The sequence below is a fragment of the Engraulis encrasicolus genome, chromosome 6 (genome assembly GCF_034702125.1).
Source record: "Engraulis encrasicolus isolate BLACKSEA-1 chromosome 6, IST_EnEncr_1.0, whole genome shotgun sequence".
Lineage (NCBI taxonomy): Eukaryota > Metazoa > Chordata > Actinopteri > Clupeiformes > Engraulidae > Engraulis > Engraulis encrasicolus.
Window position 1 is genome coordinate 3297136 of NC_085862.1, and position 63517 is coordinate 3360652.

The 63517-nt window shown below is 43.1% G+C and overlaps 3 long non-coding RNA genes, 9 other non-coding genes and 1 pseudogene across 14 annotated transcripts; 10 read left to right on the top strand and 3 right to left on the bottom strand.

Annotated features, from left to right (window-relative positions):
* Window positions 1–10602: 10602 nt before the first annotated feature.
* Window positions 10603–10673, top strand: trnag-gcc (transfer RNA glycine (anticodon GCC)). The gene has a single exon. It is a non-coding gene; the product is annotated as a tRNA-Gly (tRNA).
* A 3631-nt stretch (window positions 10674–14304) lies between these two features.
* trnag-gcc (transfer RNA glycine (anticodon GCC)) lies at window positions 14305–14375 on the top strand. Its single transcript has one exon. It is a non-coding gene; the product is annotated as a tRNA-Gly (tRNA).
* Window positions 14376–21945: 7570 nt separating this feature from the next.
* On the top strand, window positions 21946–22016 carry trnag-gcc (transfer RNA glycine (anticodon GCC)). Its single transcript has one exon. It is a non-coding gene; the product is annotated as a tRNA-Gly (tRNA).
* Window positions 22017–22535: 519 nt separating this feature from the next.
* On the top strand, window positions 22536–22606 carry trnag-gcc (transfer RNA glycine (anticodon GCC)). Its single transcript has one exon. It is a non-coding gene; the product is annotated as a tRNA-Gly (tRNA).
* Window positions 22607–22615: 9 nt separating this feature from the next.
* Window positions 22616–23712, bottom strand: LOC134450516 (uncharacterized; annotated as a pseudogene).
* Window positions 23713–23758: 46 nt separating this feature from the next.
* trnag-gcc (transfer RNA glycine (anticodon GCC)) lies at window positions 23759–23829 on the top strand. Its single transcript has one exon. It is a non-coding gene; the product is annotated as a tRNA-Gly (tRNA).
* A 2249-nt stretch (window positions 23830–26078) lies between these two features.
* On the top strand, window positions 26079–26149 carry trnag-gcc (transfer RNA glycine (anticodon GCC)). Its single transcript has one exon. It is a non-coding gene; the product is annotated as a tRNA-Gly (tRNA).
* Window positions 26150–29714: 3565 nt separating this feature from the next.
* LOC134450142 (uncharacterized) lies at window positions 29715–32582 on the bottom strand. Of its 3 annotated transcripts, none has more exons than XR_010035017.1 (4): window positions 32479–32582; window positions 30731–31023; window positions 30430–30523; window positions 29715–29979 (listed from the first exon to the last, which is right to left on the bottom strand). It is a non-coding gene; the product is annotated as an uncharacterized LOC134450142 (long non-coding RNA). The 3 variants fall into 3 exon arrangements; XR_010035016.1 differs by having other exon boundaries at window positions 30731–30828; window positions 30934–32582; XR_010035015.1 differs by having other exon boundaries at window positions 30731–32582.
* Window positions 32583–35602: 3020 nt separating this feature from the next.
* Window positions 35603–35673, top strand: trnag-gcc (transfer RNA glycine (anticodon GCC)). Its single transcript has one exon. It is a non-coding gene; the product is annotated as a tRNA-Gly (tRNA).
* A 1934-nt stretch (window positions 35674–37607) lies between these two features.
* trnag-gcc (transfer RNA glycine (anticodon GCC)) lies at window positions 37608–37678 on the top strand. Its single transcript has one exon. It is a non-coding gene; the product is annotated as a tRNA-Gly (tRNA).
* Window positions 37679–38944: 1266 nt separating this feature from the next.
* trnag-gcc (transfer RNA glycine (anticodon GCC)) lies at window positions 38945–39015 on the top strand. The gene has a single exon. It is a non-coding gene; the product is annotated as a tRNA-Gly (tRNA).
* A 922-nt stretch (window positions 39016–39937) lies between these two features.
* On the top strand, window positions 39938–40994 carry LOC134450144 (uncharacterized). The gene is made up of 3 exons (XR_010035018.1): window positions 39938–40109; window positions 40199–40273; window positions 40362–40994. It is a non-coding gene; the product is annotated as an uncharacterized LOC134450144 (long non-coding RNA).
* A 19809-nt stretch (window positions 40995–60803) lies between these two features.
* On the bottom strand, window positions 60804–62655 carry LOC134450145 (uncharacterized). Its single transcript, XR_010035019.1, has 4 exons — window positions 62410–62655; window positions 62105–62148; window positions 61978–62015; window positions 60804–61395 (listed from the first exon to the last, which is right to left on the bottom strand). It is a non-coding gene; the product is annotated as an uncharacterized LOC134450145 (long non-coding RNA).
* Window positions 62656–63517: the final 862 nt, after the last annotated feature.

The window sequence follows — 63517 nt, forward strand, 5'->3', positions numbered from 1 at the left end:
ATGCTCTAATGGCGACGAGCACGTTTTAGCAAAAGCTTCATCCCATCTGCCATCACGGCACTGAACAGTCTACCGCAATAACCCTGTATGGTGTCGACCCAGTGTTCGAATTACGTGGGAGCCAATGGGAGCTGAGCTGGCAAAACTTGATTTTCTGTCCATGTCTTCAATGTGTCATTTATATTACCTTAATAAGCAAAACAGGCCTAAATATAAATATCTCCATATAAATAAAAATGGTTTCATATTCCGATCACCATGCATCCAACTGTAGGCCACCTATTGAACGTGTTTATTACACCGCAACGTATGGCTGTACGTCACCACCACACCACTATGCGCATACTCACTGAAACGGAACTTTGGAACTTGCGAATGTCAAGTTCAGACTCCGAAGAAGACTTATCTATCTCGTATCGAACGATCTCCCTTCCATCATTATTAGTCGCAAAAAAAATCCGTATTGTAGTAAGTTGCCTGAACTTTTTCACTATGCCACCGAAAAAAAAGATCAGCACTGACTGGCCTCGCAGCGTTTGGCTTCACGGCAAAAAGATTGTGTTGCTGACGTGATCGCAGAGGACAGTGACCTCCCTGAAGCCTCCGCTAGGTCAACTGTTATCATCACAGAGGACACTGCTGCAAAAGGTCAAGAACATGGACAACAACTTGCCGGTGGACCGGACATACATGGTGCGCCATCAACCTGTTTTCATGGATGTGTTGCACTGCCAACATTAGGCTCATACGACTTAGATTTCTGTTGATCGATGGAGAGAAAACATGTGAGCGAGAACTTGTCACAATGTGGGTGTTATTAAAACAGCGCATTTAAAGTCGACCACAAATATGAACGAGACAATGAGCTCACACCAGTTTGCTCTACTAACACACCACGTGTGAGGAGTTGGGGGACAGACAGGCAAACTTGTGTAGAGGTGTGAGACAAGACTCATATACACCTGTGAGTGAGTTGTTGACCAACCAGTTCATGGGCGCGTGACCTCGGAGGCGGTCTGCAGACGAGCGTTGAAGGGGATAAGCAACTGCAGAGGTTGCAAGATCTGACTGCAGTCGCATTCATCCCGCGATAGTTTGACACCATGTCATCTCGTCAACGCAACATCACCGAAATTTTGAAGTTTGACAGGAAATCTAACCGTCATGCAGCATTTTCATCCAGAGTGCATTGCTGTCTAAATGCGCATGCATGCGTTGACTAATCGAATGCACTTAATAAGTGCATGGTGGTTGTCCCCCCTGTTGTTTACCCATGCCCCTCGAAGAGATGTGCACCAGCAAGGGACCCCTGAAATCTTGGCGTGTGTGTGTGTGAGTGCGTTGCAATATGCGACCTTGCCTTCTCCATTTGCTTCTCTCCTTGTACCAGGAAGTAATATGTCATGATATCACTGACAACAGCATTATATTTCAATATCTTGCAAAAGCTCAATTGTAGAGTCTTGTCAAGCACTTGCCGATACCAGGAACGATACTGCTATTACACAAAACAATGCAAAATCTTGTCACGTTCTGTGGACTTGAAAGCAGCATGGGAAAAAAGAACCACCTCATACATTTACTAACATTTAAATCTACATGGAAATGGATAATAAAAATATCACAGGTGGAAAAAAAACAAGGCCATGCATTTATTTTCATTTTATTTTGGTGGTTACAGGTATTGGTACTCGGTATCGGCAAGTACATTAAAGGATAGTTCCGGCGTAAAATGAAAGTTTCACCATCGATTTCCCATGCCCCAAAATGTATCTAATGATGAGCCATTCCGAGAAATGCTGCACCGTTATGGAGTTAACTTATTTTAAGCTTTTTGGCAAATAACGCAGCCAATGCATCACGGCGGGGCCAATTTGTAAATATTATTTTCTGATGTTTCCCCGCTATAAACAACCTCAAAAACGTTACACACCTCATCACAAAGGTCTCGTCAATCAAACCGAGGCACAGAGAAGATCATCGGACCACACAGTCACGGCGCGGCATTGCCCGGAATGGCTCATCATTAGATACATTATGTGGCATGGGAAAGCGATGGTGAAACTTTCATTTTACGCCGGAACTATCCTTTAATGTACTCGTACTTGTAGCGGTTTGCAAAAAAGTGATATCGGTGCATCTCAAAGTCCTATTCTCTGTGTCAGGGATGTTGAGCGATGGCAAGCAAATCGATGACGTAATGAATTGCGTATCGTATCCCCACTACACATGCTGAAGGGTATGCTTTTTTTTTTTTAACAGGGGCCCCCTTAGGGTCAAATTTGTAATTCGAACCCTGATAGGACCCGAGAAACATAGGTACGCTCCCCTCCCAAGTTTCATCATATTTGATATCAAGGACCTTCTAAAGCAGGGGTTCCCAAGCTTTTTCAACTTGGGGCCCACCTCAGACCCAATTAAGAATAAAATTCAAATAAGTCAACAACACAACAGGCCCACTTGGAATACCTCCAGGGGAATCACTGATCTAAAGCTTTATCCACTTGTAAACTATCAGCACACTTGGGCACTCTGCTCTGCCTAAATCAATGAGTTCCAAACACCCATTTTCACACACAATTTGATGACAACAACCCTTCTGCAAGCCTGTGATTTCGATAAGCTAGCAAAGTCCTGACAGTACGCTAGGTATATTTTGATGACTAAAGCTGGGCTTACACTGTGCGACTTTTGCCCCGATTTGGCACTCGCACGACTTTTTGAGAGTCAGGCCGATTTCTTGCTCAATCGCAGGTCAATCGTGAGTCTCGCATCGTGCAATGTACATGGGGGAACGACAAGCGATTTCACCTCACGATGGTGCAATCGCAGGGTCGCAAGACGGTTTGAAATTCTGGTCGTGGCTCTTGCGCAAATTGCACAGTTAAAGCAGTGCCCGATTTGACACTTCACATGCACAAATTAATAGGGCCGTGCGATTCGCTGTTGAGCGCGACCTCATCTCCACCTCAGGTGCGCATGTTCCCTCCTCTGTAGACCGGGGAAACATGCCTGTCGCGTCGTACGGTGGAAGCATTTCGCTCGCATCCGACTGTCGGCTCGTGTAGTGTGAGGACGTGAGTCGTGAGCTGTGAACTTTTAAACAGTGAAATTACATCGTGCAGTGTGAGCAGAAGCTTAAAGGGACAGTTTGGTCAATTTCAACATGCAGTTGTAATGCTCACACTACCCTGGACTTGTCAGTGCCTGAGATTTTTTTTTCTTCTTCTTCAGCCGTTTCCGAGATCCTGGTTATTGTAATGGGGGCAGCTCTTTGTTTACATTTCAAAAAAACATTTTTATTAATTCCCAAAAACATCCAAAAGGTTATAAAACATCAGCAGACAACTAGCAAACAGCAGTACCTTTTGGGAAAATATTTGGAGTTGGCCTATGTTTCATTTTTTTAAAATGTAAACAAACGCTGCCCCCATTAGAATTGCTCATATCTCAGAAAGGGCTGAGCCGAAAAATGTGGCATCACCAGGTACTGACAAGTCAAGGGTAGCGTGAGCAATACAACTGCATGTTGAAATTGACCAAACTGTCCCTTTAAGACCCACGAGTGAAAATATCGCACAGTGTATGCCCGGCTTAAGGCGACTTGATGTGACGTGAACAGGACGTGTAAACCAAATCATGAAACTTTAAGAGTTTTGACAGTACCGTAAGTGTTTTCATGATCTATGTCAGTTCTATTCATCACATAATTACGAAAATGACACAGAATATGCATTAGAATGTGAAGAGTTCAGATGCAAAACCCCCTAAGTGCCATTTCAGAAAATAATCTTAATTCATTTTTATTTTATACAAAGCTATCAAAATTGCATTTTTTTAAATTTTTATTTATGAAATATAACTATTTATATGTATTATCAAGTACATGAATGTAAACCAAACCAACAACGGGGTTCTCTAAAAATATAGAAGTGCAGGTCTTCAGAAATGGAGTTAGGGGGTTTTGCATCTGAACACTTCATGTGTAGATTCAGAATACACTATTTTTTTTTTTTTTTTTTTTTAAAAACTCAAAAACGTGTTTTCCCGTGATTTGGTAGTCAATGTGTTAAGTTGCTTACATTTCCTACTGTTCAGTGTTGCCAAATTAGTGACTTAGTTGCCGTCCTTGTCGACTAAAAACCTCTTCTAGTGACTTAAGCTGGGCTTACACAGTGCGACTTTTTGCCCAATTTTGCCCCGATTTGGCACTCGCACGACCTCAATTGTGAGTCTTGCATCGTGCAGTGTACATGGGGTAACGACAAACTATTTCGCCTCACGATTGTGCAATCGCAGGATCGCAAGAAAATCAAAACTGTTTGAAATCCTGGTCGTGGCTCGTGCGTAAATCGCACAGCTAAAGCTACGACCCGATTTGACACTTCAATTGCACAAATTAACAGGGCCGTGCGATTTGATGTTGAGCGCGACCTCATCTCCACCTCAGGTGAGCATGTTCCCTCCTCTGCAGACCGGGGAAACATGCCTATCGCTTCGCGCAGTGGAAGCATTTGGCTTGCATCCGACTGTCGGCTCGTATAGCGAGGACGTGAGCTGTGAACTTTTAAATAGTGAAATTCCATCGCGCAGTGTGAGCAGGAGCATAATACATACGAGCGAAAGTACCACTCAGTGTATCGGCTTAAAGGGACAGTTGGGTCAAATTCAACATGCAGTTGTAATGCTCACACTACCCCGGACTTGTCAGTGCCTGAGATTTTTTTTTCTTCTTCTTCTTCAGCCGTTTCTGAGATTCTGGTCATTGTAATGGGGGCAGATTTATTCCCAAAAACATCCAAAAGGTTATAAAACATCAGCAGACAACTAGCAAACAGCAGTACCTTTTGGGAAAATATTTGGAGTTGGCCTATGTTTCATTTTTTAAAAATGTAAACAAACGCTGCCCTCATTAGAATTGCTCATATCTCGGAAAGAGCTGAGCCGAAAAATGTGGCATCACCAGGTACTGACAAGTCAAGGGTAGCGTGAGCAATACAACTGCATGTTGAAATTGACCAAACTGTCCCTTTAAAGCAGGGGTCGGGAACCTATGGCTCGCGAGCCACATGTGGCTCTTTTGGGAACTGCATGTGGCTCTCGGACAAACCTGTCATTTGTTTACTCAATAAGCCATGAATAATTTTGTTACGGCACTAAATTAAAAATGGACCTACTGAAATCGAAAAGTTAAGATAATATTCAAAATATAAAGTATGATCGCGCATTTAATCCATCCCAGGTCCGATCAGCTGAGCCAAGCACAGGCCTTCGACGAAGGCTACTGTACAGATATGAAAAACGCGTTTTTTTATTGGATAATGCGGTGCCAGCGCTGGGTCGTGTCGTGTGAGATAACATTCCATCCGTAATGCTTTACCTAAAGTTCAGCTGGCTAACGGTTGTATCCAAAACAAAGAAACTGTTCACGACCGTGCCATTATGATGGCAAATCAAGTGGAGGAAACGCAAGTGAGGGATATAAATGCAGCGCTGTACTTCTCCCTCGATTACAGGAAGAACTTTTGCTGAATCAACTGACGTAAGTCTTTCCCAGTTTAGTGTGATTGCGAGATAACTGGTGCCACAATGCGAAGGCAAACGTAGGGTTGCCATTCGTCCCCTGAAATACGGAATCGCCCTGTAGCCTATTTGGCGGTTAAATCATGCGTTCTGTATTGGGGACGCATGTCGGTAAGGGACGCGCTTTGTAGGGCATTTTCGCGAATTACTAAAAATAGACATGTCAGCCACATATCAACTGTAAAATGTTAACTATGTCAGCGCGACCAAGATGAGCATCCTGTCTTGAAGTTCTCTCTCCCTCCCTCCTCCCTCCTCATGCACCTTCCCTGTGTCTGTCTGATGGCTAGAATAGAAGCACCTCCGTCATTCTCATTGCTCATTGGCAACTCCGATGCATAAAAGATAGAAACTTAAGGTAATGCATGCGCGTGGCTTCTTAAATGCACATCAGCACATCTACAAGTAGTTTTAGTTCTTCTTTCGTTAGCTCTCCCTTCTTGTCCCCAATGCAAGCGTTACTTTTATTCCCTTCTGTGCATGACAATTAGCATTAGAAATAATGGCGAAAATGGTATGGCTCTCACAAAATAATATATATTTTAAAAATGGGCGTTTATGGCTCTCTCCACCAAAAAGGTTCCCGACCCCTGCTTTAAAGTGACTCTTTGGTGAATCTAGCAACTTTTAAAAACGTGCCTTTTCAGTGACAAAATCATAGCCAGGCCGTGTTCAGCGTTACTACCAGTCAGGTCAAGAGTCAATGCAAGTACTTTCTGAATTCCCGCAAATACGGGAACTCCTCCCATCAAACAATCATTAGCAAACCAAGGGAGGCCATTTGGGAAATGCCGTTTGAGAAATGTTAATTGTCATGCTCTTGGAAGAGATTTGAAAGTCAAGGATAATCAGGCTTACAAAACAATTATTTTTCAACATAATTTACAACTGTGCTGCCGTCAGAAGTGTTTTCCACAGTTCAGCAGGGCTGCAGATTAGCTCTGACCTACAAAAAGTTTTCTAAAGTTCCGTGCATATGTTATGCCACTTTTCAGCAGCGAGCCATTAGTGACTTTGGCTGATTTTTTTTTTGGGCAGCACTACTACTGTGTAATCACTTAGGGCCAAAACATACCAAGGCGGAACGGAACGGTCGCTGGACGAACGCGGTCTTTCTGCTTAGTTTCGGCCGGCGTGTTTTTCTCTGCCTTTCACACTGACAGCGTCGGCGTGCGCGGCCAGTCCTGTTCAAAACCCTCCCCACAGCCAAACACCTCCAGTCACCTGCCCTTCATGCAGTCAGAGTTGCCAGATTTGTCTGTCCAAATACCGCCCAAAAGCTTCTCAAAAAACGCCAAAATCAATTAATTACATTGACTTCTATGGGCCCAAAATGGCTGAGAAAAAAAAAGCGACAAATGGCCAGTTTTTCTCAGGAGACGTTCATCCCAAGTAGCCCAATTGGGCGGGTACCGCATTGGGCGGGACGTCTGCTGGTAAAAACAGGAAAAATGGACTATTTGGTGGGTTTTTCCCCCTTCCGGGCCCCTGGAAGTCAATACAATTTATTGCAATTAGGCAGTTAATGAGGATGAATTGGGCTACTTGGGATGAGCGTCTGCAGGTATAAAGTTGTAAAATTGGCCATTTGGCGATTTTTCAGCCGTTTTGGGCCCATAGAAGTCAATGTAAATTGTTACATTTAGTGCATTTTGATGGTTTTTGAGAAGCTCTTGGGGAGGATTTAGTCAGACTCATCTGGCAACACTGACTAAGTCATCTGGCCAGTGCGTTATCTTGTACAGTAGTAGACCTGGATGAGCTACACTCCTGGGGCCTCATTTATCATCAGTTCGTAGAATGCCTTCTAAATTGTGTCCTACGAGTGAAATATAGAATGGTACGGAAAAATCGGGATTTATCAAATGTGTGTAGGCTGCTTCTGCGCACACCTCTGCATGATAAACCCCGCGCCCTGCAAATCCCTTTGCATGAGCACACTCTGGGTAATTTGCATCCCGAAACGCCTCCAAGTAACCATATATGGCATTAAAATATATTCAAATGCCATGTTTAATTCAAGGCGCCACCCTGTTTGGACACACGCGGACAAACGCGCCAGTCGAAGCACTGGCGGGAAGTGCGGAGATAGAAACATTTCCGCGGTAGAAGTGGAGGTGCTTCCGACAGGAGGAGGACAGTGTTTCAAAATAAGTAAAAGCAGAGACACACCTGGACGAAAACACTGTAAACTAGCACACTGCCATACTCCATCGTCATTCAAAGCAAACTGTACCTTGCACAGTCAATATTATTTGCAATTTCGTGTTTCTTCCACTCGCACGCATGGTCTGAGGTGTGCGTAGATTTAGGCACATTTCTACGTTCAAGTACATGTTCATAAATCCCACACTTTGCTCAGGAATGATCGCACGCACACTTTACGCACAGATCTGTGCCTAAGAACGCTTGATAAATGAGGCCCCTGGAGCGTCGCATTCCTTGAGAGATGTTTGACCCTTAACCCCTCATGCATTTGTGGTTCAGAATTCTTCTCGCCCGCCACTTGAGAGGCCCGGGTTCGACCTGGTCCGCAGCTTTTCCCACGTTTTAACATTGGGGCACTCTGTTCTACCTAAAGCTGGGCTTACACTGTGCGACTTTTGCCCCGATTTTGCCTTGATTTGGCACTCGCGCGACTCTTTTGGAGTCAGGCCGATTTCTTGCTCAATCGCAGGTCAATCGTGAGTCTCGCATCGTGCAGTGTACATGGGGTAACGACAAGCGATTTCGCCTCACGATAGTGCAATCGCGGGGTCGCAAGAAAATCAAAACGGTTTGATATCCAGGTCGTGGCTCATGCGTAAATCGCACAGTTAAAGCAGTGCTACGACCCGATTTGACACTTCACATGCCCAAGTTAATAGAGCCGTGATCCACCTCAGGTGCGCATGTTCCCTCCTCTGCAGCCCCGGGAAACATGCCTGTCGCGTCGCGCAGTGGAAGCATTTGGCTCGCATCCGACTGTCGGCTCCTATAGTGTGAGGGCGTGAGTCGTGAGTTGTAAACTTTTAAACAGTGAAATTCCATCGTGCGGTGTGAGCAGGAGGTTAATACCCACGAGCGAAAATATCGCACAGTGTATGCCCGGCTTTAATCGATGAGTTCCTTAGTCTTTGCCATATTCAGTGTCAAATTGTTACCTGCACACCTCTCCCCAGGTCGCTAGGTTTAGTGACTTTTTGCCATCCCTGGCGACTAAAAACTTAATTTAGTGACTTTAGCGTCTTTTTGGTGACTTTTTAATGTGTCTTATTAATGACAAAATCATTGTAACTTTGCTGCAGTCAGAAGAGTTTCCCACAGTTAAGCTCTGATCTCCAAAAGTAGCTAACACTGCCCATGTGTATTATGAATGTGGGCACATTTTCTACAGATCAGCGCACCAAGCGATGCATCTACCGACTCCTAGCGACTTTTCAGCAAGCCAATAGCGACTTTGGCTGGATTGGTTTTTTTTTTGCAACACTACTGTGTACTCACCCAAACACCCTCAGGTCCAACATGATCTCCAAAAATTCTGTGCTCCTGGACCCGAATGTTAATGATCCGTGTCCTATAGAGCACGGATTTTGCCAGAATTGTTTTGCGTGATGGGCACACGGAAGTGCTTTCTATATTCCCAAAGGACTGTGTTAACTCTATCAGTAGAACATATACATCATGCTCAGTGTTGCCAAGTCCGCTTATTATAAGTGACCTTGGGCTTCTTTTTTTGAGCAATCGCTTTAACTTTTGAAGTCGCGGGTTGCTTTTTTTGGGCTTGTTCTTTTCAGGGTTGTGCTTGTTGTTTTCTCCTGTTCTGCCGGTCATTTGAATGTGTTTCTCTATGACAACTCGTTTTTTCTCACTCATCCTTACAAGTGACCTACAGCATTATTAACTCTCACTTTCTGTGGTCACTTCAGGGGATTTTAGCTGCCACGCAGACCCCCGCAAAGAGCAAGGTCTTCCCTGACTAGGCACGCGACTGACAACCCACCCCTTCGGTCGCTTGTTTTCACGACGCCCGTCAGTCGCTTATTTGTCGCAGAAAATCTGGCAACACTGATCATGCTTTTGGCAATTTAAGTTGTGCCCTGACCAAAACATTCCATAACCTTAACCTGTCATTAAAGACATATTTTACAGAAATACATTTTCCAGTTAGTTGATAGGCTTATGAAATTCAAATGCAGATAGAATACTAGCTGTGCCCAGACCAAAACAATCCCTAACCTGTCATTAAAAAATGTTTTGTTATAAGAAAAATCCTGAGAAAACATAGAACTGTGGGAGTATAGAAAGAGCACGCCTGTGTGTCCATCACGGAAAACAATTCCTTGTCCAGGAGTACGGAATTTTGTCAATATCTGGTCTCCTGGACACGGTTTTTGTGTCCATGAATGTTTGGAGATCAGGCTATCAGGTCACCTGCCCTTCTAGCAGTATGTCTGCTGGGTAATCAGGCCAGTACCACAGCCGATTTACATACAGCCTCCCCACTCACTAGTCGATCCATGCCTGCAGTTTACTTATGCCGTGTACAGGCCAGGAGTGAACGAAGCGACGAAAGTCATACATTTTCTATGGAGGGCACGCTACCTGCTCTACCAAAGCGAATGACCAGAGCGAATCTAATCGTAGGTGAATTCAATCAGAATGTGCGTATCTCTGAATGTCCCAGGCTATCAAGCCAGAGCCGTTATGTGATTAGCTGAATCAAACATGTCAATTCTGCGTCTGGAGCAAAACAGCGAATTCAAGGCGAAACTTTTTCTACTACCCACACTACCAGGAAGCGTAGTTAGCTCTTGGTCTGGACACGGCATTAGGGACCACTGTCGAGAGAGCGCAACTCATTAATTCTGAGTGTAGTCTGCACTCCTTGGTTGGCGCCCCAAGAGTACGGTACCACCCGGGAAAGTGGCGAATGGAGTCTCTCTGCCAGTGTGTTATACAGCAGACCTGGATGAGCTGCTCTCTTGGAGTGTCACATGCTGCGGTAGACCTTTTGACCCCTGAACTCTGCCCCCTCATGCATTGGTGGTTCAGTGGTAGAATTCTCGCCTGCCACGCGGGAGGCCCGGGTTCGATTCCCGGCCAATGCAGCTTTTCCCCTAGTTGCTGGTTGCTGTAGTGTATTGTGCACGTGCAATAGGGTAATGGAATCACAGGAATGCCCCAGAGGCAGTAGTGCAGGTCTCTCACACTTGTCTGGCATGGAGAAAGAAGTTAGGTGCGCTGTTGCTCTCAAACGAGAGTGCCCTCCCAAGCAGCGGCGGTTCGTCCATAGGGGCGTTTTGTGCGATGCACTACCAAACACAGAGGGTTTTAAAAAAAAATCTAACATTACTTGCTAGGGCTGGTGATTGATCTGTTGTAGTCAAACTGGTCGTATGTCATCAGATTAAGGTCACGCCTGGTGGTACCACGCCCATTTGGGGCGATTTCTGTCAAGCTCGGAGTCGCACTAGAGCTATCCCATTGACAGTAATGGTACGTCAGTTTTTTTTCAAAAATCAGGCCCCCAATACATTTTCTATGAGGGTTTATGTGCTCGCACAAACAACGTGCTTTCGTCATCTGCATGTTGCAACTTGCGCGGGAGCATGATGAGCATTCTACAAACAAGATGGCGAGTGTTGAGTGCGAGAATACGGCAGTGTCTCTGAAAGAAGTGCCCTTTCGTCGTCGTACTACAAATGCGGAGAAAGCAACGATCAAACAGATAGGACCACTAGACCTGATTTAAACGCCAAGCAAGTGTCTAAGAAAGGGGAGGAGGCCTACACACAATCTTTCAACAAGGACTGGTACCTCCGAAAACCCTGGCTAGCCAGCTGTGTAGCCAATGCACTTTTTTTTGCTACCCTTGCCTTCGCTTCCACCCAGAAAACAACACGGCAGACGGTACAGCCTGGACATTAAAATAGGCTCTCGGAGAAAGTTAAGAGGCACGAGAAAGCAAGGAATCACACGGACAGCTGTCTCAAGTTTTCAGCCATAGCTGAGTGGGATCTCAAGTTGTTTTTTTTCCACGGTCCACCCAGGCTGACCAGCATTCTCGATCAGGTCGTCACTCGAAGGGCCCTCCAGAGGTTCACAAGCAGTGTGCTGGTCATAGGTAAGAATAGAATAGACTTCCTGTCTGCACTAAACCCAAACATACACACACTGACACACAACTCATACTCACACACATACACACACACACACACACACACACACACACACACATACACAGGTACACACACACAGACGCACACCGCACTTTCTACCTGCACTAAACACACACACACACACACACACACACACGCACACACGCACACACGCACACAAAACACATACAAACACACACACACACATACTGCTGCTGGTGTATTTAATAAAAACCTTTTTTTAATTATTTATTTCTTCAAATGCTACTATTACTATGTCAGAACGCTATAAAGGACTTTTAGAAAAAAGCCTCCTCTTAATGTATGTTCTCTACAAGTCTTCTGTTGTCCAGTCTTGCACTTTAAATGTCTCTATGAGCACTGTCTACGCCCATACTGTCTATGTCCATGTATGAGTACTGTCTATGTCTATACTGTCTATGTCCTTACCTAGATTAGTCTATGTCTGCATGGGAGAGCAAGAAACGCAATTTCAAATTCTTTGTATGACCAGTGCATGTAAAGAAATTGACAATAAACTTGACTTGACTTGACTTGACTATATCTATAAATACGGTACATATTAATTGAAATGTGCTTAAAGCAATAATGATTAAGTTATTTAAATGTAGCATGAGGTGTGCCGTGTAGTCTAGTTTGCTGAAATGGCTATACTAGATTAAAATCCTTTATGGACACACAAAATGAAAGAAAAGTTGTGAACTAAAGAGTTCTGTGTGTGTGTTTGATGTTGTTAAAAGGATACAGTGAAATAACTGTCTTTTAAGTAGAATGTAGACTACTCAACAGCAAATGGCCCAACTTACAAAACCTATTGTATATTGTATTTTCTTGCATTCAGGGACTCCACCTCACATCACCAGGTCCAGGGAGAACCATCTACCAAACGAGCAAGAACAGCCTTGGGAGAGGAAGAGAAGCAAAGGATGGTCAAAGAGATCTGTGACACGGTTTTGACTGCAAGAAGGGTTTTTCCTTCACTGACACCCTGGTTAGTGCCACCTTGCTGCAAGGAGATCTGTTTGGTGCTCATGCTCTACATGCCACTGTGAAGGCATACCCCATATTGGATCAAGCAAAGCTGCACACAGAGCTCTCCCTCTTCTACGAAAACCCTGAGTGTAGGGGATGCTGAGGTGCACTGGCACTTTACTAGCTGCTTGTATGTGGACATTGGATGTTGTTTGATATATTTTATCATTGTATCTTCTGTGTGTTATATTTCTGTATTTGGACTTTTACTGCTACCCACAGAGCATTGTGAACTGTGATAACATATTTTAGACACCCTTCTCTTTGTATCTTGCTTGTCTACCATTGTGCCTTTGTTCAAATACCTTTTTTATTCAGTAAAACATTTGAATTTGACATCCTCTCTCTCTCTCTCTCAATTCTTGTGAATTAAGCACATTTCCAGTTTTTAGTTCAGAATGAATGAAATAAGAATGGTGATGGGATCAATATAATGATTAGGTGCTGCTAGCACCAATGCATATACTGTAGTTCATTCTTCCAACTTAAGCCAAGTTGGAAGAATCCTTATGTAGCCAAATAACTTAACATTTTGTGCTCAGTCATTGACTTGTTTGTAATGGTTGAAATATATTATGTAATGCTGACAATAATAGCAGAATGTGTAATGACACATGATTCATTTTTAATGGTGCAGTTCTATATTTAAACAAGAGAAATCTCACATAAGTAATCTGCACTTATCAATATTTGTTTGACCATTGGTTATGCTTTTCTTAGTCATATTTTCCAAAACTTCAATAATTACATGACTTGAATTTATTAATTGCATTCTTTCGAATCAAAACATGCATTGTTTACAATTAGGAGGTTATGTGTTAACTTATTTTATAGGATTCTGTAATAATGAGGGAAATACATAAATGATGGTAAATGTGTTGTTGGCAAATGATATACTGGCAATTGTTTTGCTTTGAAGGTTTCTCAATATCATTTCCCTAGTTTGACACCTTAACTAGCTCAGTGTTGCCATCTGGTGGAGAAAATATGTATTGCCTAAAATTGATATCTGGATTTATAGGCACAAACAAGTTAGGGACATGATCTTGATACCTAAACAAATATACCTCAGTCCGGTGGTGTTTTTTGGCATAACGGGTGGAAATTGCACCACCCGAAAAAAATGGCAGGAGCCGCCACTGCTCCCAAGTTTCATCATATTTAGGGACTTCAAGGACCTTCAAACAAAATCTATTGATGAACAGCAGACTAGGGCACTCTGTTCTGCCTAAATAGAGGAGTTCCTAAGTCAAAGTCATATTCAGTGTGTAGTTGTTTGCTGCACTCCTCTCCTCAGGTTTCAGGACCTCAGCTTTGAAGGGCGCCTTCTTTCCTCGTGGAGAAGTGTGCTAACTATTCAGCTCTGAGGGGAGGTGGTGCTGAGGGCAACTAAAGAGAAACTGAAAACCTTGTCAAACACCTCAGGTCACCTGCCCTTCTTGCAGTGTGTCTGTTGGGTTAGACCAGTGCATTTTTGAGTAGACCTGGGTGAGGTGCACCCTTTGACCTTTGAACTTTCACCCTCCATGCATTGGTGGTTCAGTGGTAGAATTCTCGCCTGCCACGCGGGAGGCCCGGGTTCGATTCCCGGCCAATGCAGCTTTTCCCCTAGTTACTGGTAGCTGCAGTGAGCTGAACACGTACAAGAGGGGAATGGAATCACAGTAAAGGGCTCTGCATACTTCACGTGCGCACTTTGTCGCTAGTGGCGCGAGAACCATTAATGACGTCGTCACTTGCGACAGACTATTCATACTTCAAAAGCGCCTTGCTCGCATTGTCGGAAGTGCCCTCTGCTGTTCATGAGAGAAACGGCAGTATTTTTCGCAACTCGCAGCGTGAGTTCTACTGATGTATAAAATAGAAAGCCAAACACGGCTGCTGTAGGGCTACTGAACGTCTGACTTGTGACTTACCACATTGAAACATATATTTTTTGTTGTAGCCTACATTGCCAGATCATTCCAAGACCATGTGAGAGCATTGTTCTGGCGGCAGAATTTATAAATAGATCGCCGAACACAACGTGCTTCTGAACAAAGTAAACAATTGTTTCACTGAACAACATTTAAGACGGAAGATAAAATAACTCTCTAGGACATTTTATTATCCTCAAAATGATACAGGATCCATTCTGTAGTAGCCTACAGTAGTTGTAGCCTCTCTTCGCAACTCCTGCTTTGTCTGCCTACCTGCGTGGTCGCTGGTGGCGCACGACAAGTTAGAAAAATCCTCGTGTGCACGACGTGGCGACACGCGCCGAATTTTGAGCTTACGACGGGGGGCGTGTCGAAATTTTAGGTCACGTGACGGCGCGCGCCATCGTCGTGAGTGAAGTATGAAGGAGACTTAAGACTCCAGTTGCAGCAGTGCAGGTCTCTCACACTTGTCTGAAATGGGGTTATGTGGACTGTCTCTCTGAAGCTCAAATCCCCTCCCAAGTTTCCTCATATTTATGGACTTAAAGGACCTTCAAAAGTTTTTTCCATGTGAAAAGTATCATCACATTTGGACACCCTGCTCTGCCTAAACCAGGGGTGTCAAACATACGGCCCGCGGGCCGCATCCGGCCCGCCAGAGGATTCCATCCGGCCAGGATGTAAAAAAAAAAAAAGTTTTTTTTTTTTTTACTTTTTTTTTTTTGTTTACTGTTTTTTTTTTAATGAAATAACCGAAATGCGCAATTACGGCCCTCGGGGCAAAATCGAGACCTGCATGACATTAACCCAATGGTCCCTCTGTTACACTGTATATATGTAGTAAAGTGTACATCACACTTCTATTACAAATAGTGAATTTGTACTGTAACAGGCATTTGATAAAGCTCATATATTATAGACCTCATATATAGAGATAAAATGTTAATACTTCTTATTCGTATTGTATTGGTATTGGTTGTAATTAAATAATAAATATAATTGGATTTGTATTGGTTCCTATTAAGCTCAAACTGGAAACGGGATGTTAGAATGCGTGAAAATGCAGGAAATTACATATAAGAAATACAAAATTTTCTGGGGGGGAAACCCCCAGACCGCCTGCCAAAATGAACTGTCCCATATTTAATTAATTGACGGTTGCCAATGAATGAATGAAGTCAAGGATATTTTGCATAGGATTATCAGTATTGCATTGCTTTCTACATATTCAACACACTTAGAACGTGATAGTACTGAACACTAATCCTCTGCTTTGCGGTTTTTTTTTTTTTTGCGATGATGTTACTAATGCGGCCCACTTGAGGTCCACATAGGTTGTATGCAGCCCCCGGACCAAAATGAGTTTGACACCCCTGGCCTAAATCAATAAGTTCCAACGTCCATTTTCACACATAATTTGATGACAGCAAACCTCCTTATCCTTCTGCAAGACAGCAAAGCCCTGACAAGACGCTAAGTATGTTTTGAGAACTCAGACGACTTGATGTGACGAACAGGAAGTGTGCATGATTTCATTCTTTGTAATAACACTCAAATACTGCTTTGAGATCATTTGCAAAGATGAAAAAATCAAATTGTGACTTTGTAGGTGTTTTGACTGTAGATGTTTTCATAATCTATGTCAGTTCTGTTCATTACATAATCACGGAAATCATACAGAATGTGCATTAAGATGTGTGGATTCAGAACGAACACACACACACACACACACACACACACACACACACACACACACACACACACACACACGTCATCCCTATGTTCAAAAAAGGGTTCTATGTTCCCCACTCCTTCCAAGTAGACTGCTGCCGCATGTTGAAGCGCAGGTTGTTGTTGCTACTGTTACAGGTTAGGTTTTGGGCAGGGCACAAATTTACAACTCAGAAACATTGCATTTATAGATTTATTGATTTTTTTTTTGCAGTCCCTGGCGACTAAAAACTTCACCTAGTGAGTTAGGCCAGTGTTTCAACAGGGGTGCCGCGGAGACGTGGCTGATAAAAAAAATATATGAAATATACATATTTGTCTAAATCGATAAGTTAATGCTAGTCAGTAGAATCTATCATCTGCCATTTATGCACAATAAAGAATAAGTCGGCCCATTCAGCTGCAACTGCGAACGTAGGTCGTGTGACGTCTCCAAATGTGTAAGGGCCAAAACATACCAAGGCGGAACGGAACGGTCGCAGGATGGACGCGGTCTTTCTGCTTAGTTTTGGCCGGCGTGCTTTTCTCTGCCTTGCACACTGACAGCGTCAGCGTGCGCGGCCAGTCCTGTTCAAAACCCTCCCCACAGCTAAAGCTAGCGTGCTACTTTGCCATTCATTTGAATGAGACACCGCCGGTTGCCGGCGTGAAAAATACGCTGGAGTTCTATTTTCCAAATGCAGCGCGGCGCGGAGCCGGCTCCCGCGCCGCTGACGCCCGACTACCGCCGGTTGGTGTGTAAGGACAGATAGGTTTCAATGTATTTTCACAGACGCCGGTAAAAGACGCGGCCGTTCCGCGACGCTTTACCGCCTTGGTGTGTAAGACCCCTTACTTTTCTAAGCTTTTGTGGTATCAGATGCAATGCCATGTGAAGGCTTGTTTGGGGTGAAATTTTTCATGAATTGAAAGGGTGCCTTGCGTTTAAAAAGGTTGAGAAACACTGACTTACGTGATAATGTGATGAATCAAGCGACTTAAAAATGTGCCTTTTCAGTGACAAAATCATTGGTTTTCAACACAATTTACAACTGCGCTGCCTTCAGAATCCCGGCTTTAAACAACTTTTTGGGGAATCTGGCGACTTTTAGAAATGTGTCTTTCAGTGAGGAAATCACTGTTTTTCAACATAATTGTAACTGCGCTGCCATCAGAAGTGTTTCCCACAGTTAAGCAGGGCTGCAGATGAGCTCTGATCTCCAAAAGTAGCTAGCACTGTTCATTTACGAACCTAGGCATATTTTCTTCAGATCAACCTGCTGTGCGATGCTGTGACGTACGCAACGTCATCTACTGACTTCCAGCGAACCAATAGCGACTTTGGCTGATTTCCTTATCGGGCAACACAGCTACTGTGTACTCACCTAGACAAACACCTCAAGTCACCTGCCCGTCTTGCAGTGTTGCCAGATTGGGCTACTTGGGATAGGCGTTTGCAGGTACAAGCGGTAAAAATTGGCCATTTGGTGTTTTTTTTTTTTTTCCCAGCCGTTTTGGGCCCATAGAAGTTGGTGCGATTGTTTTTAAATTGGATGGAATTTTGAGAACCTTTTCGGCGGGATTTGATTTGGCGACAGCCTTCTTACAGTGTGTCTATTGAGTCATGTGACCAGTGCTTATTGTTGCCAGATGTGTCTGACTAAATCCAGCCCAAAAATTCCACCCAAATTCATCGAATTACATTGACTTCCATGGGCCAAAAACGGCTGGGGGAAAAAAAAAAACACCAAATGGGAGAGCTGCACTCTTGGAGTGTCACATTCCGTGAGAGATGTCTGATCAATGACCCCTTCAGGGTTGCCAGATGAGGCTGATGATTTCCAGCCCAAAAAATGCTCAAAACCCGCCTGGAAGCACTAAATCCCGCCCAATTCTATTGATTTCTATGGGCAAAATTGGGCGGGTTTTCCTGCAAAATACCATTTTTACCCGCAGATGGCACTCAAAACCAGCCCAATTGGGCGGGAAACAGCCCAATCTGGCAACACTGGACCCCTTAAGGCCCATTTATACCATATGGAACCGGGTGAAATTTGTCTTTCCGGGCCAACCGTTACTCCCGGAGTTGCATTCATACCTCCGTCCGTAAAATTGATGTTACGTAATAAATCCTCTAGAGGGCAGAGTCGGTTGGATATGAATGGACAGTTGCTATGGCAGGTATGTGTTGGTTTTTTACAAATGATTTAGTCCAAATAAAATAGCCAGACTTAGGATTCACGAAGATAACACACTGAAACAACTTTAAGAATTGTGTAATGATGTTTAAACAAATTCGGGAGGCTTCATGCTGGCCATTTAGGTTTGTTGATGGTAAAACGAACGTCCTCAGAGCCCAAATGTAAACAAATCAGCCATGTTTTTAGCTTGGCTAGCATGGTAGTGGAAATATACCCTTTCACAAACTCGCAGGTTATTTCATTTACTATTTGCATCGTTTTTAGATGTGAAATACTTCTCTTCTTCGTTGAGTTTTGTAAATTGGTGTCTTTTTCACTATACTGCCACCCACGGATTCTTCTGGTATTGCTCCGTTTCATCCGTAGTCACCGGATTGCTAAGCACTCGACCAACGGACAAACTGACGGATGAAACGACCCCCGGAACCGGGTGAAAGCGTCCGTTTCCGTAATTACCGTAGGGTATAAATGGGCCTTTATCCACGTGTAGCCAGTTTTTTGGGCTACCCTGCTATGCGGAAACAGCACCTGCGTCATCTGGCCAGTGCATTATCCAGTACAGTAGACCTGGGCGAGCTGCACTCTTGAGAGTGTCACACTCCATGAGGGAAGTTTGACCAACGACCCCTCGTGTATTCAGGATTCTCGCCTGCCTCGTGGGATGCCCGGGTTTGACTTGGTAGCTTTTTCCACGTGTTCAACTGTAAATTGATGAGTTCTTTAGTCTTAACTATATTCAGTGTCAAATTGTCGCTAGATTTCGTGTCATTTTGCCCTACCCGGTGACTAAAAATTTCATCTCGTGACTGAAGCGTGTTTGGTAAATCTGGCGACTTTAAAATGTATCTGTCTTTTCAATGACAAGCTCATTGTTTTTCAACATAATTATAACTGTGCTGCCGTCAGAAGAGTTTCCCACAGTTAAGCAGGGATGCAGATTAAGTCTAATCTCCATAAAGTAGCTAGCATATCTATTATGAAGACGTGTGGGCAGTGTTGCCAGATTGGGCTACTTGGGATGGCTGTCTGCGGATAAAAACGGGAACAAATTACCATTTGGCTGTTTTTTTTCCCCCTGCAATTTCTTGAAATTGAGCGTTTTTTGATAACTTTATGGGCGGGATTTGATCGGACACGTTTGGCAACACTGCATGTGAGCTTGTTTCTACAGATCAATATGACATGTTGCTGCAACTTTTCAGCGAGCCAACAGCGTCTTCGCATGTTTTTTTGTTTTGTTTTTTTTTTGCAACACTGCTACAGTGTAGGCAAATATTTCAGGTCACCTGCACTTCTTGCGCCTCGAAAAAATCCTAACTATCCGTCAGACGGACACGGAGGGCGCTATGATTGGACGTCTCGTTACTTCCTTGTTCTTGTGACACGCAATAGAGCTCGAAAGTCCCGCCCCTTAGTTCCGCGTTTCACGGGACCTAAGCTGACCATCTAACAACGTGGAAGCGAGTAAATATCTTCTGATCTCAGTCATGATATGCACTGGGCTACAAATATGCTGTTTTAAGATGATAGATAAAGATTATTCATGCAGAAGTATCAATGTTTTGTTCCGAGACCGTCGGCATGAAAAATGTGAAGAAACACAGCTTTCTAAAAAATGTGGGGGTTCGTACGAAAAATTAAGCAAAAATATCAGAAACAACATATATGGAGCTCGTGGCACAACTCGAAGGGGATCGAAATGCCATTTTAATACCGCCATTGGATTACATGCTACGATTTTCGGCTAAAAACGCCGTTGAGGTCCCATGAAATCGGGGGAAGTGACGTCACTTTCGAGCTCTATGCCGGTCGGTTCATATGCAAAATAGGGAGGCGGAGCACTCGGAGGGTCACAGGCAGCCTCAAAATGAATGGCAGTGAACGAGAAGCCAGCGTATTGAAGGATAAAACTCGCTGTTTTGAACTTGTAATCGTCCGGGGAAACTTCCTTCAAAGTTCACAGCCTGCCTTTTGAATTCAGGGTAATGACAAAAAAAGTGGGACAAACATACGTACATCCAGATGACCACGAGCACTTGTAGAACCCCCCCCCCCCCTCCCCCCCCCAAAAAAAAACTCTTCGGATCTACACGATTCACGTAAGTGACCTATTTTGAGATCAAAATGGCGAATTTCACCGAAAGGTGACAAGCTTGCAAGTATGGGCGTGACTGAGGTGCCCCATTCTGTTAAAAACTATATTAATGCCCTTGCATTTTCTGCACTGTTCGACATTGTCTATTGATAATGTGAAAAATTGGGATATTTGCGGGGAAAATGTCAAACCGGGAAGAATCTGGGAAATGAGTTAAAATTAGGGATGGTTGACAGGTATAGATTACCTTCACTACCTTGCACTGCATTATTAAAGAGGTATGCCACTATTTTGGGGCTTAATACAGTTAATAATAGTATGTCGCTAAGCTAGTGAAAGTCAATGCATCCATGTAGCATTGCTACATGCTACACAGATGCATTGACTTTCACTAGCTTAGAGACATATTCCCTCTTTTAACTTGTCTTAAAGCAAGACAACGCTCCACATGAAAAATAAGACACTTTACCACCTTTAACAACCCCGACCAACGATTTTAACTGTATTAAGCCCCAAAATAGTGGCATACTCCTTTAAGCAATGTGGCTTTCTAGCCCAGTTAGCTAAGTATTTTCACACAAACTGCCTGCAGCAGCACATTTTTGTACGAGCCCCATACAACTATAGTGACAAAATAACATGGAGAAACTGATTAATTCATTTTTTTCACGCTTTATGCTCATTTAAAGCGTGCTCTGCAAAGCGGAGTGGAACACACCGTTTGATCCGTCTCTGTTGACCGTCAAGATTTGGCCTATAGAAAATGTCCCGAATTTTGGCTTAAAATGTGGGAATTTTTCAGAATTTTGGTAACTTTTAAGTTGACAGGTATGAGGTATTCGCGCTGTTACAGCTGCATGCATGTGCCATTTGTCTTGTTGCCACTTCCTCCAATAAGCTGAAGCAACTGTGGGGAGTGACCTGAAGACACCTGAACCTGCAATCAAGCCTGGTATAAAGAAGATTCCTGCTGCTCACCAGAGGCTCCTTACTGAGACGGTGGTTGTTGTTTTTATTTATTATGTTGTTGAATTAAAATCCCACAGGCTGGGTTGACTTTTAAAAGGTGTTGTGTTATTTATTAAATCACGCTATTTCAAATGTGGCTTGCGACGAGACCTCGGGCACAGATGCATGAAGTTGGTTCGTGGCCACTCCCAAGCGACTTTTGACGTGCAGTTGCTGAAGTCTAATCTAACCTTAGTGTCACATCCTGGTTTGACCTTTGACCTCAGCCCCCTCATGCATTGGTGGTTCAGTGGTAGAATTCTCGCCTGCCACGCGGGAGGCCCGGGTTCGATTCCCGGCCAATGCAGCTTTTCCCCTAGTTACTGAGCTGTACACGTACAAGAGGGAAATGGAATCACAGGAATGCCCCAGAAGCAACATGTCTGAAACTTGTCTGAAATAGAGGAAGAAGTTAAGTTGCAGAGCAACAGTCGACCTAAGTGCCCTTCCACATTTCATCATATTTATGGACTTCAAGGACCTTGTTTTTTCCACGTGTAAACTATTGATGTACAGCACTCTGCTCTGCCTAAATCGATGAGTTCCTTGGTCTTTGTCATATTCAGTGTGTAGTTGTTAACTGCACACCTCTCCCCAGGTTTCAGGACCTCAGCTTTCACCTTGTTCCCTAATGGAGAAGTGGGCTAACCACACAGCCCTAAGGGGGGCTGGTGTTGAGAGCATCTGAAGAGATACTGAAAACTTTGACCAACACTTTAGGTCCCCTGCCCTTCTTGCAGTGTGTCTGTTGGGTCATTAGACCAGTGCAGTTTCAGGTAGACATGGGCGACCTGCACACTGTGACCTTTGACCTTTAAGTCTTCATGCATTGGTGGTTCAGTGGTAGAATTCTCGCCTGCCACGCGGGAGGCCCGGGTTCGATTCCCGGCCAATGCAGCTTTTCCCTTAGAAGCTGCTGGCTGGACCAGATGTATATCACAGGAATGCCCCAGAGGCACACGTGCCTGAAATGGAGGAAGGAAGTTCGGTAGGCTGTTGCTCTGAAACTCTCAAATGTGCCCTCCCACGTTTCACAATTATGGACCTCCAGGACCTTAGCTTGTTTCTGGTTACATACAAAGAAAAAGACAATACACTCAACAATTTTAACTCAACGCTGTAGTTGAAACATGTCCATTCTCCGAATGACAATGTAACTACCACTTTGACATTGCAGCTTGGACGATGACATGGTTATCATTGCCCTCTCCAGGTCCTCGTCCTCATCCATTACTGTGGCACAAATAAGAAAGAAAAACACAAGCGAGTGTAGTCTTCTCAATGGCCATATTTCGTATCTATAGGCTATATGTTATATCTATCTGTAGAGACACAGGCACATAAACATTTTTTTACAGGCATAAAAACTTACCTGGGGCTGTGCTAGTCTCTTGCTGCCTCCTCCGCAAGTACTGCTGGAGCTTGACCATCTTGGTCCTTTTGGTGCATTGCTGGTTCGAGGTGTAGCTGGCGTAGCCATCTGCCCTGATGTCCCATACGTCTCTCCAGGTGGACTTTGGTCTCTTCCCAAAGCCTACCAGTCGGTCGTGGTCAGACAGCGGGGCAGCATCAGCAGCTTGGGGTTGGGCAGCTTCGTATGCCAGGCGCGCCTCGATCTCCTTGAAGGTCCGAGCATACTTCAGGAAAGTGTGCATGTTGACCTTGCCCAGCTTCCTCCTCTTTTGTCAAGCTGTTGAAGAGGTACAATATGTAGCCCACATTGTTCTCCAACAGCCATCGGAACACCTGGCCCTTGTACCTCCCAAACTGCAGGACATAGTCCCCCTGCACCTCCAAACGGTCTGAGGCATCCCCTCCTCGACGTCGGAACTCAGCCAGGGCATTTTGGCGGACCAGGTCCTCCCTCAGTGGCGCTGACTGGTCTTTCAGTGCAGGGTTGTCCTTAGGTGCTGGGCTTCTGGGGTTGGGTCACAGACGAGGAATGCCCTTGGCCCCTTGCGGAAGACCACTCTCTTCATCCCAGGGAAGAACGTCATCGTCATACACCTGGGCGAGCTCCACTTTGACCTTCGAACTGTGACCCTTCATGCATTGGTGGTTCAGTGGTAGAATTCTCGCCTGCCACGCGGGAGGCCCGGGTTCGATTCCCGGCCAATGCAGCTTTGCCTTTAGAAGCTGCTGGCTGCAGTGAGTCGTACATGATCTAAAAAATATGAATGGAATCACGTGTGAAATAGAGAGGTTTGGTTGGCTGTTGCTCAGAAATGCTCTAATGTGGACTCCCACGATTCATCACATTAGAAGTGGGCGATGTGGGGGAAAATATTACTTTTTATTTTGTATAAAATCAATATTTTTCCAGAGAGAGTGAATGTACATGAGTACTGTATAATGAAGTCACGGTCCAAATGCCCTTAAAGGTAGGGTCTGAGATCTTTGATCAACAGTAACTGCACGCTGGTTAATATGGGTTCCTGCAACAAAACTTCAATGGCGGTATGTCACAGTGTTTTCTTGTCCACTGTGAGGACCTGAAAAATGGCACTTTCATGATCAAACACCCTCTCTATCATGGCAAGTCTGGAACCCTGTTAGGTTGCCAGATGAGCTGCCCAGTTACATTGATTTCTATGGCAAAAGTTGGGAGGGATTTTTGTTCAATTTTTTACCCACACATGGTCATCCTAATCAGCCCAATTGGGCGGGAAACAGCCTTATTTGGCAACTGTAACATCGGTTGGCGACTGTTTAAAGGATTTTCTTTCTTTTTTTTCGTGAACATTTCAGCCAGGCCTGAGCCAAATCCCTTCAGCTGAAGGAGGATGCACGTTGACCAGTGTTAAGCAGCAGCGTTGCCAGATTGGGCTGCTTAGGATGGCTGTGTCCGGGTAAAAAATGGCCTTTAGCAGAAAAACCCACCCAATTTTTGCCATAGAAATCAATAGAATTGGTCAGGATTTTGTGCCTCTAGGCAGGTTTTGAGCATTTTTTGGGCTGGAAATCATCAGCCTCATCTGGCAACCCTGTTTAGCAGACAGACACGAGCGACTTGATAGTCAGATGTAATGACCCAAACCCAAATAGCAAAATTATGCCCTGCTTGCAGTGTTGCCAAATTAAGAACTTTTTGACGTCCCTAGCGATTAAAAATCCCATCCAGCGCCTTTAGCGACTTTTTTGGCGCATCTGGCGACTTTTCAAACTGCACATTTTCAGTGACTAAATAGTTGTGCCTCTTGCATAGCCGTCAGAAGTAAGGGTAGCAGATTAGCTCTGATCTCCAAAAAGTAGCTAACACTGCCCATTACCACTGTGGAAGGCATGTGGGCACGTTTTCTGTGGATCAGCGTGCCGTGTCTAATGTCATGCCAATAGCAACTTTAGCTGATTTTCTTTTGGCAACACTGCCTGCTTGGTACCTCGTACCGGGGATGAAGTATTTCCATGAGGATAGATGATAGTACGTAACAGCGTCGATTATCTCTCCACCATTTACTGGACTTGTCATACGGGATGCCTGGGGTACTGTTGTTTACTTCGATAATTTAAAAAAAGAGGCCAATTTAATGTGTGGACGTTGTGCTGTAGTTGTCTGTTTGTGGGTAGGAATGAATGTGAGTCCCTTGTTTATTGTGGTGCACTAAATCACCAACTGTAATAGAGTGTGCCGAGCGGAGGGAGTGGCCAGTCAGAATGATAGGCCAACAAGGAACTAATGTGCAAAAAATAGCTTTTCTTTTATTTTCTTAAGACGGCAGTTTCCACAAAACAAGACAAACAAAACACTGATGAAAACATGAAAACAAAAACTGGGACAATAGCCCATGAAGCTAGGCTACTCCTCTGTCAGTTACTCACAGAGCACAGTTTATTGTGGTGCTGTGAGTTTGACATGTTAAGATAAAATCAAAATGTTGTTGTTGTGATCATTTATGTTGTCTTGTCCCCCTCTCCTTGTAGCTGCAAGGGGGTTGCCAAGTCGATGTTCTGTGCCGTGTCCAGTGTATGTGGTAAGTTGTTGTTAAATTGTGTCAGGAATGGGTGGGATAGAAGTGTAGTTTTTTTTTCTATGTATGTATTGAGCTCCTTCAGAGTGGCTTTTTCTGATTGTTTCAGTGTTGTTGAGTAGTTAATGATAGGTATGGGTATTTTTGACACAGGGTATTTGTCCCGTATAAGTTTTGCCGTGGTCTCTTTGACCTTTGCCATGCTGTTTGAGAAATGTTTATTGTTGTGCTCTTGGTCAGACCAAGTCTCAACCAACCTCAGGGGACGACCTGCCCTTCTTGAAGTGTGTCTGCTGGGTCATCAGACCAGTGCGTTATCCAGTGTAGACCTGGATGAGCTGCACTGTTGGGAGTGTCACATTCCGTGAGAGTGGTTTGACCCTTGAAATTTGTCCCCTCATGCATTGGTGGTTCAGTGGTAGAATTCTCGCCTGCCACGCGGGAGGCCCGGGTTCGATTCCCGGCCAATGCAGCTTTTCCTTTAGAAGCTGCTGGCTGCAGTGAGTTGTACCAGACATAACATATGAATGGAATCACAGGAATGCCCCAGAGGCACACGTGTCTGAAATGGAGGAAAGAAGTTCGGTAGACTGTTGCTGTAAAACTACAGTATGTGGCTTTTTCTTCCCTAATGTGACTAAACTCCATACATTTGCTAAAATTACAAATGTCCAAGTACCCCCTGGTGGTACACGTACCCCTGATTGGGAAACAGTGTCCTAGGTGCAGGCACAGGTTGGATGGCGAGTTTGGACACAGTATGTAAACTAAGCCTTTGATTTCGATATTCGAATATAAGTCGGATGTTAAGAAAATTCGAGACATTCGAACGAATATTAATTGCCCATTAATATTCGAATCTGACATGGGTATTGCTTTTTTGGGTATTTCATTGGTATTGATTAAAATCATCTCCTTGTAAACATCTCAATTTATTTTTTCCATGGCTGTTTAATCGCAACAGCTGTGTTGAGGAGAGTCGTGTGCGTGGCCCATCTCTCTGTGTTCCGTAGCAGGACCAGTGTTGCCAGATTGGGCGGTTTCCCGCCCAATTGGGCGGTTTTGCGTTGGTTTCTGCGGGAAGGAACGCTCTTGGGCGGGTGTGTAACAATTGGGCTGTTTTCAGATGAGTTGGGCGGGTTTTTTGTATTTATTTAAATCCCTCTGTAGCTTAGGCTTTACCCTTCCGGGGCCCCCTCCAATGTTCAGACAACACATTTAGCCTTGGCTACATCACCCATGTCAGCTGGAGTGGCTAAACTGAGATTGGAAGGCGGCAGAGTAGTTGTCATGGTAGCGAGAGACTCGGAGGGTAAACGGATGGGTTTTTTTTAGACTTTAGTAAATGACAACCAACCACCGTACAGCTTTGACAAAGGAAAGGGTGATTGGCCTACTTGGCATTTAATTTGATAAGTGTTGAGTAAATCCAAATTATTCTGTAATGCAATCGAACATTTGATTGCTGCCCAAAGCTGAGTTTTTGACAAGGTGCATAAAATATGCAGCGGCAGCGCCATGTGAAATGTTGCAAAATGTAGTAGGCCTAGTAGAGTCTAGTTGTCTCCTAGGTTACACAGACGTCCCACACACACACACACACACCCACACAGTCAGTCACAGACACAGCCAGCGCGCGCAGAGAGAGCGAGCTGAACTTGTGCACCTCTAGTTAAGTTGTTTAATATTTTACATGCAAGCCGAATAAAGCTGAAGAACCGTCTGATGATGTTACAGATGCCAACCTCTTCGAACGTGGTGGTGGTGGAATATTTTCTACCTAGTGAAAGGAAGGCTATTCAACCGAACTTTGCTGAGGCTAAGCTTAGCCATGAAATCCGCGGATTACAGTCTACAGATGAGTCTACAGATGAGACGTTCAATTGACTGCTACGGGGACCGTACCGTATGCTATGTGGAAGTATTTGACTTTATTGACAACGACTTGGATAGCAGTTTTCATCAGCATGATTTCGGAGTTATGACGATGATGTAGGCTATTGAGGCTACACACGCAGCCTGGGGAGGGTAAGTCACTGGCTATTTCCATTATTAGCACAGGCTGCTGAGTGAATAGGCCTATATTTCGCTGTTTTAGTATGTGCAGTTATGTGCTGGCATATACTTAAAGAATCTCTGCTGGCATGTTATGGGTTGACGGCATGATACCTGCTCTGTTCTTCTGTACTGGAATAATTGACTGATTGTGATGGGTTACACAGCACGAAAAGGGGGATTTGTGACAATGAACTCGTCCCAAATCGCCCACGGACTTGCCTAACTTTCGTCTGATTTTGAGCGCTGAGAGAATGCGAAATTAACAGTTTTGGTGTCACGTAAATCGCCCGGAAGCGAATCAGAGCCGTGGAGAGGTCTCACAGCAGGGTGTTAATGGCCCAACGATTAACATGAAAGGCAATGACAGCCAGCCCGGAACGCGGACTAGCCTTGCTCTTATTGGACGAAAAAGACACGTGACTCAAAGTAAAAGAGCTGCGCTGTTGGTTAGCAGGGTCGGCAGCTACGACCTTCTATTGGTCACGTTGGATTAATTTATGCATACCGTAGGCCTATACGGTAGGTCCGTATAATTATGCAAAAATTATTATTACTAATATACCTAGGTTGATTTTACTTTGTGTATTCACATCATTATGTTCACATCATTATAGACTGCACTGTGATGGGGCTTCAGCATGCATGATGTGAATTTATTGCTAAAATGAAAATGATTTTTTTAAATGCTTTTAATATCACACCAAACAATGTACACACACTTAGACAGGAACCGTGCATTTCATAAATATACATAATTTAAAACTACACACATACCCTGCAAACAATATACTCTAGGCTATATGCAGTGATGTATAGGCTACAGGTCACAAATGTACAACTCAGAAACAAACACGCATCTCTCTCCCAAGCGGCGTTTCCGATTGTCTCCCACGTCCTAACACTGGCCGTCAGAGCATTGAAGAAATCTTAATACTCAACAGCACTCAAATTTTGCCTAGTAGAACAGGTGAGGTCAGGCATAAACGCGTTGTCCTGACCGTCTGTTAAGACAATGCGATGCGACACAGAAAAGACGGGCGGCTCTCCGTGCATAGTGACTAAAAGTTAGCATCAACTTTGAAAAAGGGTCAAGTCACCATCAGAAGAAAACGGCCGTCTTGTAAAACATGTGTTTGAGTGAAACGGTAGACGGTAGGGACTTTGCGAGGCTATTTATTTAATGCCTACATATAACGTGACCCAAAATGTCTCTAAGCTGCACGTTGCAATATAGCCAAGTATTCGAGAAAACCTGATGCTGCCAGAGTCCAACAACTTCAATGCACCAGAAGTGAATTCGCCTTCTAGTTGGGTGCGTGCGTCACGTGTATTTAATAGAATATATGCGCATGTACAATACAGCTACCTTATTACCTGGAATATTTTTGAGGGCTGATATTACAAAAAGCTAGTAGGTAATTTTACTTTTCTTTTCTCTACCTACCATTCAACCATGAGTGGTTGGCTCTGTCCACCCACCAGTTTGAACTAAATAACTAAGATTTTTTTGTATTTTATTTTATTTTTTATTTTTTTTGGGGGGGGGGGGGGGGGGCGGGGGGGGGGGGTGAAAGGGGAAAATAAGTTCAAAAATGTAAATAATAATAATAATAAAAAAAATGGATTTCATAGGCCCCTACGACAGGTTAGGTTTGGGAAGGGCACAATTCATAAAACTCAGAAACATACAATGCTTTTTCAAAAAAAGGGTTCTATGTTCCCCGCTGCATCCAAGTAGACTGCTGCCACATTGCTAAGAGCAGGTTGTTATTACACCTCTGACAGGTTAGGTTTAAGGATAGTTTTAGTCAGGGCACATACAAAAATGGATTTGAGTAAAAGTTGTCAATTCATAGTAAATACGTGGTAAATATGAAAGTAAGAGGAAAAAATAGTACAGGTACAGCATTTTAGTGCAGACTATACAGGTATGTACAATATTATAAACATTGCTGTTCATTATGTTCTTCAGCCGCCAATCATGCCAGCAGGGTCTACTGAAGGTCTCTGGTCACTGCTTCCTCGTCATACTGCAACAGGCACTCAGTCTCACTTCTGGGAGCTGTAGAAACAACAAATAAATAAATACTTCGTCATGCACCTCATATTGACATAGCAAATATATCAATAAGCAAGACATATTGAGCCCAACAGGGATAATCTTACACTATATCAGTTTTCTGTGGTCTCTTGTAAGATTGCCCATCACCATCCTGCAGGACACTACCGTCTCCCTGCCAGGATCTGTAGGATGTAAGAAAATAAATCAAAACATAGCAATGCACAGCATTGACAACTTATCTATAAAGTAGCACAAGTCATATTGACAATGTAGGACAGGGGGTGGGGAAACTATGTCTCTAGGGCCGTTTGCGACCCTTGAGGCTGTTTTATCCGGCCCCCGATATAATTTTAATGCAATTCCATCTTCACATGAAATATGACATATTTTGTAAAGGAATCTTAGAAAATACATTAGCAATACAATTAAGTTATATTCAGGGAACCTGAAGAAGTTGGCGTTTGTTTAAATGTGGCTGCCTTCAATATAGGCCTAAAGTGAAAGGGAAAATCCTGGTTTGTGTTCATAGTACGGCCCTTGGAGGACTTTTATGGCCCCTCGGATGAATTTGAAGTGGCCATTCGAATGAGAAAGGTTCCCCAACCCTGACGTAGGCTATAGGTTAAGCTTACCCTCTTTCACTCTACTGTGCCCATTTCGGGTTGACCTCCACACGCGTCTGTAGCACAGCACACAGGATTGCAGGACACAGCATCCTGCAGGACACTGCAAAAAACCAAGGGGAACGAATAAATGACCTGTCCAGTTCTATAAAAAAGAAAAGAAATTTGATGCAGTGCCAGAGCTGTGGTAAAAGTAACCTTGGTTGTATAATCTAGGACTAGGGTGTGTGTGAGTGTGTGGTAAATCCAGTGTTCACATTATTCAGATATGAGAATTAATTCATTAATTTTAACTGATATCACCACATACCGATATCAGTGCCATTTCACCCTGCCAAGACACTGGACCTTCTATGATCAGGGCGTCCTCGTCATACTGCAGCAGGCACCCTGTTGTTTCTACAGCTCCTAGAAGAGAGACAAATAAATTAAATACTTCGCCATGCATCTCATATTGACATAGCTAATGTATCAATGAGCAAGTCATATTGGTCACAAAGAAGTTAATCTTACATTCTTTCAGTCTTCTATGGCAAGACTGCTCCTCATAAGAGCTGTTAGGCCTTCAAGTGACTCGTCTTCGCCATATTATGAGACAGCAGCCTGTGAAAACATGGTAAACAGAATAACCCATTAACCTTGGGTCCTAATATAATACATGGACATAAACTAGCCTACATTATTTAGACAATGTCAGTAGACCTCCACGTGAAACAATAAGAAAAAGTGACCATGCATAATTTCAATTTCTTGAAGAGGCCAGCTACACTTATTTGTGCAACAAGTGCTGTTTTGAGGACCCATACGTTTTAAGGACATGCTGCCTACTGTTGCAAATGCCAGGGTATTTCACATTGATTTCGGGGTGGCGTGCTCTATGCCAGTGTTTCCCAACCTTTTTTTGTCTTAAGTACCCCCTAAGCCTTTTCTCATACCACAAGTACCCCCTGACTCATGCTTTATATCCCAATGTGACTATGCTCCATACATGTTTTCATTTTTCCAAGTACCCCCTGCAGGGTGCTCGCGTACCCCTAGTGGTACACGTACCCCTGGTTGGGAAACACTGCTCTATGCAACACTTATTTGTGCAACAAGTGCTGTTTTGAGGGCCCATACTTTTTAAGGACAGGTTGCCTACTGTTGCAAATGCCAGGGTATTTCACATTGATTTCCAAACTATTTATTTCCTAACTACAGGGACGTTAGTCGATACATAGTAATGACGCTACGACCAAGCTACTAGGGAATGTAATTAAACTAGTCGCTTCGCTACTGCCCAGCACTGAAAACCAACATACCCAGACGGCACACCAATCTTGCCAACGTCGCCTAGATGCATTTTTGCCGCTGTAAAATACATTGGCAAGACGTCCAAGCGTTAGTTCATCAGCGAAATGCCGGGCAGACGTGAAAAATGAGCAGTGCCCAGCAACTAGTTGATGAGCTAACGCAATAGCATGCTAACGGTAGCCTTTGTCAATCTTAAGCGCTGGGAGATGGTCACTCCCATGTAAGATCACTCCCGGACGTGTAGTCCCAGGTGACCCTATCAATCCCAGGCGTTCTATCCCACCCGATTACATTTCTCGTATTATCATACACTACCACATACAAGCAATTTAGGGTTAGGTTTAGGATTAAGGTAAGGGTTAGGTTTAGGGTACGTAACAAAAAACTAACATCAAAAAGATAACTAGCTCGGTGGGCTCGATAGTCTGGCTAGTGGGAGCGAACCGACTGGGGATCGAACCGCGCTGGGAGCGACAAACTGGGAATCATCTTTAGGCAGGGGAAAGGCAATTGAGAACGAGCAATGTCAAACAACTTACCATCAACAAGTATACTTAACATATTCACCGTTTCACTACTGCATTTTGTCATTACGATGCTCGCAAGTTATCAGAATTTACTAGCGTACAGCAGCAACAAGAGTAGTCACATTCATTGAGGGGACTTGTGCTACAACTTAGCAATGGCGGATCTGTGTTCAGAGGAGCTATTCAATCGCTCTTGAGTACTGAAACTTTAAACCACAGTTGAGTAAAATTTACTTACATGTATGTGAAGCCCATTTTCCGTTGGTATGTGAGGAACTTTCCCCCATGTCGCCAAGAAACTTGTAACAGTGAAACCACACAGACAGCGCGTGGTTCTGTTCAGATAGGTCGGTCAGAGACGAAAAGAACTTTGGGTCGGTGTTGTTGACCGCGGTAGATGGCTTCTTTGTGGCTTGTGTGTGGAATTCGCATTGTGCGAATTAGTTGTACTGCCACCTAAAGGCTTGGTGTAGAACTAATTTAACCAGAGACAGTCTGTTTTGAACTTCCTTGAAAAATCCTTGCTTTAGTTCAGAATAATTTAAAAACCAGAGTGGCCAAGCACATTGATGTTTTTCCTCAAAAGCAGGGGTGAGGAACCTTTTTAATTCAAAGGGTCACTTCAAAATGTAGGCTATGTCCAAGAAAGATCATTCAGATGTTTCTATTCTGATTTCTATTCGGTTCATTTAAATGTTTATAGCACCGATCGAATTGTTCGATCAACTTCATTTCTGAGCTTATAGTATCATAATAAAATGTACTGACAGCAGAGCTGTGGCTAGAAGAAAGGTTTAATGCAGGGGTGGGGAACCTTTTTCATTCGAAGGGCCACTTCAAATTCCTACCATGGTCATAAAATCCTCCGGGGGCCGTACTATGAACACAAATCAGGATTTCCCCATGAAATTTAGGCATATATAGACACCTTTAGGCCTATATAGACATATAGACACCTTTAAAGGTAGACACATTTAAAACAGTCCCCACCTTTTCTAGGTCCCCTGAATATAGGCCTAACTTAATTGCATTGGAAATGTAATTTCTAAGATTCCTTTAGGCCTGCAAAATATGTCATAGGCCTATTTCATGTGAAGTTGCAAAACATTATAAAGATATCAGGGGCCGGATAAAACGGCCTCAAGGGCCCTCGAGACATAGGTTCACTACCCCTGGTTTAATGGTTAGTGATTCTGAAAAACACCACTGGGCAGCGTGAACAAACACACACACACACACACACACACACACACACACACACACACACACACACACACACACACACACACACACACACACACACACACACACACACACATTTTAGTAAAAGGCCAAAAAATGCCCTAGGGCCCCCAACAATCCCGTTGCCTAGGGACCCCAAAATCCTAGAAACAGGCCTGCCGACCCCCCACTCCCTCCCACCCACCTGACCTCACCCCACCCCACCCCACTTGAAATTGACTGTAGCAGCTCCCGACCTGATCACTGGCATTTACATATTAAAGGCTCTCCTAAGAAGGGGATGGGAGGGGGGCATGGGGGAGCCGCAAATGCTGTGGCTTGAGGTATGAGGCAATTTAAGGTGCAAAACTCATCCGCATATTCCTCTTTTCATGCAGTGTTAGAACACTCTTTCATTCTCAACAGGGGTGCAGAGGCACCCTGGGGTGCCACAGTCTCCCCTCAGGGGTGCCGCGGAAACGTGGCTGATAAATAAATTATATAATACATATTTGTCTAAATTGATAAATTAATGCTAGTAACTGGAATCTTTCATTTGCCATTTATACACAATAAAGTAAATATAGGTCGTCCCAGTCATCTGCAACTTCAAACGTAGGTCGCGTGACGTCTCTAAATGTGTTACTTTTCTAATCTTGTGTGGTATCGGATGCAATAGTTGGTTTGGAAATGTTTCATGAATTGAAAGGGTGCCTCGTCTAAAAAAGGTTGAGAAACACTGGGTTAGAAGGCCTACTGTTGCCTGCTTTGTCATTTTATTCCCAAAAGTGGTCTTATGTCGTCACATACAAGCAACAAGTACAACTGTTTTGCAATGTGGAGTCAAGTTTTACAAACGTCAGGGCTCTAAATTACATCAGCCAACTGGCCAAATACAGGTGAAATTTCAGCTTTGACTGGATGAAAAGACCAACTAACTAGCCATTTCAAAGCTATAAAAAGCAAATAAATACACCGAAATGTATGTACTAGCAGCCTCCGACGCAACTCACTTCAGTATATCGGCCCAAAAAGACTTTCTGAGCCCCTATTGAAATTGGGCGGGTTTTAGTGCCTCCTGGCAGTTTTTGAACACATTTTGGGCGGGTAGTCATCAGCTACATCTGGCAACACTGAGCAGGACACTTGCGGCAGGCAGTCTCCCCCAGAGTCCGCATAACAAGCAGATGAGTGCTGCAGAGTTCCATTCAAGTGAATGGCTACAGTTAATAAACAAAGTATCATCACATTAGTTTCTGGAGTTGTTGACGAGTTTCTGGAATTATGTGATTCAACCCACAAGTACCTGTGATTACGCCAAGAGTAAGATAATAACTTCTTGTTTTTTGGATTTTGACCAAATTAGCTTCGTTGGTCTGGGTGTCAGATCAGGCAGACTCCAGGTGATGGTTTTGTTAGCATGCTTTTAGCATGTTTTAGCGCACTGCTAGTTTGTGTAATGTTCGTTTTTAGACGAGAGCAGTCATCTTACCTGGACCTACAAACTCACTACCTAAATGTCCGTCATTAGTGATAGAAAATAAATACATATTTGTTGATATTGATGCTGTGTGCTCAATTCTCATGATTCCCATATGCTACAAGTTTGACATGGCTGCTAGCTTTGCCATGTTTTAATCTGCATTCACACCTCTAAGTACCGTCTTCTTATAAGTGCTGAACGATCGCTAAACAATAATGGCTGGTTGAATGGATGTTGTTAATGGGCCATTAGGCTACATCTCCGGTTGGAATAGCCTTTTACTAGTCACTGACTGGGGGAAAGGACAACTTCAGGTTGACATCAGGTCTAACCGGGGCAATTTTAATGGTAAAAAAAAAGGATAAATATTCGAATATATTCAAATATCGTTTTTAATTTAGAAACGAACTTCGACTATGATTTTGGGGCACAAGTCAAAGCCCTAATGTAAACCCACTGAGGCTGTGGACAGGACTCTAGTTACCTCAAAGGCTGGTCAGTGTTGCCAGGTTGGGTTGCTTAGGATCGTCTGCGGGGGTAAAAAATTAAATAAAAAAGGGCCATTGTTGGGCAGGTTTATCCAGCAGACCTTAGAGCGCTGCAATCTTGAAGTGACATTCCGTGAGACGCGTTTGACCCTTGAACTTTGACCCCTCATGCATTGGTGGTTCAGTGGTAGAATTCTCGCCTGCCACGCGGGAGGCCCGGGTTCGATTCCCGGCCAATGCAGCTTTGCCTTTAGAAGCTGCTGGCTGCAATGAGCCGTATACGACGTACAAAACATGAATGGAATCACAGGAATGCCCCAAAGGCACACGTGTCTGAAATGGAGGAAGAAAGTTCAGTAGGCAGTTGCTCTGAAACTCTCACATGTCCACTTAGTGGCGTCAATGGACAGGCGCACAGGCCGTTAGAATGAATGGGGTCCTATGGAGCTCAACCATAGATGCTGCCTTTGCTTGGGAGAGAATTGATATTTCATTTAAATTTTCCCAAAGGCAGGATAAATTGTCCTTTCAAACAGCACTTAGTTTGAATTTTAAACTCGCTTGATCTTTATAGTGGCTTTGCACACTGCATTTGGATTGGTTGACCGGCTGTATTGCTGTGATCACGACTGCCGTAAAGCAATTTCGTTAGCAAAATGCGAGTGGAGGCTGACTCATAAATGCCTGTAACCAGTAAGAAATCAGAAGTTTAACTCCCTTGTTATTGTACATTTGATTTAAATCCACATCAGTTTCTCATAACTCAAAAGTAATATTGTCAGGTTTCTGCCGACAGCGAGCACAATTGTGTGTTAGGTAATAGCGCCAGCCTTTTGGGCTGCGCATGCTCGACAGCACTCCTGGGTGAACTGGGCACGGGTTGTATGGCGAGTTTGGACACAGTGAGTGCATTCCAATATGTGACCATGCCTCCTCCACTTGTGCTTGTTTCCTCGCCCAGCCTTCTGACCCCTCTCCGTGGAGAAAACAAAGTTTCCCAGCTGTCAACCTAGCCACAACTTTTGAGGGACTTTTTTTCATTCACCATCCCAAATGAGAAAAAAGTGTACAATTGAGCTTTTGCAAGATATTGAAATATAATGCTGTCGTCAGTGATGTCATCATGACATATTACTTACCGGTACAAGGAAACAAGCGTAAGTGGAGGAGGCAAGGTTGCATATTGTAACGTGCTCAGTATGTAAACCAGGGCTTGACACTGGCACTAGAGCATGACACAGGAGTGGATTTTCACTCCCGTCCCATCCCGGTCCCAGAAAAAAAATCCCATCCCGTCCCGTCCCGAAGTGGAGTAAAATAAACAAATCCCATCCCGTCCCGTCCTGAAAAGAATGTCTCCCAATCCTGCCCACTCCCACTCAAAATCAATCCCACTCCCGTTTCATAGGCTTTTTTAATGAAAAAATAAGCAAGCATTCCCGCTCTCATTCATTTTTATTCCCGCTCCTGCCCGCTCCCATTCATCTTTTTTCCCGCTCCTGCCCGCTCCCGTTCACCTTTAAAATTATGACTCCCATCCCGCGGGAATCCCGCAGGACACGCGGGACCCACGGGAATTCCTGAAAAATGTCATCCTCTAACTGGGACCTGCCAACCGGCCAAATGCTGGTAAAACTTGGCTGTGGCTAGTAATAAGTTCAGTGTCACTAGCCAATTTGGCAGGGAGCGTATTCCTTGGTATGGCATATCAGAGTAGCCTATATTCTGTTGTTGGCCCCTTGTGTATCAATTGTTTGCATTTTAGTTCAAGAAAAAGCTCAGCTGTGTTTGTACTTGTTTGCACTAATCTTCTACACTACTCATCTTCTGAGGTTAGATGTACAGTATCATGATAAAGGAGAAAAAAACAATTACAAATTTGTGGCTAGTAGAATTGCTGGATGGCTAGTGACTCAAGAAAATCACTAGCCACAGTGGCCTGTGAGTTACAAAGTTAATGTCAAGCACTGATGTAAACATGACTCCAGTAACCACGAAGGCCTCTGAACGGCTGGTCAGTGTTGCCAGATAGGGTTGCTTAGGATCATGTGCAGGGGTAAAAACAAAAAATAAAAAAGGGCCTTCAGGCAGATTTATCCAGCAGACCTTGAAATGCTGCAAATTTTGAGTGACATTCTGCGAGAGTGGTTTGACCCTTGAACTTTGACCTTGCATGCATTGGTGGTTCAGTGGTAGAATTCTCGCCTGCCACGCGGGAGGCCCGGGTTCGATTCCCGGCCAATGCAGCTTTTCCCTTAGAAGCTGCTGGCTGCAGTGAGCTGAACCGAGGCACACGTGTCTGAAATGGAGGAAGGAAGTTCAGTAGATCTGTAGACCGTTGCTGTAAAACTCTCACATGTCCACTAAGTGGCGCCAATGGACAAGCGCACAGGCAGTTAGAATGGGGTCCTATGGAGCTCAATCATAGATGCTGCCTTTGCTTGGGAGAGAATTGGTATCTTTCATTGTAATTTCCCCAAAGGCAGGAGAAAATTTTCCTATCAAACAGTACTTAATTTGAATTTAATACGTCTTTATTGTAAATATTACGTCACAAGTGGCTTCACACACTGCATTTGGATTGGTTGACCGGCTGCATTGCTGTGATCACGACTGCTGTAAAGCAATTTCGTTATCAAAATGCTACTGGAGGCTGACTCTTTTTGAACAGTTTCTTTTTGATTCTTATTGAACAGTTTCTCATAACTCAGTAATATAATATTGTCAGGTTTCTGCCAGCGACAGTTGTTTCGACAGAGAGCAAAATTGTGTGTTAGTTAATAGCGCCAGCCTTTTGGGCTGTGCATGCTCGACAGCGCTCCTAGGTGAACTGCAGGCACGGGTTGGATGGCGAGTTTGGACACAGTGAGTAAGAGACAATATGCGACCTTGCCTCCTCCACTTGTGCTTGCCTCCTGGCCCTTCTTCCGTGATCAAAACAATAATGTTTCCCAGCTGTCAGCCTAGCCACAACAACTTTTGAGGGACTGTTTTTCATTCACCATCCCAATTGCAGATGAGAAAAAGACTTTCAGTTGAGCTTTTGCAAGATATTGAAATATAATGCTATTGTCATCATGACATATTACTTCCTGGTACGAGGAGACAAGCACAAGGTCGCATATTGTAACACACTCAGTATGTAAACCCACTGAGCCTGTGGACATGACTCAAGTTACCACAAAAGCCTCTGAACGGCTGGTCAGTGTTGCCAGGTTAATTGGGCTACTTGAAGTGCGGGTAAAAACAGGGTAAATTGGCCAATTGGCTTTTTTTTTTTCTCCTCAGCCGTTTTGGGCCCTAAGAAATCAATGTAATTTGGTTGATAATTGGCAGAATTTAGCACAATATGGCGGGTTTTGAGAAGCTTTTGATCACAGATTGGGTTGCTTAGGATCATGTGCGGGGGTAAAAAATAAAAAAAGGGCCTTTATCCAGCAGACCTTGAAGCGCTGCAATATTTGAGTGACTTTCCATGAGAGTCGTTTGACCTTTGAACTTTGACCCCTTATGCATTGGTGGTTCAGTGGTAGAATTCTCGCCTGCCACGCGGGAGGCCCGGGTTCGATTCCCGGCCAATGCAGCTTTTTCCCTAGTTACTGGTAGCTGCATGACGTACAAAATATGAATGGAATGCCCCAGATGCACACGTGTGAAATGGAGGAATAGTGGCGTGTCCAGACCAAGAGCGAACTTTTTGATTCATGTAATCACATAACGGCTCTGACTTGACACCCTGTTCCATTCGGAGATATAAATTGGTTTTCGCCCAACAGCGTCAGAGTGAATTCGCCTACAATTAGCTTGAGTTTGATCATCAAAATTTGCTCTGGTCGCTGTAGAAGCTTCGCTCCCGGCGAAGTCGCTTTGGTAGCGCAGGTTGCGTGCCCTCCATAGAGAAATAATGACTTCCGTCACTTCGTTCGCTCTGTACACGACATAATGCTAGGGAGGTTTGTTACTCCAGAACTCTAAAATGTGCCCTCCCACGTTTCATTATATTTATGGACCTCCAGGACCTTAGCTTGTTCCATGCGTTAACTACAGCAGGCCCATCCCCGAAACGCGATGCATTCAGTCCCCTATCATTCCCATCCACCCAATTAAAATATACACAGACAGCACTGTACATAGGTTTAAAACCAAACAACTGTTATAAAAACATTTGGGGCAAATCCATCCACACAGTCAGACCTTACGGGCCAAAAAAAAACACAGCCATCCTTGAATTCTCGCCTGCCATGTGGGAAGCCTGGGTTCGATTCCCAAGTTCATTTGGTGATCTGGCTCAACAGGTGGCTTTGTGCAAACTCATCCTGAACGACCAGCAAGCCACTTTGTGAATGCTCTTTGTAGCATGATGGATGTGTGGTTGTGCGCCTTTAACGCACGGCAGGTGTCTGCTGGTGCGTTAGCGCGTCAGGTGACGTTTACGCACCAATTGCCAGTGCCGAAATCTCTTTAAAAAGAGGGCCCAAACTACGGCGAAGGCACTGGCATGTTTGTGGCAGGTTTGCCTGTTTTAATGTTTCATTGGGAGATCGAGCTTCACTGAAATTATGTTGTTCACGTGGAGTATCGAGTACTGCCCGAGTGGTTTCTCGTGGCTTTAAGAGCCAAGACTGACAAAGTCTACAGCTGGATTGCTGGCTTGATCCACTGGCGTGTATTGCCCTGGTATGTAGCCTCAGGTTCTACCATGTTATATTTTGGGCTATATTAAATGTGCATGTGTTGTCTAAGTCCCGTACTTGGTATTTAACTAGGTGACTGACTGAATGTCGTCGCGGTTTTCCCCCTGCCGTGACTGTTGGGAGTGTGTGCCTGTCTCGTCGGTTGGGGTAGGTTACAAACGATTTTCCACTTCATTCCCACTTCTGCCGTGCATTGTCTTAGTCATCTGTTCTCTGTCACTTTCTCTGTGTGCAGGTGTGGACCCCCCCCCCCCTTCCTTGATGTAACTGGTTAATGCGGCGGGCTGCTGTTTAGTTTAGGTAGACTGAACTGGTTAGATGCGCCGAGTGATTGTGTGTGCGTAACGTTTGGAGTGGTTGTGTGAGTGGGGTTGCAGGACTGTTTATGTATTTTTGTTTTGAGCGAGACTGTGCTCTTGAACGAGCGAACGACCCGTCCTGTATTTTGGTTTTGTGTTTTGTTTGTTATTTTCTGATTATATGTAAATTACCACACTGGCCCAGTCTCTTCCCACTGCCTGGATAACCGGCTCCTTGAGCTTCCTGGTTGCAGTGCCGTAGTGTAAGGTGCCCTCTTGGTGCCATAGCGTGAATTGGTTGCAGTCTCAACAGTGTGGGTTGATGTGGGTTTCCTTAGCTATAACTAACGTGTTTGCTGTGTATTGCGGTGATAACTTTGCTCTGTATTTTATTGGCATCTCAAGGGGTGGACGGACATTCCGAGGTCAGTTGGGATAATGGGATCAGTGATGGTGTGGAACCTGTTTTATCTGTTTGTTTTGTTTTAAGACGTGTCTCAAATCATCTGTCGCAATGCTTGTTTGTTACACCTGAACCCTTTTACAAAGAGAATATTAAGAACGTGAAATAATAAAATAAGAGAATTAACTGTTGCCCTGCATTCTGTCTCTGCCTTTTAAAACGAACCTGTTGTGCTTTGGTTGCTATTCAATATTTCTGGGTGGCGAAATTCCCCCAGTGGCGTAGTCGTGCAATTCCATGCAAATATAATAGTAATTAATTTCTGGGTTAATTATCATAATTCGGTCCACCTTACTACACTTGAATACTTATTTGTCATGTCTCTGTTTTTTCGTCACCGCCACCACTGCTATTACTACTAGTAGCAGCATATACCAACACAGAACTTAGCTCTAACCACAGTTCTCTATGACTGGTATTAGCGAAAGGAAATCAGCCAAAGTCGCTAAATGGTGCCACACGACACGCTGATCGCAAGAAAACATGCTCACATGTCTAAAGCCGGGCATACACTGTGCAATATTTTCACTCGTGGGTCTTAAGCTTCTGCTCACACTGCACGATGGAATTTCACTGTTTAAAAGTTCACAGCTCACGACTCGACAGTCGGATGCGAGCGAAATGCTTCCACCGTACGACGCGACAGGCATGTTTCCCCGTTCTGCAGAGGAGGGAACATGCGCACCTGAGGTGGAGATGAGGTCGCGCTCAACAGCGAATCGCACGGCCCTATTAATTTGTGTATGTGAAGTGTCAAATCGGGTCGTAGCACTGCTTTAACTGTGCGATTTACGCACGAGCCACGACCAGAATTTCAAACCGTTTTGATTTTCTTGCGACCCTGCGATTGCACGATCGTGAGGCGAAATCGCTTGTCGTTACCCCATGTACACTGCACGATGCGAGACTCACGATTGAGCAAGAAATCGGCCCGACTCTCAAAAAGTCGTGCGAGTGCAAAATCGGGGCAAAAGTCGCACAGTGTAAGCCCAGCTTTAGTCTCGTAACACAAACCGTACAAGCTGCTCTTCGAAGATCAGAGCTGTGGTAAAAGGTGGCGCAGTTACTGTCATGATGGGAAAACAATGATTTTGTCACTGAAAGTCGCCAGATGAGGTTTGTATTTAGGACGGCAAAAACTAAACAAAAGAGGGAAAGAAATTGTAATTTGCCATCAAAGAAATGTAATGTGATTTCAAATGTAAATTGACAATAAAACCTACTTGACTTGACTTGACAAAGCAATAGTCCTTTCCGCTACCAACAAGATGGTTTCCTCCCTGACTATTAAAATATTAGAAATATACATACGGTACATTATAATCATTTCTTTCGAGGAAGATTAAAAATATCAACCTCAATAATAATAATAATAAACAAACTAGCTATCTGAAAAGTCGCTAGACGATATGGCCTCACCTAAAGGCACGCCATCTTGGCTAATTTTAAACATATGGAAACGGCCCAATCTGGCAACACTGCCATTTCTCATTTCATGTAAATTAAATGAATTTCATCCAGCCGTTTCCCAACCAACGTCTTTCAGTGGGCAGTGCAGAATTCCACTGGTCTACACGGATGTCCCCGCAGCCCACTCTGAACTAGTATCAGTGTTGCCAGATGTGTGACCAAATCTAGCACAAAAGGTTCTCAAGTTCTGCCCAATTTTCAAGAAGTTGCATAGGTCTAAGGGCAGAAAAAAAACGGCCAAATGGCCAATTTTTTCCCTCGTTTTTACCCGCAGACGGCGTGCCCAAGTAGCCCAATTGGGCGGGTAACTGTCCAATCTGGCAACAGAGACTATTATTGCATTTCTTACTTTATACATTACTTGACAAACGGACAACTTCTAACCAAAAAGTCTCCTGAGCGGTGTTGCCAATCTAGCGACTTTTTGGTGCACTGCTGGCAACATGGTATAAAGAGCTGCCACTGCCACTACCTCCTGGGCTGGAAAGTGTTGCCAGATTTTATATGACAAATAAGTAGTGTTGCACCGATACCGATACCAGTATCGGTGGTATCGGCAAGTACCAACAAATAGGGCACCGATACCATTTACAGGTGCTTGTATGACACTTAAACAGCCTTGAAATTAGTTATTTCGTAGAGGCATTTAAAAAGTATAAAACGTTTTGCTGGATTCACTCTGTATTAATCTTTTTCCTGTTTCACAAAGGTAGGCAGCAGCCTCTCAAAGCCATGCAATGATCTTACATCCAAGTAGTATGCACTACAGCCCTTCATATACCGTAAAGTTCCATTTAATAGCCGAGTTCCAATTAGCGGCCGGGTTCCCTTTAAGGGCCGGGTGCACGAGGATATTTGGACAGATAATGGCCGGTTCCAAATAAAAGCTCGGTCTAAATAATCATTAAATGAACCAAGGAAGAAGGCTTGACCACCGGCGCTGCATGTTTCCCCCCTTATATTGTTTTGTTTAGTTTTTAGGATGCGCCGCGTCTTTGACCATCAACCGCTGCGTCAGTGAAGCGAAATGTCGGAAATTTTGCAATCTAAAACTCGGGGGAAGCAGCAGTGTGTTTCAGGGTAGGCTATGGTTTAACGCTGTAATACGGGTTAATGTGGTTAAAACCCATATTTAAAACAAGTAGCCTAGGCATGTGATGAGAGAAAATGACATTTGAGACAAGCATCCAACGAAATGAAATGTAACCTCAACATGCAGCCTCCTCCCTTTGCACTAAACTGGCAAACATGTTCTCTTACAATGCTTTTAATGTTTTGTGCACTACATATGGACACATGGGACATTGTTGACATGTTGAAGTGAACTTTCTTCAATGTGCATGGCGGAGCACGCACTCGCACACACCCTGCACGCACTGCACTGATCAACACACTTTAATCAAGCATCAATCTGCGAGGCGGAAGCGCACACCGTTGCAACTTTGACTTTGGGGAAGAAATTGTTTAGTGGGATGTTAATTTAAATGCTTTTCATTTTCATTTACTAGCTTTACATTTTTGTGTATGGTAGCCAATTAATATGTGGCATCTGTGTGCCGTTTTGTGTTAGGCTGTAGCCTAGAACTACCTTAATTCGGACGAGGCTACGTTTAGTTAATCGCCGCGTAAAGGTCTTTGCATGGACAAATGAAATGGTAATTGAATAATAGCTGGCCAGTATTGCAGGGAGTATTAAACCAAAGAGGTTGGATATTTAATAAAGAGGACTCGAAACACGCCCACTCAATGCAAAAGCGAGTGCTCAAAATTCGGTCTCCTAAGGGGGCGTTGTCCCTCCTTCTTCTTCTCTTTTCGTGGTGTTTGCACACGACGGGTGCTACCGCCATCTACAGCGCTAAGGGGACTTCATTGATTCTCAACCTCAGGACTCCGAAGGTCTCCTAACCGAAGGTCTCCTAAAGGGGCGTTCACCCGACATAAAGTGGATACTGGAAAAGAAACAAAATGACGCTTCTTGGTTAGATCTACTTTCTTTGATTAAACCCAGTGTACGTTGGGGTTTGGGAGAGCAAGGAAGAGAGCAGCATCTGTGATTAACCGCTTCGAAATGTGTGCGTAAAACCTGCTGTTAACCAGTGTTGCCGCATTAAAAAAAAAGCTTTGTTGGATTTTGTATGCGTGCTTGTATTTTACTTGACGTTGCCTATAGTCCTCAGTTTTTGTTATTTTCTGTTGACCTCCTACACATTTTCTTTCTGTCATGTAGGGATATTGTAAATAAACCGACCGCATTTTGATCATTTTGATTTCGGACTTAATTTACCCCTTCAATCACCCCTCTCCAATTGCAAACTTTACCCTGGTAGAAAGAGCATTCGCTACCCTGCACGTACTTGTTAAGGACTTATTGTCTGACTGATTTTGGCTGCTGCGAATAAGGTATATTTTAATATATAAAAAAAGGGGCCTATCACCGTTTTGGCTGAATGCTGACACCACGGACCATGATGACCATTGCAGTCTTGCCGCGGGTCTTGAACTCTCTTTCCGATTCAGATTGAGAAGGCAACTGGATACCGCAGGAGAGGGGTAGTAGAGCGGCTACAAGGCCAATTTGGCTTGAATCGTGCAAATTATGATACAAGCATGAAACTTGGCAGGTATGTGCTTAAGACCAATACAATCAAATCTACCTGATTGGCCACTTGAAATGGCGGCCATTTTCCAAGATGGCCGCCAAAAAGGGCTCCAGAAATGGATTTATTGCATAGAATTGACCTAGAAATTTATGATGAAAGCATGAAAATCAACATGTATGTGTTTAAGACATATACGATCAAATCTACCTGATTGGCCACTTGAAATGGCGGCCATTTTCCAAGATGGCTGCCAAAAAAGACCCCAGAAATGGATTTATTGCATAGAATTGACCTAGAAAATTATGATACAAGCATGAAATTCAACATGTATGTGCTCAAGACCAATATGATCAAATCTACCTGATTGGCCGCTTGAAATGGCGGCCATTTTCCAAGATGGCTGCCAAAAAGACACCAGAAATTGATTTATTGCATAGAATTGACCTAGAAAATGATGATACAAGCATGAAATTCAGCATGTATGTGCTTAAGATCAATACGATCAAATCTACTAGATTGGCCACTTGAAATGGTGGCCATTTTCCAAGATGGCCGCCAAAAGGACCCCAGACATTGATTTATTGCATAGAATTGACCTAGCAAATTATGATACAAGCATGAAATTCAACATGTATGTGCTTAAGACCAGTGCAATCAAATTTACCCAATTACTCACTTGAAATGGTGGCCATTTTCTAAGATGGCTGCCAAAAAACTAAAAGACCCTAGAAAATAATTTATTGCACAGAATTGTCCAAGCAATTTATGATGAAACTCGGTTTGTATGCGATTAAGACCAATAGGCCTACAATCAAGTCTACTTTATTTGCTACTTAAAATGCTGGCCATTTTCCAAGATGGCAGCCAAAAAGACCCTAGAAATTTGCAAATGTCATATGTGCATATTGCAAATTTGGTGGAAATAATTGTTCACTCTCCTTGAATATGTTAGCATGGATGATGAACTGATACAGATATTAAACATATTCTGCAATGACACATAAGCCACTCACAGTATGACACACAAATAGCATGGTGATGACATGCTAATGCCAGTTCTTAATTCAATATCAATGGAGGCAGTGCCCCCCCCCCACACCCCGAAGGTTATGAGATGCTAATAATACGATGACACTGCGGTAATAATATGTCAATAACGGCAATTCGTGGTTCTCTCGATATTGCTGTTAAACAAAAGGTACACCAAAAACAAGCATTGTCATGAATTTAGTTTATTTGCTTTAATTTAGTTTATTTTGACATTAATATGTTTGATTTAGCTATCACATAATGGCTTTGGCTTGTCAGCCTGGAACAACCACCTGGATCCTCGCCTCTCCTAATAGGACGCATTACACGTGTCTCCCTTGGGTCGGTCACCCCTTACTGTGTGTGTCTCATTCGCTCAGCAGGAGCGTGAGTGTCAATTGTGCTGCCTGGAGTGCTGTCCCTGGGTAGGGCGACCGTGGTTAGCTAGACCATACTTCTCCAATGAAGTATCTCAGGCCCCTGCTCGACCAGGATGCATGATCGAGGGGAAGTGTATCTTTGATGTCCCCCTTGGACTTCAGGAACCATAGTGTGTGCCCTCAAACGGGTATCTATCGGGGCTGGCTTGGCCAGCTTGCTGTGGTGGTGGTTGCTACTAGGTTCTCCGTCCGCAACGTGGACCTACGGCCCTGATAGAGAATGGTCTTTTCTGCCAGCACGGTTGCACCTGCAGATGTTGTGTACTGAACATTCTGGAAATTCCCCCTTGTGCCAAGGCCTGGTTTGCTATTGGGGAATACCACTTGATATTGGGAGGCTCACTACACCTCTGTGGGCTCCACCTGCACATCGGTTACACCCAGACGGGTGGTTTCCGTGCCCTGGGTTCCCTCCACTGCGTGCTCTCCGTGGTATTGGATGTCCGGACGCTGCCTTTGTGCGCCTGGTGCCTAGCCTCTCTTCTTCGGGTTCGGAACTAAGACCCTGGGCCCTTGGGTGGCTGTTGCGTCTCGAGCTGCGCGTTGGGTGAGCATGATACTTATCACTGCTGATGGACGCTGCCTCTTCGCCTTCAACAGCTCTGGGCATCGGCAGGAGAATGGTCTGTCCCCCGGCCAAGCTTTTGTTTGCACATTCTAGGTAAAGGCAACTCAATCGGGAGTTTTTCAATACCCATAGTGGGATGTTGAGTGTTTCGACAGAAAGAGAACTATAGGTTACCGAGGGTAACTCTGGTTCTCTGAGGGAGATGAACGAGACATCTCACTAGATTGCTACACTCACCCACAAGCTCAAAGGCTAGTTGCCTCAGATTGAAGCTCAGAGCCCAACGTACCGCGGATTTGTCCCCGAGGGGGCGGGATCCCCAGCTGTGCAGCTCATTGGCATGACGGCAAGATTGAAATCAAGTTTTGGCAAATGGTCGCGGGCGTTACCCATAGTGAGATGTCTGGTTCATATGCCTCAGAGAGCCGGGGTTACCCTTGGTAGCCTATAGTTATGTGCCTTTTTGCTTGATTGTATTTCCTTCTATGATGAAATCATTGGAAATTCAAACAGTGAATGTTAACATTGATTTGGGCCACATCTGCTAGATTAATTGCAATTAATGAAGTTCTAGTGTCTTCTTTGATGGCCATCTTTAAAATGCAAATGAGTGGATTTGATTATAGGCCTATTGCTCTTAAGCACAAACACACAAAATTACATACTTGTATCATCATTTTTTTTTTTTCATTTCATTTTTTAAATTCAGCCTTTTTATGGCCATATTATAAAATGGCTTCCATTTCAAGTGGTGAGTCAGGAAGATTTGATTTGTATTGTTTTTTTTGCACATTCATGCCAAAATGTATGCTTGTATAACTTGCTTGATCAATCCTGTGCAACAAATCCATTTCTATGGTATTTTTTGGCGGCCATCTTGGAAAATCGCCGTCATTTAAACTGGAAAATTACTTGGAATGTATTGAGTTGGTCTTAAGCACATAACTGCCAAATTTCTTGGTTGTGCTTGTATCATAATTTCCTTTCTCAATTCTGTGCAACAAATCCATTTTTAGATTCTTTCATGGTGGCCATTTTGGAAAATTGCCACCATTGCAAATGGCAAATCAGATAGATTTGATCGTATTGGTCTTAAGCACATACATGTTGAATTTCATGCTTGTATCATACTTTTGTAGGTCAATTTTATGCAATAAATCACTTTCTGGGGTCTTTTTTGGCGGCCATCTTGGAAAATGGCCACCATTTCAAGTGGCCAATCAGGTAGATTTGACCGTATTGGTCTTAAGCACATACATGTTGAATTTCATGCCTGTATCATCATTATCTAGGTCAATTCTATGCAATAAATCTATTTCTGGGGTCTTTTTTGGCAGCCATCTTGGAAAATGGCCGCCATTTGAAGTGGCCAATCAGGTAGATTTGATTGTATTGGTCTTGAGCACATATATGTTGAATTTCATACTTGTATCATAATTTACAAGGTCAATTACATGCAATAAATCAATTTCTGGTGTCTTTTTTGGCGGCCATCTTGGAAAATGGCCGCCATTTCAAGTGGCCAATCAGGTAGATCTGATCATATTGTTCTTGAGCACATACATGTTGAATTTCATGCTTGTATCATAATTTTCTAGGTCAATTCTATGCAATAAATCCATTTCTGGGGTCTTTTTTGGCGGCCATCTTGGAAAATGGCCGCCATTTCAAGTGGCCAATCGGGTAGATTTGATCGTATGGGTCTTGAGCACATACTTGCCGAATTTCACGCTTGTATCATAATTTGCACGATTTTTCCTGTAGCCGCTCTACTAAGGGGAAAGGTGGCAATATTATCCTCAAGCGTGTTAGATAGGCTAAATCGTGTTTAGCCTATCGCAGATGAGGTTCTTGAATATTCTGTAACATTGACAAGGAAAGGTAGCTATGTTATCCTCGTGAATACGTCTTCGACTTTTCAAAATGCCTCCTCTCAACATTCAACATGTAAATTGGTTAATCTGATTAGTCCAACGCTATCCTGGCAGGAGAATCATTCGTAGGCACTACTCAGCAATTNTGTCTGTTGGTTTTTGTTTACTGCAAAGTAGGATGGACTAAACCTCCAGGTCTTCATAAAAATCATCTACCACCGCTGTGATAATTTGACTACAGACACCGTTGAACATTTAACAGCTGTTTAGACTACTGTAGGCTTATTGACAATTGCAGTCAGTCATGCCGCTTGTCTTGAACTGCGCGCTCTCCTCCAGTTGATGCGTGACAGCCAGATGAGAAGCGCAAAGGTGGGGGCTATCCGTGGTCGCGGAGGAAAGGTGTCAATATCCACAACTTCACTGAATAAATAGCCTGTTAGTCTTACATTTAAAAATAACATAGCCTAGGCCTACTATTGCTTAAAGCAATTGAGTATCATATTTTCACAGTTAAGGGAAATATTTTTTGGGGAATAGGAAGAAGAATAAGAAGGAATTAATCGCCTGTCCCAAATATTCGCCTGGTCTCTCACGCGATTCAGACAAATAATAGCCCGGGCTATTAAATGGAAATTTACGGTATATACATTTCAAATAGGGTGGTATTGATATGGTATCTGTATCGGCAGATACTGCACAGCCAGGTATCGGGTATCGTACTACAAATAAGCAACTGACGTCCTTCAAACAGGCCCAAAAGAAGCGACAGACGGTGAAAACAAGCCCAAAAGAATCGACCAAAGGGGTGGGTCGTCAGTCGCGTGCCCAGTCAGGGAAGACCTTGCTCTTTGCCGGTGTCTGCGTGGCAGCTAAAATCACCACCAGTGACCACAGAAAGTGGGAGTTAACGATGCTGTAGTAGGTTTACTTGTGACGATGAGTGATTAAAAAAACGAGTTGCCATTGAGAAATTCATCCAAATCACCGGCAGAGCAGGAGAAAACAGCAAGCCCAACCCTGAAAAGAACAAGCCCATGAAAACCAACAACCATTGACTTTACCAAATTTAAAGCGACTGTAAGCCCAAGGTTGCTAATAATAAGCAGACTTGGTAACACTGGGGCTGGGCCGTGGAACAGATTATAGGAGACAATACATTTTTGTCAGCTGTCCAAAATTATCCCAATTAATTACTGATGACCAACAGCTGTAGTTAATTTGGCGACAAATTGAACATTGACAACCGGGCACTCTCTCATCTGGGTTCGGAACTCCCACAATGCAATTCTAATTCTGGATATCCGGAGTAATTTCGCAGAGTAAAGTGTGTAGATGCAGGGCGCTCCAGCTTTTCTAAGCCCACGTATTATCTGCATTGTGGTGTTGATGATTGCATTCAGTGGAGGAGATGGGGGAACTATGCAGCAGATTTATTTGCTTGGGACATATGAAAACTCACAGTCTTGCTAGGACTCGGTAGGGCAGTGTGTTTGTGCATGCATACACGATGCTAATGAGGAGACATCAGTGTAATATTAGCTATCTGCACATGTTTAGTCCTTCGTTTATACCAGGAATCCCCAGTACCTCCTGGTGACAGCAGGGTTCCCACTGGTGCTTGAATTCCTTGAAAATGCTTGAATTTCAAGTAAGTGTTTTCAAGGTAGTGAAAATGCTTGAATTTCAATGAAGTGTTTTCAAGGTAGTGAAAATGCTTGAATTTTTTTAATGAAGTGCTTGAAATGTGTGTAAATTCAAACTCAGTAAGCCAAATAATGGATATTAATTGTTCAGGTGCATCAAAAATCTGAGATGTCAAATGGGATTTGCCATTCGACACCCTAAAATTCATTAGAATGCAGGAAATTGCATCTTAAAAACATGTTTTTTTCTGGGGGAGGACCCCCTTTCCGCGACCTATTAAAGGTGCTGGAAAACTGAACATTTGGTGCTTGAAACGTGTTTGAATTTGTTCATGAAAAAGATGTGGGAACCCTGTGACGAGCAGGCTGTCTGATTAGGCCATCCCACCGCTCAACTCTTCTGTCAATCCAAAAGAAAATCAGCCTAAGTTGCTATTGGCTCACTGAAAAGTCGCTAGATGATGTTACGTATGACGTGTCGCACGGCATGCTGATCTACAGAAAACGTGCCCAAATGCCTTCGTCCACATTTTTGGAGCCCTGCTTCACCATGGGAAACACTTCTGACGACGGCGCAATCACAATTATGTTGGAAACAATGCTGCCCTACAAAGCAAAAAGGCAGTAACTGCTGTGTTGTTGAAAATGACTTACTATTTTTGGTTTGGTTTGGTTTATTTATGGATATAGGAAGACAAAAAGGTATCCAAGGGATAACATGTAAAAGTGTAAACACTTATTTCCAACATGGTCCCTGATGGAAGAGGACAAGACATAACAAAAACATGTAACAGATATCACATACACATATGCCATCACATTCCTACGTCACCATTCCTGGTCAACTGGTCTTTCAACGCAATTGACACCATTTTTTCGAAGATCAAAGTGGGTTCGGGGGAGCCCAACTGTCCTGATGGGACAACGGCGGCTGGCTATGTGATGGACTCGTGGGGGAAGTGGAACGTCATGTGTCTGGCTCCGTTGAACATCGAGGACGTAGAAGATCTACACTTTCGGCTACTTGGTGGCAAGTTCCTTGGGAATTGGATTATCCTTGGGACTGCTGTACCGCATTTGCTCAAAGGTATGGGCAGCCATTAGGGGCCCCAGGCTGTCCGGCTCAATTGATCGGGTGGGCAGTGAGATTCGAGCACAGAATGTGGTCGTGAATCGCGCTTTGGAGGGTTTTGTGGCGGGTCAGCGCCAGATGGACAAATTGACTGAAGTGGTTGTGGCCGGACATCGCCACCTTGAAGCGATTGATCGCCGCATTGATGGACTTGTCGCGCACGATCGCCAGATGGAATCGATCGGCTTGGGAGATAGGTTGCTTGAAATTCTACTGTATGTGAAACGTGTGGCCAGTCACATGAGAATTACTGCAGAATAGCAAAGGAATGTCTGCATAACCCAAACATGAATCTTATTTTGCTTTGGCGCCCCAGCTGCAGCTGCAGCGACCTGACCTAGGCCAGGACTCTTATCTCTCCTTGGAGGACAAGCAACGTCTGGACTCTCTGCCTCCCTACCAACTACCACTGGCACTTGTTTTGTTTTTCACTTGTTTTGGGACAGTGCAAGGCCGTTCTTGGGACGGTTGAGCTATGGCTCAGAGTGGGGTGATAAGCTATCCAGTGCTCATCCCTTCCCTCAATCTTCAACGCGTCCTCTGATTTCTCTCTGCAACCCAACCCTACCCCCCACCCCCTCCCCCCGGTTCTTGTACAATGTATTGTCTCCACTGCTTTAAGCTATACATGAGGTTTTTTATTCTATGTCTTGATGTTGTGGTTTGCAATATGGAGCTATGGAATCTTTTTTTCTCCTCATCCTTACCCAATGTTGTATAACACTTAGCAGGTACTCTGCTGTACTTTATTGTTACATTTGTTGTAATGTAATGTACTGTATTGTGCTGTTTTTGGGGCGCCGCAGGAGCGGCTGCCGTTACCCTAAGTTTCCCCTTGTGGGATCAATAAACATAAGTCTAAGTCTAAGTCTAAGTCTAGTTCTCCACTTTATTCCACAAAAATACTCTAACTCTTTGTTTAAAACACCTTTTTGTTTCTGCCATTTTAATATTTAGTGGAAGGCTATTCCATAGCATAATCCCTGTATAAAAGAAAGAGCTGCGAGCTGTGCTTTTTGAAGCTGGTACCTTACAGGAGCGAACACTTGCTCTTGTTCCATGGGCATGTTGAGTATGCACCATTACAATCTGGGATCCCAAGTACTTAGGGGCTATCCCATTAATAATGTTAAACATATGATTCAGTTTTAGCTGTTCAACCCTTAATTTCACAGGCAGATAGTCCACTATCTTAAAATCATTTGAAGTAACATGATACCTAGATGGTGTGGTGACTTTTTTATTAACCCACATTGCTAATTAAGATTATTAGCTGGGCCAATAAAATAGTCCATAACCCAATTTAATTAATAAGACTTAATCTGGGTTATAATGCCTGTTGCACAAGGATAACCATCTTCTGCTATCTGACTCGTATATGTTTACCATTTACCAATTAATACCCAAGTATTTATATTATTGTTATCACTATTACATACTTAGTTATTATTTAGTTAATTGGGCTCAAACAGCCATAAGCATACATTACCCATCTTTGTGCAGGAGAACAGTGAAGGAAGCAGAAGCCAGGAAATCACAGGAGAAGACGAATGCCATTGCCATCAAGAAAGTTACATTTATTGATACATTGCAAGTGAGAAGAGCAATTCAGTTAACCCTTAGAATACCATAATGTAGCATAGTGCCTTTAGCATCAGGGCTTTAGCGCCCATCCGCCAAGCGCTTCCCCAGTTGTCCCCAGCTCTTCCCCTAAGTGTGAGAACGGGTTGTTGTGAGACAGAGCACGAGGCCCTGCTCACAACCTCACCTATCCTGTCCCAACCGTTCTCCTGAACTGCATCTGAGAACAGTATTTAAACCCCACAAGTGTATTACATCATGTGATACAAACATAGTGCAGCAAGAATATACCAGAATACATTCTAAGTCAAATAAGGAATGGTCACTCCATGGGTCTACCCAACTCACTAACTCCAGCAAGTGGCTGTGTGACTCGACACCTCTGTAGCTCAGTTTACGACAGCAGCTGTCTTTGGTGGACCCACAGAATGTCTCTAAAAGTGTATTGCTGGCAGAGAAGCACATTTGAGAGCAAAACCTCTAAAATGAAGATATTCTTCATGTGAAGATATTGTGTTAATTTCCAATAAATAATTGTAAATATTAATGAAGAAATGTTGGCAAAACTACGACATAACGCCCCTTTTGAAATTCAAACCGAATTTTAAACCTTAAAATCATTTTTCATTAATATTCTGCATGAAACCTTTTGAGCACTAAAATGTACAACAGTCAGTCAATAAAATATGAAACTTCCTTCAAAGTTGACACTCTTGTTAACCCAAACTTTTCCCAAAAGAAAATTATGAATTGCCCCTTTATTGAACATCCCACTGTTTTGCAAACCCATGTGAATATTTTCTCATTTTGAGTGTGTGGCCCGACAGCCTTTAATGAATTTATTCCTGTAAAATCAGAATCAGTATGTACCTCACTAAATGTTGAATGCAACTGTATGCAATTCACTTCAAAACCTGAAATCAGACACTTTCTGAAAATAATAAAGTAATCAGCAAATTAAATCAAGGAAATAATCAGTAAATATGAAATCAATGAAATAAAACAAAAAATGTGAAATGAATGAAATAATGAAAAATGTGAAATCAATGAAACAATCTGGTGTGCAGTACCCCTAACCTGTCTTACTTGCAGAAGTGGTCAACTAACTAATGTCCATAACGCCATCTTGTTGTTGCCAGACCAGTCTCTCTCTCTCTCTCTCTCTCTCCCTTCATCTCTCTGGTGAAACCTGTTGAAACAGCAAACTCAGTCCTCGCTACCCTCATGGGCAGCTGTCATTGCTCTTGTAGATCCATTCTTTGCATGTGTCCATAGCAATCCCCTCCATGTGAGGACTATCCGAGCCTTGGAAACACTCGGGCAAGCCCCTTGCGGAGAAGGTATCGCGAGACACCCCCTACAACTCCAGTACCATTCAGCTCACATTTCTCAGTCTTTCAGCAATCTTTCGACGATCTCTGGTACATTTCTTTTGCACCCATCCATGGATGCTGGCATCAGCTCCTTGCCTGCCTGGCACTGTGGCAATTCCTCAGCGACTCTTTTGCACTCCTCCAGCCTTTCTCTAGCTGGCAGGATCCAGTCCTGGCATTTGTGCCCACACCTGCCATCAGGTCCAACTGACCTCAGCTCCTTGAACTTTGTCCATCGTCCATCCTGGAACGTCTCCTGACGCCCCTTTGTCACTTGAAACAACTCAGTCCACTTTCAATCAGAAAGAAACACCGTCAATTAATCCACAAAACAGTCATTGATCCTCCGGAAACAGCAACAGATCATCTCAGCAGAGACAACCCTTTTGATGACCTTAGTCCAACTGTCCATGTTGAACTTTCTCCCTCGCTTGAGAGACAGCTCAGTCCTTGAGAGAGATTCCCAGAAAGGCAGAGAGATCATCCACTGGCAACCTTCCGTGATGATTTTTCTCCTCTTCGACCACTCCTCGTTATTTCCACCTGTAACTACAAACCAATGTTAGCACACACCCAAATTATTTCACCGCTTTCAACAATCAGTGTATACACTTCTCCTCAACCTATATGATGTTGTATGCATGTATGGTGCATTCTAGTGAACTTGTTCATGACCTATAACACTTCTTTTGGCAAAATAATTTAAAATTCTACACTCTACCCCCCTTCCACAGAGAATAGAATTATTTTCTGTGGAACAGGTCAACTTCTCATATCTGAGAGGTACTTTGTGCCTAATGCAATCTCACGAATGCTTCGCACGCTTACAGTATTAAAACTCCAAGTCTCCAACGTTAACCAAAATAAATTCCCCAAAATAAAATAAAACCCCAAAGAAATCAAAATAAACTTTTAAGTGAAACCAAAAATGAAATGAAAATATCTGTAAATAAAATCCTAAAGTGTGTTGTACTGTATGTACTCAGCAATGTCAACTATACCTACATGTCAACTAACTTTAGTCTTTATGCTTGATATTTAACCTTGACTTAAGTATACTTGTGTTCAAGTGTATCAAACTTCACATGTCAGTTCTAAGTAGTAAAATGAACCAATTACCCTTGAGGGCAAAATAACTCAAACCCCCAAAATAAATAAATAAACTGTGAAAAATGAAATTAAATAAAACAAAAATGAAAAAGGAAATGAAACTAGAAATGAGAATGAGTCACCGCTTTAAGAAGCGTTACCTTAAACTCCTACAGTCTCAAAGTGGTTTCTACTCACGCAACCTTATCTCACTCTCTCTGTCTGACCAGTCACTCCATGCCCCTGCAAGCAGTGTCCTTTTACGACAGGTCGTAAAGCGCCTTCTTTAGCTACTGAAAGGGAGAGACACACACACATCTCTGGTTATAACATGTGTTATTACAACTGCTAAAAAGACTCCACTTAGTAATGTTAAGAGAATAATTACAGCTATCAATAGCAGTGACTCAAAAATAAACCCCAGACATCTAAGATGATGTTCCAAACTGAAATTAAACTTTCAAGAAATAAAACAAACCAAAACCCCATAATGGTAAACCAAAACGTTAAATGTGTTCAGTCTATGTGTTACTGTATTTTTCCATTACCATTTTTCTTCAGATTTTCCTAATTTTAAGTTACTTAACAAACAACAGACATTTACACTCACCACAATGGAAGACTCCACACCACCTTCTTATTTCTTCCATTGCCTTCTTTCAACAAGCATTCACTAGTCTTTCTCTAAGGGCTCATTCACTCACTCAAATTTACCAACAACAGATGACAAGACAAGACACTCACTTCTCACCCTCAGTCATCATGGCCCAGGCATCCTGTACAAGATTAGCTACTTCATTGCACAAGATGAGAGAAAGATCACAAACACTGAAATGGTCAATCAATAGATGTTTACTTTTCTGAACAACTCTTCATTGACAGAGACAACTCGACTAAGAGTTGACCTGTTTCAGCTTCCTGACCCCATTGAATGATTCTAAACCTCATCCAATGCGACTGCAGCTTCACTCGCCCAAAATTCCATGTCCCTAAGACATCCGACTAAACAATGTGCTGCCAACATTGCTCTCCCGCTTACCTTTTTTCATTCTGCCAACAGAGGGCCCAAAGTTGGTCTTAAATTTCATACCCGATGGCTTCCCATCTCTACGAGTTATATCACTCCACAATAAAAAATAGAGTCTTTGTTGTTTCATAATATATATGTATTATATTACCATAACTCAAAATAAACCTATACAATACCACAAAGTTGCCTACCAAAATACACTCTGTACTGGGGTAGTCAGCGCACGATGTACACAGAATAGCCCAGGACCAAGTGAACTTGCTTTGAGAATTATAACAGCTTATTAGAGTCTTATTTTATACTGTGGAGTGGAACCCCTAGCAATCGCCTTCACCGCTTTCACACAGCCAAATTGGTAGGATACCGGCGCGTTCATATCCATCTTTTGTTGTATAGGCTAGCATTACTTCACTTTTTCCACTTTTTTCTATACCCCCAATTTAGGACACGACAAAAAGAAGTTCAGAGAGGCAAAGACCTAGGACTGGTGGTCATTCCAGATCCAGTATGATGAATGTCTGCACATTTCAAGGGACCCGTCTGTGCAACTGAAAAGGAAAGCTTAGGCTCAACTTAAAATCTATTCTTGTAGTCAACATAACACCACTTCATCAATATTAATTAAACAACCGTAGTACCATTGTTGACCACAGGAACAGAACACTAAACAGTTGACAGAAGAAATACCCTATCAAACAGCAGATTCAATCATTCAAGATAACACTTAACCCCATAAAAATGTATGTATGTATTTACTTGTGTATGATACATGTAGCTCAGCTTTCGTTACATTCCTATGACCTGGTACACTTAACCAGAGTGGAAAGGCAAGTTAAACTTCTCCATAATTAATTTTACCCTATAAGTTAAAAACTCACAAGGAGGAACAAAATTCAACATTACATTTTACACCATTGGCAAAGTGCACCTAGTCTCTTTCTTTAAACTTCTGAGCTTTCCATTTTGTGTATGTGTGTATTCTATGTATGTACATGCATTCTGTCATGACTATATCAGTGTTGCAACTGCTTGTTACTGTAGTAACCAACTCCAATGTTTGAAAATTAATTTCCATAAACTGATTCTATGATTAATAATGTATTGTATAATAACACTAAACATCCATTCACTCACACATTCAGAAACTCATTCACTTATATAGTAGTCAATTTAACAACTCTGCCCTTAAAGTGTTAATATGACCCCCTCTCTGCAGAAGAGGCAGCCATCTTTAAATAGCTAGCACACAGCCATTCTGCCTGCAGAATAGACTATAGACGAGCTGGCAACAGCTGTCGTAAAAGGTCGTAAACCTCCCCAGTACACAAATAGACTAGAATATTCTTAAAACACACTACCCAACTAAAATTTAGTCAAATAGAGATAAAATTCATACTTACAACTTGCAATGACCCAATGGCACCTTCTCCTTGGCATTCCTTCTGTTCCTTGTTCTTTTGCACAAAGATTCCTTAAATTGATTTATCTAGAAATAAATCTATTAATTTCCTAATTACCCCATTAAATGTGCACGTGACTATAGCCCATTAAATTTCCAACCAGAAATGAATATATGTGTAAAGAAAACTTGTAATTTGGCAGATTTTCAGTAAATAAGAATTCACACTTACAGTATTAAAGACTTAGACAAGTAGGCCTATCTCCCAACAGTGTCTGTGAACAACCGTATCACGCACCAGTCGTAAAGTCTTCACGAAAAAAATGGGGGAATTTCTGGGGGAAATTGTGTACAAGGACGTGGTGAATTCACGATATTGCCCGTGTTTCGTGGTTGATTTACGGTTTCAGTCTCGTGGTTGATTTACGATATGCATTGAAAACTACGTGGTTGATTTACGATATGCATGCGTTGGCATTTGCGTTGGCATTTTTGCACAGGGGCGGGGACCGGCCGCGACAGAACCAGAACCAGGGAACGGCAGCTTTTGTGATATGCACCGGAATTCTCATCCGCCTTGTACAGGGTACAGTGGGGTAAATCAAATATAGCCTACCTGTGTAACAATTCGGTTCCTGCCGTACAGTGGGGTAAATCAAATATGGCCTACCTGTGTAGCCTAACAATTTTGTGATATGCACCGGAATTCTCATCCGCCTTGTACAGGGTACAGTGGGGTAAATCAAATATAGCCTACCTGTGTAACAATTCGGTTCCTGCCGTACAGTGGGGTAAATCAAATATAGCCTACCTGTGTAACAATTCGGTTCCTGCCGTACAGTGGGGTAAATCAAATATAGCCGAATTCCGGTGCATATCGATATCGGTTCCTGCCATACATTTGTCCCACATCGCTTGATGAGAATTCCGGTGCATATCACAAAAGCTGCCACACCGGCCGCGACAGAACACTGCAGATACATTCCTTTGATCAAAGTAGCCTACATCAAATGCACTGTAGCCATGACAGAACCGGCCGCCTCCCGATTTAAAACACCGCTGATAGCCTGATTACACTCATGCCCGTAGGCCTACTCCTTCCCAGTAAAAATAAAATAAAATAACGATTGAATAAATAAGTAGCCCCTCGTGCCTTCTTTATTGGAATGCGGAGGTAGGTGCAATGAAAATATCGGAGTGAGGAGTTAGGTGCAATGAAAAGCGAAAACATTTTATTATTGCCCGTGTTTCGTGGTTGATTTAAGATTTGAGTCTCGTGGTGGATTTACGATATGAATGCGTTGGCATTTGAAAACTACGTGGTTGATTTACGATATGCATGCATGTAGTCTACAACTAAAACGTGTTTTGGCAGCTGATGAATGGCAGCGCATCTTCCTGATTTCCACCTTCTGTTTAAAATGACACGGGGAGTGACATGAAGCCGCCCACCGATTTAAAACACCGCTGGTGATTAGGCTACACTCCTGCCCGTAGGCTATCTTTGAATTTACACTCCTGCCCGTATCCGTATCCACATGCATATGTAGCCTACTGCGTCAGGGCGGTGGGTCCCAGACGCTGATGCTACTGATGCTGATGCACCACTCCTACTCACCTTTTCTCTGAAAGATGCTGATGTAGGCCTAGTCACCACCTTGCCCAGTGGTTTTCAAAGTGTGTGTGTCACAAAGTGTTGATTAAATGGTCTCTCTTAACACTACTCTTACTGTATTATTATAAGGCACTCTAGAATGGTGCAAGAGCTCCCATTCATTTTCAATGGGCGGTATTTTCAATGGGACTATTATTGTATAGGTAGGTTTGATACCTCACTACATCTCCATCCAGAAGAATTGACCAGGATTATTACAGACACGGTATACACTAACATTTAATGTGCATTTACCACTGATATTATAGAAGAAACTCACACGATTTCAAGTATTTATTTACAGTATTTATTTACACACACACACACACACACACACACACACACACACACATGCGCGTGCACAGATTTTGGGGGGCAGGTGCATTGTTTAAAAAAAACACACACAAAAAAACAAATAAGCTTTGAATAATAATAATAATAACACTATAATGATAGTAATAAAAACAAAAGAAATCAACACAAAAACAACTAAAATGTGCCTTACACACACACACACACACACACACACACACACACACACACACACACACACACACACACACACACACACACACACACATGCGCGTGCACAGATTTTGGGGGGCAGGTGCATTGTTTAAAAGAAAAACACACACAAAAAAACAAATAAGCTTTGAATAATAATAATAATAACACTATAATGATAGTAATAAAAACAAAAGAAATCAACACAAAAACAACTAAAATGTGCCTTACACACACACACACACACACACACACACACACACACACACACACACACACACATGCGCGTGCACAGATTTTGGGGGGCAGGTGCATTGTTTAAAAAAAACACACACAAAAAAACAAATAAGCTTTGAATAATAATAATAATAACACTATAATGATAGTAATAAAAACAAAAGAAATCAACACAAAAACAACTAAAATGTGCCTTACACACACACACACACACACACACACACACACACACACACACACACACACACACACACACACACACATGCGCGTGCACAGATTTTGGGGGCAGGTGCATTGTTTAAAAAAATCACACACAAAAAAACAAATAAGCTTTGAATAATAATAATAATAACACTATAATGATAGTAATAAAAACAAAAGAAATCAACACAAAAACAACTAAAATGTGCCTCACGGTAGCCAGACTGAGCCCTCCTTGTGAATCAGGTCTGGAGTAAAGTACTTGGTAAATGTTAAAGGGACACTGTGCAGGAAATGGTCAAAAAAGGTACTGCAACTATGCTGCTCATTGAAACTGGGCTGCATATTGCCAAATTTGGTCTTTACATGAAAGTGTACTAAGTAATAAACAAATATTTTCTAGTATGGTCCGAGTGCAGTCATTTTTGCAGCTGAAAGTGGCTATTTTTGGAAATTCAAAATGGCGGACTATGTTGAAGATCCCTTTTTCATGTATGAAAAGTGCAATTTTTCCAGTCATAATGAATACTTAGAATTTGATGGTGGTTGTGTACTCATGAAAAAGGTAACATTAGTGAAAGGGCAGCATGAATTCTGGAAATAGATTTGAATGTCGATGATAATCAGGCCAGCGTCATGGTGCCTCCCTTCATGGCGAGTGCTGGGGAGCTTTGAGGTCACTGAGAGAGAGAATTGTAAACATTAGACAGCTCTGTAGTTTTTCATTTCTACCAAATCTATAATTGTTAATTTGTACCACAATTGCATGTGAATATATATGTGGAGACAGCAACATGACAGCAGGGAATCTGGCCTTTTCCGCTGGAAAATACTGGTGTAGCTGGGCCATTCATGTCAACACAGTAATTTGCAAGTCGCTCACCCATTTGCAAGTAAGGTTGTTATGACACCCGGTCGCTTTCAGCCATTAAGTGCACTTAGAGCTGTTACTCAACACACTGCTACTATTTCACACATTTTAAACGTTGCCATTTTGCAGGAAGAGGAGCACCAGTTTCATTTCTCAACATTTGAAACAAAACTGTAAACAAAATTAATTGTGACCAGTTGATAATGGTTAATTATGTCCCTTTAAATGACTGTGATTGATGTTGAGGTTTATTTTTAGTTTAGTTTTCAAGTTGTACTCGTACATACATAGTGACATGTACATACATAGTGTAAGTAGTAAAGAAAAAAAATCTGGTTCAAAGCCTTGGATACTGTAGATGTAACATCAATGAAACATGCAACATAATTACCTTAAACTGTCTGCCAGGTTGGAGCGAAATCCTTCCCGCTGAAAAAGAGTTTGTTAACAGTTCATTAACTAGGTCACAAGTAGGGTACAAGTGCTATCGTAACAGTAATTTGCTGTGTAGTACTTACCATTCTGGGCATGGTTCCCATTTCAGAAGTCTTTGGAACACTCCCTGTGAAGGGAATACAATTATGTAATTTGTAGTTTGTAAAAGTGTGTATACACTGCAATTACCATTACATGACTTGTCTTTATTCCGTAAAATGCACCATTCACTTGTATAGATCCATACATTGTTCAAACATGGTATAATTTTGAATGATTTACTTGTTAATAAGTGAGAGGCAACCCCGTACCAATTATATTTTCCCCTAACGTTAACACCAGTTTATTATTTCTACTGTACTTTTCATATGCAATAAGCATGTCTTACCCTCCTTGTTCTTTCTTTCAAAACCCCAGCAATGGGGTATGTTTCGGCCTGGTGGTACTGGCACGCTGATAACAGAAAAGGGACAAATAAGTTACTTATTACTCCGGTAACAATATTTAATTGAGAGACCACTGGTTTGAGAGACCACTGGTTCACTACTGGTTAACACATGCACACTTAAGTGATTTATTATGTAGTCATTTGCGCTTACCTCGTTGTTTTCTCACCAGGCCGGCAACTCTTCTTTTGCCTACATGATTTGATATAAACAAGTATTTACTCAAATTGTAGCATATGTCAACACAATTAGATTTCACAGATAACATACAGTTTTGGCAGATTCATTGACTTTTGACAACTCACAGGTTTGTCTTTATATTCACAGTAAGAACACGCCCTTTGAAGCTGCAGCAGGACATAGAGGGCCGCTATCTTAACCTTCGACAGAGGAAGCAAGCTCTGTACCGAAAGAATGGTATCTTTGTAATGTCCATAGAAAGTATTTCAGGATTTTTTAGTTAGTGCAGCTTACGCATAACCTCTCAGTCCTTGTATTTTCTGATTGTTTTCCAGACAGTGGTCAGTTGCGTCATCGTCTGCGGAGCGAGATGACTGTTGTTAAGAACAGGCTTCTTAAAGACATTGCCACCTTCAACAGTGCATCGCCAACAACGACAATCGACATTGGAACCGTGGAGCGATCATTGTCAGGAGATGGACCAGCTGTTTTTTGGCCTTGGGATGTGCAGGGGAGTGGTAAGAGAATTGTTCATTTATTCTGTTTTAGGCTACTCAAGTGTTTTTTTTTGTCATTCAAACATTTAAGTGACACCATTACAAATCTTGAAACTGCCAGTTTTCAATTACATACTGACAATTACCACATGGAAAAGTGACAGGGGGGTGGGGCCATCAAGGGTGTTACAGGCCCATCTAATTAGTATTCAAACAACAGAAACTGGATTAATTTACTAGTACTTTTTCACACTTGTAAGGAAACAACAATGCTGTTAATATGTCTGTACTCTACTCTACTCTACTCTTTGCCTTTCAGTCAGACTTGAGGACAAGCATGCCTACTTTGTGGCCTCGATGCGCAGGAAGCGCT